Raw genomic sequence first — 71,376 nt, 5'->3', positions numbered from 1 at the left:
GCTAAGTCATGGTTCACATGGCATGCGAAGCTATAATGTTTAGCTCAAAATGTTTAACCACAGTGGCTTCTCATATTGTCTGGACAGGGTCATTGACTTATAAGTTTCCTTAACTTTATGGAGGGAGCAATCAAGTGTCTCCACCCCCACCCTCCCACACTCCACCCAACAGCATCTGAGGGACACATAGGATTTTTGGGTTTCTGGGCTCCAAGGTCAGAAACATGTCTCCAACCTTGGAGCCCAGAAATCATGCCCCACCCCTTTTGTAGGCAGCATGGCTCTAGCTACACATCCGCCCTCGGAAACAGAGCACAGAGATGAGAAAAGGGGGCATTCCCAGGGGAGAGGAGACTTGGGCTGCAGCCATACGACGTTTCCTATTACCATCCCAGCCTCCTATTCTTCCTGTCCTGAAGCCTCTGCTAGATGGGTGAAATTGCCTGTCTAGCAGAACTGTTGGAAAGTGGAAGCAAAGGTTGCTTCTGCGCTCCAGCTGACCTGCACTGACTACTCGGTAACCCCTGGGTTCGGAGGCTGCTGACTGTCTTCATAGGATTGTGCTCTAAGAGACATAATGTTGTGTCTCAGCTTGAGATAGAGCAGGAAGGAGGAACAGCTAAGCCTGGGAGCATTTGAGGAGTGGCTTTTCTTCAGCAACAGGCAGAAGCTGGCTGCAGGCAAATGCAGCTGACTGCAATCCCTAATCACCACCATCCCTATTTAAATCCAAAGTATCTGTCCAAAACTGGGTCAACCGTACTGTTAGAGCAGTACGACAATGGAACCAGTTACCTAAGGAGGTTGTGGGCTCTCCCACACTAGAGGCATTCAAGAGCAGTTGGACGACCATCTGTCAAGTATGATTTAGGGTGGATTCCTGCATTGAGCAGGGGGTTGGACTTGATGGCCTTACAGGCCCCTTCCAGCTCTACTATTCTATGATTCTATGAAATCAGAAAAGCATCAAGGCGTAATCAAAGTCCAGTCCAAGGTGAGGTTAGGTCCAGGCAAGGTTCAGGAGCTGGTAGGCAAGGAACAAGGGCAAAGGCAGGGAAGAACAACAATTGCTTCCAGCACTGCTCAGAGGTCCTTGCATGTCTTAAAAAGGGATGGTGGTGATTAGGTATTGCAGTCAGCTGCATTCACCTGCAGCCAGCTTCTGCCTGTTGCTGGAGAAAAGCCACTCCTCAAACGCTCCCAGGCTCAGCTGTTCCTCCTTCCCGCTCTATCTCAAGCTGAGGCACAACACATAAGCAGTTGTGTTTTGAAATGGCGCTTATAGTGGTTTTGTCTGTTTTTCTTCCCCCCAGGACTTCTGCGTGACCGTCTCATTTACCTTTTTCTGGTTAGTGGCATTTTCAGCCTGGGGCAAGGGCCTCTCAGATGTGAAAGGAGCTACACGTCCTTCCAGCCTCATTGCTGCCATGTCAGTGTGTCAACTCAAAACAGCGGTGTGCAATGCTGGGGCCACACCTTCTATGGGTCTGGCCAACGTCTCTGTGGTAAGAGCGGACTAGGATATAAGGTTGTGTAGTTTGGGGGAGGAAATGGTAGGGCTTCAGCTGCACTGGGCCGGATGTGTATAGCTCCATGTACTTTAATAGGGCTCAGTCAGTTGGACACCTGAGACCCATGCAAGCTTTTAAGCTCCACAGAGCTCTTCAGTGAGAAAAAGAATGTCTAAAGCAGCAGCAGTAGGCAACCTCTGTGGGCCCATAGGCACATGTGGAAATTTGAGAAACTGTCCTGGGCAACACCATAAAATGCTTGCCATGGGAGGTATAGCTAGTCACTGTGTAGCCCGGAGGCTATACCAGAAATGAAGATAGTAGCTGCTGGAGGCCCTCTCTTTGCTTTGACGTGATCTCAGATGTTGGTAAGAAAATGTGTTAATTAAAAAAAGAAGAAGTGGAAGCTGTAGGACACCTTAGTAGGCACCAGGAAAGGTGCCTGGGGCGCATTGGTGCTCACGAGCACCATGTTGCCTACCCCTGATACTGATGCTAAAGATAGTGAAACAAGCATTGTAGTCTTTCCAAATAGTGTCCACACTGTATGATTGCCAGAATAAGAGCTGCCAACAGTAGAGAACTACCTGAATGTTAACATTAAAACAAAAACAAAAGACAATGCATCCTTAGAGCAAGAACAAATCTTGCCCTTTGTCATCTGTTCAGCAATGAAAACTTTATACCCACTTGTACTGAGTAGAAAAGATCCGACTCTTTTTTTCATTTTCAATTTTTCTAGAGGATTGGTGACATTATCTATCATCACCATTGCACTTTCTTTCCTCTTGCAAGGAACTGAAGGTGGCTTACATGGTCGTCATGCTCTTCATTTATACTCACAGCACTCCTGTGTGGTAGGTTAGGCTAAGAGTCAGTGGCTGGCCCAAGTCACCCAGGCTAGTGCGGAAATAACAGGTTCTTCATCGTGGTCTCTATGCATCACACGCGGAGACTGCACCTGCGCGGAGACTGGAACCGGAACCTCTACTAGCTAGGCAAAACGTTTTAGGCGGGAACCCCTCCCCCACGCTACCGCGCATGTTCCCGGAGTTCTCGCCCTTGCCTCAGTTCTTCGTCGTCCGCCATTGTGCTCAGACTGAAGAAACCTATCTCTAGCGTTTCTCCCCTTTTTTCAAATATTCTTCTCAGATCTCTCTGTAGATAGTTCTTTCTTCTTCTCTCGCTCGAAGTTACTATTCCCCCTAAAAAAATATATATATATTAAAATATTAGTTGAGTTTTTACAATCTCCTCAAAGCAATCTCTGGGTCGTGGGCGCCTTCAGGCGCATGGCAGTAAAAGCGCTGTTTCGGAAGTGTGTGAACTGTGGGTCAAAGCTCCCACCAACGGACGGACATTCTTTGTGCGTTCTCTGCCTCGGTGAAGGACACAGGGTGGAGTCTCGCCACCATTGTATGGCCTTCACAAAGCAGACGAGAAAAAATCGTGCAGATAGACTAACTGAAGGTGGCTTACGTGGTCGTCATGCTCTTCATTTATACTTACAGCACTCCTGTGAGATAGGTTAGGCTAAGAGTCAGTGGCTGGCCCAAGTCACCCAGGCTAGTGAGGAAATAACAGGTTTCCTGACTCCCAGTCCGACACTCTAACCACTATATCGCACTGGCTCTCTATAATTTTTTGTTTTTTGTTTTTAAATATTTATAGTCTGCCCAAGGTGGCAAACAACCATCTAAATAGAAAATTAAATAATGTAAAGTTATATTTAAAGCTTTGCAATTCCAAAAAAATGGCTTCTGAAATTTAAAAAACACAGAAAAACAGTATATTTCAAAATAGATAGTACAAAGCAACTTCCAAAGCCATATTTATTTATTTATTTATTATTTATTTATTACATTTTTATACCGCCCAATAGCCGAAGCTCTCTGGGCGGTTCACAAAAATTAAAACCATAATATAACAACCAACAGGTTAAAAGCACAAATACAAAATACAGTATAAAAAGCACAACCAGGATAAAACCACGCAGCAAAATTAATATAAGATTAAAATACAGCGTTAGGACAGTAAAATTTAAATTAAAGTTAAAATTAAGTGTTAAAATACTGAGAGAATAAAAAGGTCTTCAGCTGGCGACGAAAAGAGTACAGTGTAGGCGCCAGGCGGACCTCTCTGGGGAGCTCATTCCACAGCCGGGGTGCCACAGCGGAGAAAGCCCTCCTCCTAGTAGCCACCTGCCTCACTTCCTTTGGCAGGGGCTCACGGAGAAGGGCCCCTGTAGATGATCTTAAGGTCCGGGCAGGTACATATGGGAGGAGACGTTCCTTCAAATAACCTGGCCCCAAACCGTTTATGGCTTTAAATGTCAATGCCAGCACTTTGAATCGGGCCTGGACCTGGACTGGCAGCCAATGAAGTTTTAAAAGGACTGGCAATAAAACAGCAGCATGTCTAGTAAAAACACATCATTTAAAAGCCACAGGTAGTTTTTCAAAAGGCTTTATGAATACCAAGACAGAAGGGCCATAGTATATCCCTTGGAAAGGGCTTCTGTGTATTAGGAGCTTATTGCTCTTGTTCCTAATTGCATTGCTCTGTTTTAAGTTCTGTGGGTTTAAGTCTCGACAGTCTTTGACTAAAAGACAGTATAGAAATAATTTTAGGGTGCATTTAGGGACAGAAAAAAGCTACGACTTCCAGCATGCCCCAGCTAGCAATGCTGGCTGGGGCATGCTGGGAGTTGTAGGACTTCCCCCACACACATCTAAACATGCATAGGATTGTGCCTTTAATAAATAATAAAAGGTGGGTCAATGCGCAGGTCTTCCAGTGTTGATTTCAAAGCACGGAAGGGCTTACATACTGCTTCACACAGGGTTGCAAGATTAAGCTGTACACAATGGATTCTAATACAGCTTTCCCCCAACCTGCTGCCCTCCAGATGTGTTAGACTGCAACTCACAGGATTCCCAGCTGGTACTGGGGTGTTGGGGAAGACTGCTCTAATATATGCAATGCTGCCTACTTCAGCAGCAGGAGAGCAGCAGCTGGAGAACAGACAAACAGTCAGGGCATTTAACTTAAGGCCACATTCATTTGTCATGGATTAATTGCTTTTAAATTAACTTTCAACCTTGATTCAGTTCTTGAGTTCACAAATATGGGTGACAATCCCCACTATGTAGAAATGTCCATTGAAAACTGGAATAATTTTGCCATTTTACCATTCTTATATTATAGTGAGGACTTGAACAAAAGGAGAGTGAAGGGCATTAAGGAGGAACGCGGCTGATCTTGTGTGAGCTTTTGAGTCTATACATACTCTGCTTGGACGTCTTGTACTTTACTAACTATGCACTTCTCTCTTCCTTTCACAGCTGTTTGGCTTTGTCAACTTTATACTGTGGGCTGGAAACTGCTGGTTTGTTTTTAAAGAGACCCCTTGGCATGCACAAGCCACCAACAAGGAAAGTTCTGCTGAACAAGGAGCTGTCGATAAGCAATAAGGAACCTTCCCCCTCACTCCTGAAGCCTCCTCTTCCCCCACCAAGAACAGACAGTGCCTCGTCTTGCCTACCTGCTCATCCCATTTCACAGCAGGGCAGGAAATGTGCCTTCTTTGCCATCTCTGCTGCCGTCCAGCAGTCATACTGGCTTCCCTTTGTGGCTGTTACAGGATGCCTTCCTCCAGCTGAAATCAGGGGTCCTTTTGTGGTCCTAGATACACAGACCATACATGGTGACAACAGAACTCTTCTTCATTTGGATTTTTCTTAAAAAGTATAAATGTATGTTATGGTACATTGTAACTTTGCTCACCAGTCCTACGGTGTGTGTGGCATTGTTTCTTCACAGCCTCTTTTGACCAGTTTACAAAGGAGAAAAACCAGGTAGAGTTGGATAAGGGCATAGAAAGAACTCAGACATTAGTGCCACAGAACTTGGAGCATCTAGGCGCCTTTGAGAGTAAGTACACTTTCTGCTCTGCCATGGAAATAAAAGCAGAAATACCAACTTTCCATCTGGCTTAGCAGCAAAATAAAGGAGAAAAATTAAGGGAATATTTTTACCTTTGATACATTGGAAGGAAGGAATGGATTGTGTTGCATAATGGAGTATGAATGTGCTGAACATCTCTCTCTCTCTCTTCTCCCTTTAAACTCAATTGGATTAAAGCTTAAGATGCTGTTTGCCAGCAGGTGGCTAGTTCATCTTTGCATGGCAAAGGTCTGGTGGTTCTTCTCTTTTATCTCTGGTTGTACAAAGATGTACACTGTGTCTATGCTGAGCCACAAGTACTGACTCCTGCCAGTGTGAGCTGTTTAGCAGCTGCTGGCCTCTGCATCCCTATACACATAGCGGATGCAAACCCTTCACTATGTCGAATAAAACTTCTATTGTTCCTCCACGACAGCTACATAGAAGTAGAGTTAGTGGAGTATTTTTGTCACTTCCTGGATGACAACCTTAGACATCTGTTTCAGTATCTTCCTGAGCATTTGTTTTACTTTTAAATACAGCACAACTAAGGGGCTTCCTTGGGTAATTTCACTCAGTTTCTAGGATAATTGATTCTAAAACTATGGCCTGAGAGACCATGGGAATTCATTTCCTGGTTGACAAACATGCAGAGCTAGGATGGAATTCTGTAAAATCTTTTGGTTGTTGCAAATCTTTGTGGCTGGTGGCCCTTGAATCCACTGGTAACAGAAGCTGCTGAGCCCTAAACTTTGGGAGGGGGGCACTGTTTGTCACCGAACTCACGCGTGCCACTATCATCTACCAACACCCCTTTTAACCCCATTGTGGCAATAACTAGTGGTAGAATGTTATAGAACATTTGATGGGGGCCTGAGACAATATGGGAATTTTAAGGAAGTTCCTAAGGATCCCTGGATGTCTTTCTGCCAGTTGATGGGACCACCAGAGCACAAGTTTAGGCGAGTGTCTTCTTTCTCTGCTTCTTCTTAATCATAGAGACAACTTGCTGTTGCATATATAGAGCACGTAATTCAGGAGCGGGGAGCTGTCTCACTGTCACTTTTTCTTCCTACTGATCATGCCATTGGCACCAGCAAAGGACTGGAATATGACTGTGAACCATTCTCGTTGCACATTTTCTGGATCCTATCGAGAAGAAGTTCCCCCAAATCCTTAAATCCCCGTGCTTCCGTATGTCTACTCTTGGAGGGAGAAAATAGCTTTTCAGGAGGTGGGGGTGCGAGTTCTTTCTCTGACGTATTAAACCTTTCACATCAGACCTCGTCTGGTCTTAGTCTTTCTCTTATTCCCTCCTTCTCTTCCTCCTTTCCATGCTGGTAGAGAGGAACTCTCTCTTACAGAAGGAGAAATGTAATGGTGCTTCATTCGGTGTGGGACCTCTGTCTTAAGCAGGCCCCCTTTGTACTTTTTGTAAACTTCCCTCTTCTTCCCTAGTTTTGATTACTGCTATTGCTTCTATATCACAGGCCAGCAGCCTTTACAGAGTCCTGTGACATCTCTGCAGTGATGCTACAAAGGCTGAAGCTTACAGCCATCTACGTGGGGCTGCAGAGCCCAGGTTTCCCGCAGCATAAGGGGTAGTATAAACAAAAAAGAAAGCTGCCTAGTCAGTAGGAAGGGTTTTCCTCAATTTTCCAGACTGTCTTTAAGAATGACAGCCTGTTTTTTAAAATTACCAGGAATTTTTAATTACCAATCTGTGTTTGTTTTTTTACTGCATAATTGTGGAAGCCGCTTTTCGCTTGATAGCGTGTTCCGTGGTTGTCCATTACAGGGAATCCTACAGTCTCTCTCTGAAGCAGTTGAGTACAGATATTATGGAAGCCTGAGAAAGTAGACCAACTCTCCATGTCTCTCCTAGTTGGATACACAAACCCTTCATCTGATACACATGCCCGATTCCTTCTTCTGCATGCTAACTTCTTATCCAAGATCCTCCGCTAGTAGAGATCAGTGTTACAGTTGAGCGCTACTACTTCGTCCCAGCTGAGGGTCTGACCGTTGTGCATAAAGCCATAGGCTGCTTCAATAGTGCTGCTTCAAACGGTGGAAGTGCCCTGTGCAAGTCGAAGCAGGAATAAATGGCCATAGCGCAGTCGTTACCCCGTTGGCAGGAATGGTTCCTGGAAAAGGAAATGGTAAGGGCATAGCATTGATCATGCTGCAGATTCCACAGGTTGCTTTCCACATGGCCCAAGTTCTTGTGAATTTGCTTGTCTCTGTATTTATTTGAAAAGAAGCGAAAGATAATATATATATATTGGCCTAGTAGCGTGACATTTGGCACTTCCCCTATGCGCAACAGCTGAACAGGCAGCAGCTGCTTTAGACTCTTGTGGGTTTTCTTCCTTTTTGGATATAGCCATTGCATTGAAACCACAGTCATCCTGTATGACTAACCTGCCGACTTCAAGCTGCGTATTAAGCATGACAGCACCCTCTTCTGCGACGGAGCCCCACAACACAGACTTCAAGCGGATGACTGGGGGCAAGCGGAGTTTCTGCTGGAAAGAGGGGGAAGGGGCCAACCCTGGCCTGTACTTGTTCTGCATTTTGTGGCCTATTGTTTTGTTTGTTTCCTTGTTTGGAATAGGGGTGAGAGGAGGGTCCAGGCCTGGCATCTTTACAAGCGTTCAATATGGGAAATTGTACGGTTAGTGATGTATAAAGAAAAAGTGCCCAGAAGCCTGTTACTGAATGCTCCTGGGTGTGGTCTGTCAGCTCCAGTCTACTTTCTCAGACATTTACTTTTCCAGTGGCAGTATGTTGTTAGTGTGCCTCTAATAAAGTGTCTTGAGAGTTTGCTCTGAGGGATTGCTGGCTCTGGGCAGGCTTTCTTTGTGCTTGCCCACTGTTTCCATTTCCACTTTGATCTCTCTCCAACCCAGTCCAGAAAATTCACTTACCTTGTCAAGGATTTTATTGCTATCCAAGCTATCCTCAACGCAGCATCAGCTGACGCAAACAGTGTTTTGGAGCCCTTTTTTCACTTTGTATCATCCACAGCTGGCATGGAATACGTTGCATTCACAAACATAATCACAAACATAATCACATATGTGTACTGAAGTTTGGCATCTTGATGAGGAATGATTTCTGACTTTTTAAGGCTGTGTACGAATTATAACTAGTTTTGCCAAATACTCAGTGTACGAATTATAACTAGTTTTGCCAAATATAACTAGTTTTGCCAAATACTCAGAAGTGATTTTGTAGACCTGCCATTGTCTATGATATACACATTCATAGAATCAGAATAGTAGAGTTGGAAGGAGCCTGTAAGGCCATCGAGTCCAACCCTCTGCTCAATGCAGGAATCCACCTTAATGTATCCCTGACAGATGGTTGTCCAACTGCCTCTTGAATGCCTCCAGTGTGGGAGAGCCCATGACCGCCCTAGGTAATTGGTTCCATTGTACTGCTCTAACAGTCAGGATTTTTTTCCTGATGTCCAGCCGGAATCTGACTTCCTGTAATATGAACCCATTATTCCATGTCCTGCACTCTGGGATGATCGAGAAGAGATCCTGGCCCTCCTCTGTGTGACAACCTTTCAAGTAGTTGAAGAATGCTATCATGTCTCCCCTCAGCCTTCTCTTCTCCGGGCTTAAGATGCCCAGTTCTTTCAGTCTCTCCTCATAGGGCTTTGTTTCTAGACCCCCTGATCATCCTCATCCCCCTCCTCTGAACCTCCTCCAGCTTGTCTACCTTCTTGAAGTATGGTGCCCAGAACTGGAAGCAGTACTCAAGATGAGGACTAACCAGTGCCGTATAGAGGGGAAGCAGCACCTACATTCACTGTGTTCAATCATGGTCTCTAGTCAAACTTGTTGAATAGTTTGGTATAGTACCTTGAGTTATAAAGTGAAAGGGCTGACAGGTGAGAAATGCCCAGATGTCTGACCCGTATTGCTGAAATAGATGTGTGTACATTGATGTGACTGGCTAGGATGCTTATTGAATAGTGCCCAAGGTAAGAAACATAGATGCAGAGACCAAGATCACCCAGTGAGCTTGATAGCTGAGTGTGGAATTTGAACCCAGGTCTTCATATTCTGCAATACACAAAAGAAAACCATACTGAATAAAAACCTAAAATACAAAAATAAATTCTGCTGATTTTATAGAAAAATAGACTTAAACCCAGTTTATTTGTGTGTGTGTCCCCACCATGTTGAATATAGGGAAGAAGAAAATAGGGATTTGGAGCTACTGGAGAATAATAAACATGCCCACAGAGGCAGGAAAGAAAGTTTGCATACTCCATAACGACTAGAAACTTGCTTTTTTAAAAATCTAAAATTTTCAGGGTCCTCAAGAATTTTACAGGTGCTCGTGTAGGTGCCAGTTTCTATCACATGTGGCATAAATAAGTGTCATGTAGAACTACTGTGCTTTCACTAAGTTCAGAACTGCCATAACCTACTGCTATCTCTTACAAGCTGCTATTTTTCAGAGAAATCTGGAAATTTTCCAGGCCCGGGCTAATTCTGTTTTGGTAATGCCAAGGACATCAGGGGGAATCAGCGTTGAATCATGAGGATGCAAAGGGTCTCCCTCACATACAAACGAGATGCATTCTGATCGCATTTGGTTAGTTCAACTCTGTTCCCATTTGGGAGGCAGGGCTGAGGTGTTGATCTTTTTGGTGATCAAGGGCTTGTCTATATGCCCTATATGTCCCATACTGGCTGCGCAGTGGTGCTGCATTGTTTACACGATGCAGCTGCCAACTTATTTATTTATTACATTTCTATACTGCCCAATAGCCGGAGCTCTCTGGGCGGTTCACAAAAATTAAAACCATTCAAAGTATAAAACAACAGTATAAAACCATAATATAAAATACAATATAAAAGCTCAACCAGATAAAAACAGCAGCAATGCAAAATTACAAATTTAAATGTTATTTAAAATTTATAGATTGTTAAAATGTTGGGAGAATAAAAAGGTCTTCACCTGGCGTCTAAAAGCATATAATGTAGGTGCCAAGCGAACCTCCTTAGGGGGTTGCAGCCACATCCGGGTTTTACCTTTGAAACGGCACTTTCTAGCTGTGTCCTTTAACCATAACTTTTCTGTTTCCTCCAATGCCACCATGTTTCTCACATCTGCCAGTGGTGGGTTCAGTTTTGGGGCATTCCTAGAGGTAGTTCCCAGTAACAGGGTAAACCCAGGAATGCAGGGCATTGGTCAGGGGCCGGGCTTGACAAACGGGATGGCCATTGGATAACCTTTGCTCCCTCCTGCCATCTAGATTTAGCATTCCCACCCTGCAACAGCAATGCTTCGGAGTTTTGGGAGGAAGCAGCTACAAAGTAAAGGTGTATAGACACCTCCCTGGTCACAATCCATGCAGTTGCAGCTAAGTTGGGCCTTAAGCCCAGGTTTCCCTGCTCAAATCCACACTTTAAATTTTAATAAACTACACTGCTTCAGAGCAGAACTGCTGTTTGAAAGAAGGGCACATAATTTGTACTGTACTCACAAAAGGCAATTGATAATTCACACAAATGGTCTAATCATTTTTAATTTAAGATCCGTATACAAGCATATAACTGTAACTGGATAAACCCTATCAAGTCAGTGAAAAAATCCAAATGTAAACAATCATTGCAGCAATAATTCACAAGACAAACAATACAAAATTCAGTCTTCAAAATCAGCTTGGTCCAATTAGAATTGCGCAATGTATTTCAACTCCTGTGTATATCAGCAGCTACTGCACAGCCTGTAGGACTTCATAATCTTCAGTGTATAGTCATGAAAGATCATTCATTTCTTTCTCCACTAAAGAAAATTTCGCTGCTCCCATGAGATTTTAGAAAACTGGAACCTTCAAGCTAAAGTATAAGAAGAGATCTGAATGAAATGGGAGAGCTTTTTGTTTATATTCAGAATTTTTCATTGATGTGAAAGGTTTATACTGTTTCAATTGTATGTTTGTATATGGACATTATATTAAGGAGTTGATTAAATTATGCATTATCACCAGATCAATCTTTTATCATTACAGTGCTGTATTGTGGTTGGGGGGACTATACATCTTTTGTAGGGCATTCACTTATAATTTGTCCCATCTTCATCCCAAGAATTATTGATAACTATTAACTTGGGAAGCAATATTGCTCATCTCAAGCATTTGTTATAAACAACACGACAGCTAGAGCTTTGGAGCATTTTTGTTTAGCATAAATCGGTGTAATAAATGAAAGAAAGAAATAGTATTTTAGACTGTAAAGAAGGTCTTAGTAACAGCATTCCTGGGACTACCTACCACACCCGGAAGCAAATAAAAAGAGCTACAGGTTTTTCAATGTGATCTCAAACATGTGATTCTATAAGGGGCATGATGATATTTAGAGGGATAATAATATCAGGCTTTGTTTATATAGCTGCCAGCATCCCTTCATGTAAGTGGATTTGGCCTTTGAAAGTATTATCCTTGCCTAAAAGGATGAAGATGTTGACATGTCCTTATTGCTCTGGAATATTTAGAGCACTATATCCCTTCATACTCTTTGCGAAGGACCAATGCATAAGGAAATCCCACCTATCTACAAAATACCCAATGCCTACATGGGGTAGTGCAGTGGTGGGGAACGTATAGCCCACAGTTGGACTGCAGCTCCCAGCAGCATAGCCAGTGTTGAGGGATGATGGGAGTTGAAGTCCAACAGCATTGGAAGGGTGGGCACGTTTCCCCACCTCTGGGTTAGTGGATATGCTAACTTCCCAAACTCTCTAGAACAGACTGGCCAGAAAGAGTGGCGGAAGGCATCCTGAGAAAAGATTCAGAAAACCCTAATCAAAATAGTATCCTTCCAAAATAGTATCCTTCTATACTTCCGGTGTATAATAAGGCATGAAACATCTGTTCAGAAGCATGAGAAGGGTGCTGCTGAATCAGACCCAGGCTCCGTTTAGTCCAGCATCTGACTTCCTACAGCTGTAGCCACATGCTTCTGGGGAACTCACCAGCAATGCAGTAGCTCTCTCTCCTGTTGTTTTCTAGCAACTGGCATTCAGAGGCATATCATCTCTGAACATGGCTGTTCCATCTAGCCATACTCTGTCAACCTTCCCCAACTTGTGGCCCTCCGGATGTGTTGGACTGCAATCATTGGGGAAGGCTGCTATATGCTAATAGAAAAGTCTTGTGTTGGATTGGTGATCTTCATGTTGCCAAAATGGCACTGTCCTCTTACACTAGGGAGGTATCTTCAAGCTTGGGGGAATCCAAAGGTTTGCAGAAGTGCAAAAAACATCTTTAAGACAAAAGTGTAAGGAAGGAAGGGAGACCCCAAACAGTCCATTGAGATCTGGGCATGCTCATTGTCGCAGAACACTGAGTACGTTGGTTGGGGTGGAACAAAAACACAGGATGGAGTATGCTGAAAATGGGCATGCCTGGCTGTAACATTTTGTTGCAGGCCATACCCATCAGGACTAATTGTTGCTGGCAGACATCTCCTTGGGTTTGTCTATTCTGTGTTCAAAGCCATCTACACCAGTAGCCATCACATCCTGGGATAGAAAATTCCATACATTAATTTTGCATTGTGTGAAAATGTATTTTGTTTTGTTTATCCTGAATCATTGGATGACCCTGAGTTCTAGTATGAGAGGAGGAGAAATGTTTCCCTACTACACTTTCTCCACTCCTTGAATAATTTTATAAACCTTTATTATAGCACTTACAGAACAATCCAAAGTGGATCCAGGGAGAACTAGAGTGGCCGATACATTCTGACATTTCTTCCAAGCCCTGCTGGATCGTGCTAGCCAGAGTAATAAGTGTGTGTGTGTGTGTGTGTGTGTGTGTGTGTAGGAGAGATCCAAAGCTGCTGGAATTTTATTTATTTTTAAAGGTGAACAATTATTGAATTCTCAGTCATACTGGACATTATTTTTATTCCTTTATTTATTAAACACTGTAGACATTGATGCCCTGCTCCACCTTGCCTGACCACGGGAAGGCCATTGCATCTGGGGAGGGGGAATGAGGTGTTCCTCAAGCCCCAGCATTGGTGGGGCTTTGTGATGACACACTGGCTAGAGGAGGGTCTTATGAGATATTAGCCTTTGGGGAGCCTCCTGCTGGCCTTTTTGCTGGGCAGAGAGGCTCCCAGAAGAGCGATTCCTTTTTGCTCCTGCTACCAGGGGGGTGGGCAGCGGAGCAGCTGGAGGACCATTTCTGCTATGTCTGGATCCCTACTCAATGGCTCCCTTAATTTGGCACTTACTGCTTGAGACATTAGGGTGTGCCTGGACACATCCGACACACCCCTTCCACACACCTGTGATCTATACATAGCAGATCCCCTGTTCTTCGCACATGTTCTTATGCTTATATCATTATGTTATTATGCTTATATCGTTCATGAATTTATCTCATTGCCTTTTAAAGCCACTGGGCATCATTGCATGTTTTGGCAGGAAATCCCGCCAAGGTACTACACATTGTGTGAAGAGAAATGCTTTCAGTTCAGTGTTCTAAATCTATTGACAATCAAGTTCGTCGGGCAACCATGAATGTCTATATGAATTGGAATTGCGGATTCCTGCCCGCTTCCTATACCCTGCATAATTTTATAAACCATTATTATATTCCTCCTTAGTGATTTTATTCTAAACTAAGAAACCCCAAATTATTTTGTCTTTATGAATTCACAGATTAAGGATCAGTGGAGTGAGTACATGTCAGGCTTCAGATGTAATTGCTTACTATGTAGATTTGTTTTAGGATTGGTTTTCAACACTTTGTTCTTTCCTGAAATGTGGTTGATAGCTGGAGTGTGTCCTAAGGCAGAGATGCAGAACCCCAGTCCTGTGGCCAAATCCAGCCCATCCAAGATCCAAATCCAGCTGTCCCAGGTGGCGATGCCCCTTTCCCCAGAAAAACCCCCTTTTCCAGCTCCATCCCATTTCCCCAAACCACTGGCCGTTTGGTCGTTTCCCATCTTTTGTGCATTTCCCCCTGTTCTAAAAGTCTGAAATGCCTCTCGTAAGGCTTAGTTACTGGCAATAAGAGCTTTATGCAAAAACATGCTATATTTGGTGTTTGGGTCTCATCCCTTTTGCCTGTAGCCCCTGAGAGCTTCTCTGAAATTGAATTCGGATGACAGGCCAAATTTCGTTCAACATTCCTGTGCTAAGGCAACTCCACTAACCCTCCCTGCTGTTTCAGAGGCTTAACTGCAGGTTCAGCACAAGTAAATCATGTTTACAGGTAAATTAAATGAGACATCTGTACTGAGCAGTGTCATTTTTTGAATTTTATTGAGTAACACTAAATACAGAACTATATATCCTTAATACGACAAGATGGTAAGGATCCAGAATAGCTTCTTGGGTAAATAGACCAACCCACCAAGGCATGTAACAAGAAAGCCTTTTGCATAGACCCTGTTCAAACTACACACTAAGCCATGGTGGTTCTGCGTTTCGAGCTGAACGTTATGGCTTAGCATGTCATGTGAAGCATGACTTAGCATGTCATGTGAACCATTCCCAATCTTGGTGGCTACATAACCATGGTTTAAACATGCTCACTAACCATTTGCTGCAAAAGGACTAGTGGCCTAACCATGGTTTAGTGTATCATCTGAACAGGCCCACAATGTAATTCCGGCATTTCACATCATTTTGAAAATGTTACATTATATCTTCAGAGCAGAAAATATCATAGGGGAGGTCCGTTTTTCTGTTGTTGTTTTTTAATGATAGTAATAATTTATTATTTAGCTCTCTGTTGACATGGGCACTGTAGGGGGTGCAGAAGAGTAGGTTTGTGAGAGGAAGGTTTCTCTGAGCAGAGGTAGAAACAAACCCTGTTATTAAACACCACCACAGGCTGCTACTGGGAATGACATCTTGAAGGAGAAATATTGCCGTTCGGAGACTTTAGCAACAGCTCTTACAAGGGAGAAAATATTCATTAGGAAAAGAGCAAAGTGATGGATGAATTCATTGTGCAGGCTGGACGGGAGGATGCTGGCTGGCACGCAAGATATTGATCTACACGTGGAGGAGGGAGGGGGTCTGTGGAGCGGCAGAAAAGCTTTCAGGGAGGCAGAGGGCTCCCTGGCTTGCAATTCTGCCGAAACCCGAGGGAACCTTCTGTCACTGTGGCAGAAGATCCAGACCAAGCTGAGCTGGCCCCATGTTCTCTGGAAGAGAAGAATGTTTGGGCTGTTTCTCTGCAGAGCTTTCTCCCGCAGCCCTTAGGGTGAGGAGGAACAGCGATTCCAGCTCTTGCAAGCCTTGCTTGGCAGACACTCAGGCCGCAACCCCTGTAATTGATGCTGAAGTATGCTCCGTATAAATGCATGAGACTGGCTTTGAAGGAAGTAAGTGCCTTGATCGGAGGTCATTAGTATTTCCCTAGCCACCCCACCCTCCACCTCCCAGCGACATAGTCTCCTCTCCTAATATGCTCTGCCTTGCCATGTGCAGTCTCTTTTACACTAGCATGAACTGTGTACCACCAGTGGCAGAAGAACTGGCATGGTGCTTATGCAGCATATGTGTGTGAGAGGGAAAAACATACATCACACACACAGCGTATGCTGTAGATAACTTTATTCTCCTGCCCTGAATGTGCACAGGATTACAGCACTGAAGACATTTGGGAGCAAGGGGAAATCAATCACTTTTTGGCCACCATCACCACCAACCCCTTAGCCAATGTTCCTTTCTTGCAGTGGAGGGACTATATGGAGCAGTGAAGACTATTAGTAGCACCATCACAGCAATCCTAATCAGGTCTCTGGTGCGGGCGAGCAGAGCTTTTAGCCTCCTGCTCCCTCAGCTCAGCCGGCACTGTTGCTTCTACGACCCTCCTGGTGGCTGAGAGTAGTGGTCTTGTTCTGGGTTGCTGGGAGGGGGTAGCAGCTTGGCCTCCCCCTCCCCTGCAATCCCATTGCTCTGTGTGTGTATACGCAGACACGCACATGGCTCCCAACGTGGCCCTTGGTGCTGAAAAGGCTGCCACCTCGCTCTAAATAGAAACTCCTTGCTCAGCAGCAGTCTACCTCTGACTACCAACATGCATACGAATGGCTGTTGCCTGCATACCGTACAGCAGTCTGCCACAACCTGGTGCCAGTGGAGGCTGGTGGCTCTAATATCAGTGGGGTGGTGCATCTGCTCCAGGTTCCAGTCAGAACTCTAAAGGAGCTATGCAGGGTGCTTGGATAGCTCCTTTAGAGTTCTGACTGGAACCCAGAACAACTTCACAACCCCAGGAGTTCTAACTGGAACCTGGAGCCACCAGCTGCTACTGCCTGGTGCCCTCCAGATGTGTTGGACTACAACTCCCAGAATTCCTGACCTTTTGCCATGTTGGCTGGGACTGATGGGAGTTGAAGTCCCAAACATCTGGAGGGCAGCAGAGTGGTCCTAGGGACGCATGGCTGGCCCTGTGGGAAACAAGGCTACATGGATCCTTCCTCAGTATGATCCATCAAGGTTCTTCTTCTTTCTTATGTATGTGTTTCTTGGGGTGGGGTGTGTAATACATGTTGTGTACGTATTTCTTGGGAGTTCAGCGCACACGCAGAAGAGATATTCACTGAAGACGTTTTCCTCCGGACGGAGCGGCAACCAGCGGCCGCGAGGAGGAAGAGAAGAGAGGCGGGATCGAACATGGCACTCTCGCGCCCATCTCTTCTCTCCCGCATGCGCAGAGCGAAGGCGCTCTCGGCTCCGAGAACTCCATTTCCCGTGGTGCACGAGGCACGGCGCGCCTGCGCAAGAGGCCGCCGCCAACGGGGAGGGCTGCGCGTTCCCGTGCGGTGATGGCGGTGCGTGGACGCGCGGCGGCGGTAGCGGCAGTAGCAATGGCTGCTGTGGATCGGCGGCTGCCGAGTCTCGATGACTTCGCGGGGCAGAGCTGGAGTGCCTGGGTGGAGAGGGCTGGGCCGCCCGCTGCCGAGACAGGTGAGCGCGCCTGCCCCGCTCGTTAACCCGGGGGCGGCCGGAGGCGGCGGGGGGAAGCAGGGGACACTCCGTCGCCGTTTCTGCTGCCGCCACCGCCGCCGCCGCGCTTCCTCCCTCTCCCCCTCCCTCACCCCTCCCGCCCCAAACAAAGGAGCCGCCGGGTCCTAGCGCCGCCGAGTCCCCTGCCTGACGGATTCTTCTTGCTGCTAAGGCAGGTTTCCCCGGGATCTCTCGAGTCCCCAGGTTGAATCCCCTCTTCCCAGCCTGATCTAAGCAGGATGCATCCTGTGATCCCCCTGAGCCCGGATCAGGCCATTTGCCCTCAGGGGATCCCACGCACATTCCACTTCCTATGCGATTCTCGCCCCTACTTTGATCCCTTTTCACGTGAGCATCGATTATTAAGCAAAATCCACGACATTCCCGTGATTTTTGATCTCTTATATCTTTGGGAACCCAACAATTATCTCAGAAACGTGCTATATAACTGCTGTGTTACTGCTGTTGTTATTTATTCTCACCAGGACTGCTACCGTCTGTTCCTTGACCTCATATGATCCATGTTGTCTGCCTCCATTTCACCTGAGTGTTCTCTCTCCTTTCTTTTCCCCATATGTTTACTTTTCCAATTTTCTCGAAATAATGCACACAGTAATCCTATGTTTTTTGTAATGCCGTTGTGACACTTGTAGATCGCAAGCTGCACTTGATCTTCTGTGATTCTCTGGACATCCTGAACCCCCTGGCCCCTCTTGAGATGACCCCTGGCCACTTTCCTTTTTTCTCCCCCAAATTCTTGCATTTGCCCTTTAAACTCTAGCCATCAGTATTTTCCCATTGGTCTTGATCTTTAAATGCCACCACAGTTTTTTCTCTCAACCAATTCCTTTAAAGTGCTTTCAGCAATCTGTGTTTGCTGTGCTCCCCCCACCTGTGCTATACCATTTCCTTTTCTTCAAGTTGTTCTATTCAGATCTTTCTTTAGGCCACTGAAATTGGTCCCTGCTCATCCATCTGCTTCGAATTCCTGCACCTTCTCTTCTTTCTTATATACTAAGCTCTTTTTGTACTGTTGATCTAGCCACTAAATTTCCCACCCACCTATGAGAATTGCCCATTTTCCCCTACAAAACAGCCTACATCCATCCTGATTTGGCATCTCTATGCTCCTTCCTCCCTGTTCTGTGTTGTCTCTTGCTCAGGTTGCTGTCCCTTACTAAGAGGTGTGTGTGTGTGTGTGTGTGTGTGTATATGTATATATATGATGAGCGTAGGTGGCAACATTGGCCCCTTGTGCTGATTGCCCTCGGAACCCCAGAAATCATTCAGGAGCACCTCCCTAGAATGTTTGACTTTCTCAAGTGCAGCCTGACAGCAGACTCCAGAAGGGGCGGTGAGACTCAACGGAGCTGTCCCTGGTGATGCTTTTTATATTGTTGAGCTCCTCCCTTCCCCCTCCATTATCTTCCCGTTGCACTTGATATAGTTAGTGCTTCATGTGTTTCCTGATCTACTTCCAGCTCCAGCAGAGTTTGCATAATGACTCCTGTGTTTTCAGGGATTTAGAAGTAGGTTGTAAATTTCTCTTTGCAAACAGTCTAAACGGGTCGTTTTATTTATTTGTTGCCTATAGATGTGAAATCCATAGCATTCCACAGATAGGGAAGGCGTGCTTCATTCCCATCTTTTACCCTCAGCCTGTCCCTGACAGGTTGCAGTCTGGGATTATGGTGTGTGTGTGTGTGTGTGTGTGTGTGTTTTATCCTGTTAGGTTTTTGAGAAATTAATAAATCTGTCAGTGCATTAAAAAAATTCAACTACTTTAGATTTCTGCCTTGTGTCTTGCCGCTGAAACAGTTGATGCATTGTAACAGGTACATCCTGCCTTTGTGAGGGCACCATGTGGTGTGAAATCTATTAGATGCAAGTCGAGTGTTGTGTCATGGTTAAAGCAGGGGAGTCAGGACTTTGGGGACCAGCTCTCTTACTTGCTCATGCTGTTAATTTTAGTCAAATCAGCAAAACAAAACAAAAAACACCTCCCCCCATGCTTTATTTCCTCCATTTGTAGCATTTGACCTGCATCATGAGGACCTAGTGGGCATTTCATGAATATCGGTGTGGTGCAAGGAGATGCCTAGGTGGGAGGAGTTAGCGGAAGATTAGCTCTGAACCCCATGTGTTTGATTTCTTGTATACATGTTGGGTTTAGTTAGAAGCCAAATTTTTCTAGGCCGTTGCTTACACACATGCAACACAATAAAGAAAGGGTCCTGCTGTAATGAAAAGCTTATAAACATTAACATGTTTCCAGGGCAAGCTCTTCTGGTTGAGATCATGGCGCCAGTGATAATTTGGCATAAACAAGTTTTTTTTGTGGCATGAGTTGAAATCTAGTGACTTCTGTTTAACTTGGAATTTAGGGGTTCCATTTTGAAGTCCATCTTTGGGCATGTATATTTGAAGCTTTGTGTTTACAACTAGCAGAGTGGAGATGCTCATGTAAAAGGTGTATAGAATAGAGGGAGAGCTGACTTTTCCCCCTGCTATGCAATTGTGCTTTCTTATGTATGCATATGTACCTGTGTGCTCACAGAATTCTGGTGGATTGTGGATATTTGAATGCTTCCCTTTGTAATGAAGAAGAGGCATTTTGAATTGGTTACTCTCAAGAGGAGTTGAGAGGGAGAGCCCCTTTTCTATCCTCTGGCCACATCTTTGTAATTTGCAAAGCGGTCTATGGATGGTGCTGTATGCCTGTCATTGTCTTCCAAACACCTCTTGATTGATACAGATTGGCAGAGCAATTCTGCTGAAGCAGCAGGCAGTGGAGTCTGAGATTCAGCAAGTCCACTACTGTGTATTTGCAGAAGCTCTGGAACATCTGCCATCTTAGCAGAGCCGATTCTTGGGGAGCCTCGTTCTCTTGGCGACTTTAAGAACTGCAGTTCTAGTGCTCTGGAAATTATTGCTGTTAATCTACCCCCTGCTCTTCTAGGAAGCTCCCCAGGTGACCTTGGGCAAGTCACACACTCAGCCTAACCCCTTTCACAAGGTTGTGATGAGGATAACCCCCACATACATGCCCTCCCAAGTGCATTTGGAAGAAGGGCAGGATGCAAATATAATCATGTTCATTGAGAGGTGTATGAGTTGTTGTGAGCCGCTCAGAGGGCCTCGGGTATTGGGCAGTATAGAAATGAAATTATTATTATTATTATTAATAATAATAATAATAATAATATTGCAGGGGGGATTCAAAGGAAAAATGACAACACCTGTCTTGATCCACAAATGTACTGGTTCTACAGTCCTGTCTGCTGTGGCATGCAGATGGATCTTTTCAGTACTGGCTCACAGTGGCCGCGGCATAGCACTGTGTGGTCAGTTTGGGGAAGATGTGATAAGTAAATGGGATAGAAGCTCCTTCTATTACTAAGCGCTTTTGAAGGACATTGTAAGTCTATTAAGGCTGCAGTCCTAGCCATGCTTACTCCCTAGTAAATCTCATTGTGCGCTCAGTGTGAAGTACTTCTAAGTAAGCATGCTTGGAATCCTGCTGTAAGGGAGGAAATGAATTCATCTTAATGTGTCTGAATGTCATGGGTTCTCATCGGCTTTGGTGGATGATGCATGTGCAGAGGATTATTAGTGTTGCTGATGGGAACAATTTTTTATCTACTAGGGCCTGAGCTGGAAGAAAACAGTAGGAATGGGAGCAAGAAGCTGGATGCAATGACTCTCATTAAAGAAGGTAAGAACAGACTGAGCCATCTGCTCTGACATGAGTTGTAGAGACCCTTGCTCTGAACTGACTGCTCTGTGTTTGTGAGTTGCCCTGCAGAAGGAGAGGCACAAAAGCAGCTGGGAGTATTCTGTCTGTCTGTCTGTCTGGAGTGGCAGGTCGTTGCATTCTCACACAGCAGGTGATCCTTAGCTGAGACCATACAGATTTCTCATTCCTGCCCCAAAGAACACAGCTGCTTCTCTTGCCACTGCAACAGTGAGATGTCCATAGTGATGGAGAGTGACAGTTGTAGTGCTGTTTGTTTCCTTATGATGGCCAGCCAACCTTTCTGCACCCTGTGGGATTGGTTGGGAAGGGTGGTGGCATTCTCTGCTGTGCTGCACAGTGCATAGTAGCCATGGCAGGAGTTGCCCGCTTTGCAGTTCCATTCTCCCATATCATTGAGGGTTCATGTTCTGTCCCTTGCGAAGGCGCTAAGAGCTGCGCAGACTATTCCTTACTAGGGCATGAGCCTTGCCCAAGTCTTGAGGTACAGTTGAAGAAGACTCCCATAGCACATGGGAAATTAGAACTAAAGAACTTGTATCTGCCTTGACACAGGAATGGGTTTGTGAGTCTTGAGTCCTGATGTGGTCCTCAGACCAGACACTTGCAGATTTAGCAAGGGATTTGGGGATAACCCAAATCCGTACAATTTGCATGAATGTGCTTTCTTTTCTTTGAAGACCTTCCTATTATGGTTCTGTTTCCATAATTTCTAATAACCAGAAGGTTCCAAACCAAAGGGCCGTAGCCCTCCCACTACGTCCTGCCTAAAGACCATCTGCCCATAGCTGCCATCTGGATCATCCACAGTGGGTCTCAAGTGGGAAACCAAAATCAATCTGAACCAGCCTTACACAACCATAGCACTAGATGACACGTGCAAATGAGTCAAGCTGCAGGGGAGGCCCCCCAAATGTCACATCTGTTCTGTACTAGAGGAATTCTTTCCTGACCTCCAATATCAGTCATACCCTGACCACCGGCAAAAACGTCTTCAGCAAGTCATCCCAGGGAAGTGTTATTGAGTTATTGCAACTGCAAGATTAAAGTGTGCTAGAATGCCTATGCCTCTACTTCAGCCTTCCCCCATCGGGTGCCCTCCAGGTGGGTTGGACTACAACTTGCATAATCCCCAGCAACTTTCCATGATGGGAGCTGTAGTCCAACACATCTGAAGGGCACTAGGTTGGGGAAGGTTGCTGTACTCACTCTCCCCACTCCAGTCTTTCTTGGTTAGGAAAATATCCCCAGATTCACCATCTGGCCATACGCAGTCGAGTGATCAGAAGGTCTCCCCTCACCCCTTGTGTGTGTGTTCTAAGGCAAGTCCCATTTTTGAGGAGGTGGGGAGAAGATGGGGTAGAGACCCAGACACAGATGGAAGTCCTGCTTGGGCTGGCAAGTATGAAGTGCTGACATCTGCACGGATATCAGGAATGGGAATCTCTTGTAGATTTCTGTATGGTGGCTGTTATTTTCCCCAAATCAAATCAGTCTCTCCATAGACTCTTCACATGGCCTCCTTGTGCTTCTCTAGCAGAGCCTCTGGAAATGTGAGGTGCTTCTGCTGTGTTTTCCTCCTGATGACTCCTAACCAGTCAGACCTCCAGACAGTCTGTAGTTAGTGGAGGCCTGTCCCTCCCTATTCCTTGGCAGCTCCCCTCTCCTCCCTGCCCTGCAGCCCTCGGTCTTTTCATTGCTTCCCAGTGTGTCTGTGTCTCTTTGTTTTCCTTTTCCGCCACCCCAGCTGTGCTAGGAGGTGGGGCCGCCCGCTGCCAAAGTTAGAGAGCTTAGGGCAGCATGCTACAGCCCCCACCTCCTGAGGAGAAGTGATTGTTCTGGGACCTTTTTTTTTTAAAAAAAAATGTGGGGGCTGGTCTCTGAACCCGTGATCTGAATGTGGGAGGCTTCACTGCCCAGTGGCTGTACTCTAAACTCAGCAGCCATTTGTGAAGAGGTGTCTTGACATTAGTAGCATGCGCATATATATGGTGGACCTCTTTGAGTGCTGAGCTCAGTGGCAGAGCACTGGACTGCCCTTCAAGTGGTCCCCCAAGGAAGTGTTTGGTTAGATGGACCAATCATCAGACTCGGCATAAGAAACACCTGATATCGTTACAAACGCACTATTGGCTACCACCGTCTCCTTGCTCTTGCATCCCTGCAAGGCAGGCAGCGTGGTAGTATTCCCAGTTTACCGTTGGAAAACTGAGTCTGAAAAGTGTGAGAACTGTTCTGTGCCACCAAATGACCATGGCAGAAGCACAAGACCTGCTCCTCCCATCCTCTGTGCTTTTAAGCTCTGCTGCCAGCCTAGGCTGTGCCTTTCATTTCAGCTTTGTCCAAATAAATGGGTTTTAAAAGAACAATAAGATTACACTGAAGTGTTTCTTAGCCTAAAGAACTGACACGGTTACGCAGGGCTCTTCCCAGGGCACGCTCTCATCATTCGCATCTCTTGTCCTTTCAGACATGTCTATCTTTGGTCACTGCCCAGCTCATGATGAGTTCTACCTGGTGGTGTGTAACCACTGTGGCCAAGTGGTCAAACCTCAAGCCTTTCAGAAGCACTGCGGTAAGCTAGGCAGCCAACTTGCCAATTGAATGTCTGTGGCCTCTCAGGGAGAGCTGTGAGAGCGGGCTGCTTGCTGCTGCCTCAGGCACCGACCCATCGGAGGTGCCTGTATGAAAGGCCCGTTTTGTGTGGCTTCCTCTTGAAAATCAGGGGGAAGGTGGCCTTCCCTCGAGTTGCTTCTCCAGCAGCGAATGAGGAAACTGCTGGGGAAGCAGCAGCCAGAGGAAGAAAAGGCAAACTCTGGCCCTGTCAGGCTCTCTTCCGATGTTACGTTTTGCTACTTGTGTTTTGGGAATGGAGGGAGGGAGGGAGGGAGGCAGGCAGCTAGGAAATGGCCAAGGCCTGTGTATCATCCGAGTGGCGAGACCCATGGACAGTGGTGTTGCACCTTTTACTAGGAGAGGGGCCATAATGTGGTGGTAAAGCACACACTGTGCATGAAGATCCCAAGATGAGGGGCTAGTTACAGCAGGGGTGGGGAAGTGTGTGGACTGCAGCTGCCATCAGCTCTAGCCAGCATAGCCCATCGTGAGGGATGCTGGGATTTGCAGTACAACAACATGTAGAGGGCCACACGTTTCCCCATCCCTGAATTAAAGGATGTCTGGTAGAAGAGCTGGCGAAAAATTGTATCCAATGTTCGTCTAATGTAAGTCACATTCATTTCAATGGGTCTGCTCTAAGGAGGGCTAACCTTGGATACAACCCAAAGACTTCTGCCTGAGAGCCATTGCCATTCGTGATCTAGATGGACCAGTGGTATGATCTAGATGCCCCTCCCTTTCCCCTCCACGTCCCCATTTTTCCATTTCAAAGACCACTGCTGCATTTGGCCATTTTCGAACTGCTACTCCTCCTGCATTCTCAAAATGCAGCTAAGGAAGCCTAATGGAGGAAACCACCTTCCGCAAGCACCTGTTGAATGATGTATCTGCATCCAACTTTCCCCTATGGCCGGATTCCCTTGGAGAATGTTGTCATTCCGCTGGGATTTTCCAAAGTCCGACCACCTGCCGGTGGCTGAGCAGAAGCCTGCGAGAGGAGTGGGGGGCTGCTTTTGCAAGTTGCCATTGGGCCTTTTGGCAAAGAGATGCAAGTGGGGTGGGGTGTGGCAGGCTGACCTAGTGGTTCAAGGGCATGGCCTGAAGGTGCAGCAGCCCTACTGAAGTGAAGCAGGTCTGAGGTTGGTCTGGATGGGAACCCAAGGTCCATTGCCTTTGATTCCATCATGGGAGAAAGATGGGAAATGAAGGCGCATTCTTTTCTGTTATTTATCTGCAAAGCTCCCTTTGGCCTTTATGAATCATGCTTTGAGGAACTGAATAGCTGCACCTGTACGCTGCTGGTGGTGATGGCAACTAAATGCAAACAGATTCCTGCTGGTCCTGCCAGCCCTGTATCTCTACCCTGGTGCCTGGTTATGAACAGGGGATGGCCTGTTTCAGTGGGGAAAAGGTAGCTGAGTGGGAGAGTGACTCCTCTGCCCATCTTCCAGTTCTGGCACAGCTATTTGGGACAGGTCTTGGAGGATGTGCTTTAGATGCCCCCAGCACAATCCGGTGTGGTGGAGCTGAAAGGGTTAGTTCAGAAATCTCTGGCTTGGTAAATCAGAAGAGCTTAACTGTGTGCCTGTGGAATTGGGGAGATCTAAGATCCATTCTGGATGCTGCCATTAACTTTGGCTAAATAGGTTCCAATGGAAAAGGAAGAACAGGGTGTTCTGTGCAGCCCAATCATAAGGCAGGATTCCTGGAACATTACACATGATAATGGGGCATCTCAGTCTAAATATGGGACTGTAAAACCCAGATTCTTCACTCGATTGAAATGCAGAAATTGGGTGCTTTTGCAGAAACTGTTTCAACATGACTGGTAGGAGGCTGTGTTCCAGAAGTGCAATTTAGATTCAGGGGAGGTGGGAGATGGGACAGGCTTGGCCAGAAAGTACATTAGAATTTCTTGTCACTGCCTGCAATATTTTTTATCCCTGAGTACTTTTTTCTTTATTTGGGTTTTTTTTTGGGGGGCGGAGGCAATATTTTGTCCCTGACTGATGAAGGAGGATTGGGATTCACAAACCATTTGTGGGCAGCAGCTGTGTAGATGCAGAATGGCAAGGACTGGTGATGGAATGGGAAATGGACCCACCCCCTGATTATTGGGTTGCTCTCAGTAATCTCTGCTGTTGTAGAGATTCCTGCATTGGCTAGCCAATTGGGAGCTTTTTGGTAAACAGGATCTTTCATTCCCACTTAGAGAGACGGCACGGTCCTCTCAGCAAACTCTATGGCCGGGTGCAGACGTCTTCAAACTTACAGAAGTGCCATGCAGCAGTCAATGGCCGTTCCCTTGCCAGCGGGGGCCATGGATCCACCAAGTCTTGGCGTGAGAAACCCCAGGGCTCCTTCAATCAAGCCCAGCACATGCCGGAGAGGACAGACAAGGTGCCGAAGGACAACCTGTGGTAAGCGGGCTTTGGGTTTGTTGCCCAGGGGGCTTTTGGGATACCTCAGCCACTCCTTGGACTGGAGAGAATCTCCCTCCACCAGTACTTGGGAAGCATCCCAGCTATATTCTGACTTGTTGGAGTGGAGGAAAGATTGGGAAACGCAACCCCTCTCAGGGCATGGAGGGGGGGAGGTTTGACCTGGTGAAATTCACTGTTTTCTGAGATAGCAGGGAATCTGCATGACGTTCTAGGGACTGCATACATTCCCCCCTTTTGTGCTCTGTATAGAAAGATAAGCACTCAATTTACTTCTAGATTGCTACAGAGCTAGCAATGGCTAGGGCATTGTTTTTAAGATGGTTTTATATTTAGTTATTTCATGGTGCTAATTGCCATGGATAGATCTTATTGTTATGAGGGGGTAGTTAAGTATGATTTTTAAAGCATTGGTTTTTGTCATATTATTTGATTTATTGATTTATTTTTAAAACGTGTATCCTGCTTTTCTTCCTTCAAGGCAGATTACAATTACCGTAGAAATCACAACAATGAATAGCAAGAAATTAGCCGTAACAATCCCCAAAAACTAGATAAGGAATACAATCTGATCCCATCTTGATATGATTTTTGATGGCTTCATGACCTCCTTCTGTTAGTCACTTTGGCCCTCCTGTGTTGTAGATAAAAGCAGGGGAAATATTAAATAAACATGCCAGTTTATGTAATGGTTCAGCTTAGGTTATGTTACTGCTACTATTTCTAGAGCCTCATGAGAGACAGATGGACATTTTCCGGGCTTCAGGCCCTCCCTGTTTTGGCTGCTAATGGGGCACACTTACTGGAGCTTTAGGGGAAGGTGTTCTGAAAGCACTTGAGAGGATCCTTTCTTCACCTCAGCATACTGCTGAGGACTGAAGCTGAGCTGGGAGCTTCCTGTGATTTAGCCTTGGGAGGACATGTGGATTATAGCTGTTAAGGCCTTCCTCTTTTTCCACATTCCTTGACCACATGGCCCCACTCCCTTTCCCCTGACCACCAGTTATGTTGCGGTTTATCAGTTTTTGTGTGGTTTCCCCCCATTCTAAAAACTTGAAATGCCTCATAGAATAGTAGAGTTGGAAGGGGCCTATAAGACCCTCTGCTCAATGCAGGAATCCACCTTAAAGCATCCCTGACAGACGTTGTCCAGCTGCCTCTTGAAGGCCTCCCTGGGTAATTGGTTCCATTGTCTTAGAGCTTTAAGCTAGAATATGCTGGCAATTTGGGCCACACCCCTTTTTCCTTCTGCCCCGCCCTCCGCTGGAATGGGGCCCCAGAGAACATCCCAGAAGTTGAATTTGGCCCTCGGGTGGAAAGAGGTTCCTCATACCTGTTATACTGCATATGGGCACTGTGCCTGATTTTCCTGTCTTTCTCTCTTCTTCTTATCCCTTCATGGTTCTTTCGTTTTGTGGTGGCCTTTGGGTGTACGTTTCACACATTTGGTGCACCGGCCCAACTCCTGTTATGGGTCTACAGATACTGTTCACAAAGCTGTCCGGGGTATGCCTCTGTTGGCACGCCAGCTGCCCTGTTGACAAAGGCCTCCAGGTGTCTTCCTCTAAGAGTCTGGATGAACTAAAACCCAGACGAGAGCGTAGCCTTGGTCAATTGAAGTGGGAGATCCTGAATTCTTTCCAGGTTTCTGACTTCATGGTTTTTCTATCCCCCAGCTTGTTTGTGCCTGTCGTGAACCTGGAGAAGATCTCCAGCCTTCCGAAGCCAGACGGAGATGGAATCAAAGCCCCGCCAAAGCCTTCCAACTCTGCCATCCCCCGACAGTCCTCTGCCAGCTCAAAAGAGGTCCTGGGCAAGCCTTCCTTAGTGGCATTGCCGAAAGAAGCCCTGACGTCGGCCAAGGCAGGGGGCAGCTCCGTCCTCCCTGCTGATGGCTTGAGCAGGAAGCTGGAGAATGCTTCTGCCTTGGGAGAGAAGGAGCCTGGTACCATGAAAGCTCTGAAAAAGATGCCACGTGAGTCCTGTCTTCCTTACTGTGTATCACCTTGTGTCTGGAGGCAGTGGAGCGGGTAGGCAGACCATTGATGGGGGTGCGGGGTGGCTCTTGCTTTATTCCAGCCTTCTCCAACCCGGTGCTCTCTAGATGTGTTGGACTGCAACTCCCATCATTCCCAGCTAAGATAGTCAAATGGCTGTCCTGCCTGAGAATGATGGGAGTTGCAGTCCCACATATCTGGAGGGCACTGGGTTGGAGAAGGCTGATTAATTCCATTTCATAATGGTGCCTTCTCAGCTTTTGGTTTCATAAGGAAGAAACCTGATTTGATCATATTTCTGCACGCAGCATTGTTTCATTTCCCAGATTCTGGCAAAGTGGAGTGTCAGTGGTAATACTGCCCAGGCACACCACTCTCTCCAAAATATGGGTTGTTCCAAGCTTCAGCTGGGTGATAGTTACCCAGGCAGCGATCCACCCCTATCTGAGGCACCAGGGCAAACATTTTCGTGTAGCTTTGGGGGCCATGGATTCCAAAGTGCATCAGACTCTGTGTCCTTGGGCATATTCCCAGTGGACTGTTTTGGTGGTTTTCCAGGTGGGCTAAGGCAAAATTGGGTGGAAGCCCTGGGCTACTCTAAACTTCCTTGGCAGTGTACAGTGGGGAGAGGGTTGGGGGAAACCCGAGCTGCCAGCTTAGTAGTCTCTTTCCAGGTGTGTTTTCTGCTTTCTTACTGGCATCCTTTATAAAGGGGAAGCAGCCACATATCTCAGCCAGTTAGGAATCAAGGGGCGGTGTGTTCCCAGCCAATTAGGAATCCACTCCATGTGATTGGGCATCTATCTGGTTTGACCACTGGCTGCTAGATGATGATGATGATTTACATTTCTATACTGTCCCATAGCCGAAGCGCTCTCGGTGTTTTACAAAAGATTAAAACATTAAACATTAAAAATTGATTTACAAAATTTAAAACCATAAAAACAGACAACATACAAAGATAATATCTATTTAAAAACAACTTTGAGCTTTCAGATGGATGAAGGGGAAGGGAATACTGTATGTGTGTCCACAGTTATGTGCACTGGACCAAGAGATGATGTGATACTGTATGAGAATCATCCTTGGCATGAGCCACTGAGCCACAAGAGGACGTGGATTCAAGGGGGCCGTGGAAGCAGTATGCTTCTTCAGGCGCACTTTAGCTAGGACGGCAAGCAAGATTTTTCTGACACCTCCTTTTCCCTTTACTCTTACTGGCATCCTTTATAAAGGGGAAGCCTAATGTATTTGTCTTCTCAGCACAGTAAATGCTACTCTGGTCACTGTTCCAGGCCAGAATGAGAAGGCTACCAGACAAATCTATGTTGTGGTCCCTAAAGGCGTGGCTCTATGTATGTAGGCTGCCCAGTAATATACAGCAAAATGTCTCAAGAAAAGAAATGTTGTTATACAAAATTATTTGCTTAGATCATTTCTGTAAGTCTATTTGACACGTTTCTGCTATGTTGACAGCAAGAGCGGGAGTTCCTTGAAATGGAGGCTTTTTCAGAGGGGGTTGCCTGAAAGGACCAAAGGGGAACCGAGGCACCGGGTGGGAAGCTTCGCATGTGGTCGGACAGCAGGAGGCATGGGGGCATGTGCCTGTTGGAAATTCAGTTTTTCCTTCTGCATCTCCTTATGTGTTTGTCTTCACAGGGAAAGAATGTGACTTAAACAGGCAATGTGGGGTGGTGAACCCTGAAACCAAGAAGGTTTGCACTCGGTTACTGACCTGCAAGGTACGGCGCTGCGTATGAGGCTGCTGCCTGAAAGAAGGGCCAGGGGAAATGAGGGACAGGAGGAGGAGGAGGTGGTGATATGGCCAGGAGACCTTGGCCACTTCTGCTTTTGCGGCTCTGGCGTCGTCGTTTCCATTCCTTTTTCACTGCCTTGGCCTCCAACAGTAGCCTGGCATGCGGAAATTTAGCAGCCCCACTTCCCCCCTCCCCAGTTACCTCTGTGCTAGGAAATGCATCGCCCGCTCAGGAGTGGAGTGAGGCTCCACCCATGTGCATGTCTTTAGTGTTCCCTTCACTGTCAAATACACCTTGCTGGAACATGCATGGTTCTCAAGTGCATGGCAGGCATTTCTGCAGAGCTGTGGAACTTCGCTTTAATTCTGGGTTGACGAGGTTAATCTACACCAGCCTTCATCAACTTGGTACCTTCCAGATGTTTTGGATTCTAGATGTTGCTTCCAGATGTTGGACTCCATCAGGCCAAGCTAGCATGACCAATGGATAGCAGGAGTTGTCGTCCAAAAGTGTGTGGAGGGGGGCACCAGCTCCTGTTGTCCTTTTCTATTGGCTGGCTGGGGCTGATGGGATTTGGGGGTCCAAAACACATGATAGACAGCTGGTTGTGGAAGGCTGGTCTACAGGCTTTATTCAAGCTCCTGAGCTCCCGTCAGCCATTGTTTTTAGGACAGTAAGGATGACAGGGAACAAGTCTCAGGTGAAAGAATCCTCCTCTATCTGCATCCAGATTAGTGTGTACTGCAATATGGCTTTGTGCCATTGTGCTATAGAATCATAAGAGTTGGAAGGGGCTTTGGAGGCCATCTAGTCCAGTCCTCTGCTCGATGCAGGAAACCAGAGCTACAGCATCCTCAACAGATGGCTGCTCTCTGCTCGAAGACATCCAGTACAGGAGAGCCTTCGCAGGCAATTGGTTCCATTGTTGAAGCACTTTCACTGTTAAGGGGTTTTCTCCTAATGTTCAAACCTAATCTGCCCTCCTGCGACAAGCCCATTAGATCTAATGTTGCCCTCTAGGGTAGCAGAAGACATGTCTTTGTTCTTTTTTAAACTTCGTATTATTGCTCATAAACATTGGTATGTGTGCCTGCCTGCCTGCCTGCTTGCTCAGTCGTGTGTCAGGTTGCTGTATTAAAGGCATAAGAGCAGCGCCAGTTTTTTTAAAAAAGAGAGAGAGAGAGAGAGAGAGAGAGGGAAAAGTGGCAGCCCTACCTAGAGGATGTTGCATGGCCTCCATGGTAACATTCAGGGGGGAATTTTTTTTTATGATAAGTCTGCAACGATAAGTTGCAGAACTTTTTTTAACGATAAGTTCTGCAAGCAGGCATAGGCTGGAACACCTTTCCTGTTGAAAGCCTTCCAGGTGTATTGGACTACAGCTCCCATCATTCCCAGCCAGCCTGTCCAGCATGCTTTGCCATTTTTACCAACAAGTGTATGGGTTCTGCTCACCTCTGAGCCTGTGGTTTGCAAGACGCTCCCGACATTTCGCACAGTAGGAAAGAGGCGAACGGAATGAGGAAACAGCCCCTTGCGTTTCCCGGTGCATCCAAAGGATGCTGCCCTGCACTGGAACTGGGGAGTCTGGGTTTCTTCTTGTTGTCGTGTCGTGGCTTGTTTCATGATGATGGCAGGTTAATATTGCTTACAGAATTATCTACATGTGATCAGTTCAGTCAGTTGGCAAGGGTGATCCGCCCCTTCCTGGGCAGCCTGCTGGGTAGGAAAAGGAGAGGGAGAGAGAAGAGGGACTGGCAGAGTAAAAAGGAGGTGGCAGGAAAGGGGTGGCCTTGCCCACTTTTGGGTCTGGCCTTGCCCACCACTGGTTTTGGCACTGCTCACCACCGGCATGCAGCCTCCGACAGATTACCCGTGAGGAAATATGGCCTTCAACTGCTCTAGGGTGTAATCCACTAGGGAGTTCTTCTGTGCGAGGTCATTTATTTCCGTGCAGCTTGTGGAGGAGATCTTCCCTTAGGTGATTGTGCCTGTAATCTTTTTTTCTGAAAGGGGACCAAGCATCAATTGCAGGTGGATAATAAGGAGAAGCTTCAAGCTCACCTGTTCTAGGGTGGCTTTAAGGTTTCATATTAAGGCAGTTTTGTGTTTAGGTAGCCAAGAACACGCAAGTGAAGATAGGGAACGGGGCACTTCTGTTCCAATGTTCAGGATACTTGCTTTAGACCAGGATCACCCAGTCCTTTTGGCCCCACATCTGGGGTCCTTTGGACACCAATTTCGCCATTTCCCCGCCAAGCATAAAAAGCACAGCTCAGTTCTATGCATGTCTACTCTGAGGTCTAAAGTTTAGACAGAGGGAATTAATGGGAGATGGAAAAGGTATTGATAGTTCAAGAGAGAGGCCACACCAGAGATTACAAGTCAAATCCAAGCATCAAAAGTCTCAATCAGTACAACAGAGTATAGGCAAGCCAAACACAGTGCATGAATGGATCCTCCTGACACCACTTTGGATAATTTCACCATGTACTTTGACTGCAGCCACTGCAAGAAAAGCATCCATTTTATTTGAAATAACATTTCTCAGTCTTTTAACAATAAGTCAGTTTTATTCCAGGTACACCTGTTTTTAAAATCCTTCCTAATAATGGTGCAAACAGTTATTTTCTGCCTGTCTGTCCACCTGACACTTGTTTGACAACCAGCCATGATTTATTAAAACGTTCACTAATTGAAAATGTTGCAGCCCTCTAACAGGACTGAATCACTGTAGTTTTCATGTGGAGAATTCCTTATTTGAAAGCCCCCACCATGTGAAAATCACATCCCCTGACGGAGCTTGTCTTCTCATAAAGCAGGCTTGAGAGTGAACTTCCTCTCTGAGGTGGTAGGTTTTATCACACTCTTGGCATGTATACATGAGCAGGTCTTGCAGAATCCTGTGCAGGGCAGTGGATTTGTTACATCTAATCCATCTCTCTTACCTGTGCCATAGATCCATTCTGTACATCAGCGTCGCGAGGTGCAGGGGCGTGCAAAGGACTTCGACGTCTTAGTGGCTGAGCTGAAGGCCAACGCCAGGAAAGGGGAGTCCCCCAAAGATAAGAGCCCTGTGAGGAAGGAAGCAGCCGCCGAACGACTCTCACAGGACTCCTCTTCATTGTCACAGACATCCCTGGTCCTGCCCAGTGCTTCTCCTTGCCGTATAAAGCAACCCTACTCCCACTGTGCACTTTCCAGGTAAAGTGAGGGGAGGAATTAAAGCTGCCTGGGAGGAAGTGGAGCATGTGCCTCTTGAATTAAAGCTGCCTGGGAGGAAGTGGAGTATGTGCCTCTTGAATTAAAGCTGCCTGTGCGTTTCCTTGCTCAACCACTAATGTGAATAAGACCTCGAAGGAGGGTGATGCTTCTTTGGTGTTTTTTCAGGAGTGGGCTTTGTCCACAGATACTTCGTATTTGTGGATAAGGGGATGGGCAGATATTTGGGCCTCTGACTCCCATCAGCTCTAGACAGCATAATCAATGGTGTGCCATGATTGGAGTTTTAGGCCAAAGCATTTGGAGGACCACAAATTGTCCACCCCTGGGATGAGTGTGTGTATATATGCACACGTGTGTGTTTTTTTATACAGATATGAAATGACCTAGTAGCAGAGCCAATAATATCTCTACCACAGGTTGAAGAAACACTATCCTTGCAGCACCCAACCCCATTGTCCTCCTCTTTTGCTTTTAGGTCTCGGGTTTCCTCAGAGAGTGACCCCGATGACCTACCTACCACCTCTAGCGAAGCCGACCACCGGTTCTACTCTTTCCCTGCACCCAAGAGCACCAGTCGGGTTTCGAGCGAGGAGAGTGAGGACGAGGCAGCGGAGGAGTCCCGCAAGCTAGACTGCCATTACGCAACACGGTCGCCACGCCCCCAGGCGGTAAGCGCCAGACTGGCATCCCTGCTGCTCCAAAAAGCCCTTCCCTAGTTGTGTTGGACTACAGGCCCCATCCTCCCCAAACATGATGGCTACTGGAGTGCAGCGAGTTGGAGAGGGGTGAGGGCTGCTCTAGAAACTTGGCCCTTCGTGTCCTTGAGGTGAGATCTGTGCCCCGATCATTGCAAGAGGAGCACCGTGGGGCAGTGGAATGTAGACCCCTGAACATAGGAGGCTGCCTTATATTGTCAGATCATTGGTGTATTTAGCCCAGGGTTGTCTACTCTGCTAGCAACTCTTCGAGGGCCCAGAAGAGGCCTTGAGATTCCTTTAACTAGGTATACTGGAGATGGGACCTGTAACATTATGCATGCAAAAGATATGCTCTATTACTGACCTGTGGGTAGGATCCACACTAACTGGAAACCAATAGGACAAGTGCAACTAGCTTAGCCTGGTTTCAGCCCTATGTGTATTTTGATAACTTTCTGCACTCGGTTGTTCAGGAGTTGGGGAGTTGAAGTGGGTAGAATGAACAACTTCCTTGGTGTTAGCAGCTTCTCACCTGAAGCCTGTGTAAGACTGCAGGGCCTGCTTTTTGCATGATGTTGTGTTACTAATGCTTTCGCTCTCCTTTCTCCCCCCACCTCCCTGGGCAACAGTTCTGCACTTTCGGAAGCCGGTTGGTGAGCCCAGGGTGCTACGTGTTCAGCCGACGGCTGGATCGCTTCTGCTCTGCACTCAGTTCCATGCTGGAGAGGCATCTCAGCTCACACATGTGGAAGTAAGTCCTCCAAGGGGAATGCAGATCAAATTCTGTGATAAATTGGTGTGTGTGTGTGTGAATGCCCTTGCACACTGTTGCATTCCTGCTTGTGCATATGCACTGGAAGATGCGTAGGAAGACATCATTCCCAGATCACAAAATGATGTCTGATGTGCATGTTGACACAGATTATGATTTAGCAGCCCCTGGTCCCACTCTGTGCTACCGCTCATGTTTGTCCAGTGGGGAGGAAATGAACTGTGCACACATTGACCCTGTTCAGACGACACGCTAAGTCATGGTGGTTAAGCATTTTGAGCTAAACTTTATGGCTTAGCATGTTGTGTGAAGCGTTCCTAACCACTGTGGCTACATAACCGTGGTTTAAATACACTGGCCCTGTTCAGAAGACACCTTGAACCATGGCTTTAACCATGGTGGTTAAGCCAGAAAGCCGGGCTGTGTTTAGAAGACATCTTAAACCATGGCTTTAGCCACGGTGACTAAGGCAAAAAGCCTTATTCACCGTGGTTAAAGCTGTGGTTTAAGGTGTCTTCTGAATGGGGCCAATCACTAACCATTTGCTGCAAGAGGGTGAGCATGTTGTCTGAACAGGCCCAATGTATTACCCATTGGTTTCTACCGAGAGGTAATTGCTGCTTTCTATTGGGGCTGCAGAAGAATAATTTTAGGTTTTTAAAAGGGGCTTATTAAGGTTTGGAAACGTTCCCTGAAAACAAATGGCTACAGCTTTGTGCTTGTTCACTGCCCCTTTCAGCTGCATCAGTGCAATTTTCTTCATGCTCACAATATAACCAGGGATCAGGCCAGTGTGGTGATCACAACAGCTAGAGCCAGTTCAGAGAGGAGAGCTGCTGTCCCATTGCAAATGCTTTTTGCTCCAGTTTGCAGCCCCTGTACTCCAAATTACCAAATGGGGACCCGCGAGAAATCCATTGCAAATCAGCAGATTTTTATTGTTGTTGCTAGCAAATTCTGCAGGCAATGGTGGCAGGAGGGCGGCCTGTGGGGGGAGACGGGACAAAAATGGTCCGGAGAACTGCCAAATTTGCCCATCTCTGTTCTAAGCAGTGACAGGAGAACAGAGAGGGTGGGGAGCCAACCAATAATCTTATTTCGAAATAGATGGCAACTATCTTGGGGAAAATACCACAAAGATCCAATGCGTGCCCAACGTCTGGGAGAAAACAGTGACAATGAAACAGGCCAGATCAAAGGAAAATAAAACCACCAGCAGCACATAATAAAATGAAAGTTGCAGTGATAAAGCAGTGCAAAGACCTAAAAACACTAAGAAACAGTTCCTAAAATGCCTGTAAAAATAGAAAGGTCTTCACCTGGTGCCAAGAAACCATCTCTTTCATAGAAGTGGTATCCGGAGAACATATCTGGATGTTTGGCACTCATTGACCCTGTTCAGACAATATGCTAAGCCATGGTTAGGCCGCTAATCCTTTTGCAGCAAATGGTTAGTGAGCATGTTTAAATCATGGCTGTGTTAGGAATGGTGAGAGTAAGGTGAGAGTGGGTGGTGGGTGGGCTGTAGAGAGAAGTCTAGAATGGCCCCAACAGCCAGATCTCATGCATGCTTACTCAGACGTAAGTATGCATAAGATCAGATCCACTGACTTCACTGGGACTTGCACCAAAGTAAGCATGCCTTGGATTTTCAGCTGAAATCAATGTTTGAAAGACTTGTACAAATGTTGGCTTATATGTACCTGTACGCTTAGCATTTGCTAAGTGCTTGGATAAAAGGAGCAGGCCATGCAGGTTCTGCTCCCCTGGCAGAACCCCTCTTAGTCTTTCCATTGCCCTGTTCGTCCCTGCTGTGTCGTTGGGGCTTTTAGCCTCACTTTCTCCAGCAGGTGGTGCTGGACTCCAGGGTTTGAGGGTGCCTCCTTCAGGGACAAGGAAACGCATCCGAACAAAGGGAAGACAAGCACCCAGAGGCTGACTTAGAGAAGGAGGTGGCTGGACAGATGGCGGGGTGTGTGTGTGAGGGCTATTTCCAGACCCGTGTGCTTGTAAAGGTATTTGGCATCTGACAGCAGACTAGGGCAAAGAGGGTGGCTTTGGATCTAAAAAGGATGGCGAGAGAGGGCAAGGCAAGATCCACTTCTTAACTCTTTCTTCCCCCTTTATTGGCCCAACCAGAAGGATCCCTCCAGCTGCCGATCACCAGGTTCTCTCCACGCCACCCCCTGTGCTTCTGGGCTTCTCCAGCACTTCCCAGAATTGCAACTCCTCCCTGGTTTGCAGCCTCCCCCACAGCCTCCCAGGCAGGGCCTCCGTGTCTTGTGCGGCATCAGCGACGGCAGCCTCCCGGGACAACCGCGGTCACCACAGTCTGAACTATGCGGTGGGTTCTCCCCACGCGGCGGCCGCCTGCAGCCAGTCCGACTGCCTAGGTGGGAGCCAGTCCATCACCTCCCCGCTCCCAGCCAACACCCCGTCGCCATCGTTCAGCAGGTTGCCTTTGACCAAGGCCAGCAAGTCCTCCAAAGCCAAGGAGATGGCTGGCAACCTGGAACCAGAGGCCTTAGCCCGTAAGCGCAAGCCGCCTCCCAGCGCCCCTGCCAGCCCGCCGTATAAACAGACGTGCTTCCTGGATCTCGGCAAGAGCAAAGCAGCCGCGTGCCAGGTCTCCCACCCCTCCGCCAAGGCCAAGCCATCTGTGATCTCTTCCTCTGCGCTTTCCCTGAACGGAAGCGTCTCCGCGGGTGCCAGAATCAAGCGGGTCGGCCACCTGGACTGCAGGGCTCCCAGCCATGTCCCAGTCAAAGCTTCACAGCTGGAGAACCGGGGCTCCTCGCTGAATGGGCCAAAGGCGCTGCAGGCCAACTGCATCTCCGATGAGGAGGCCAAGAGGCGCAAGAATACTGCCACCTACTGTAGGCCGGTGAAGGCCAAGCACTCCCCCGCTCCCTTGCCTTCCTCTTCCTCGTCTGATTTAGGTGGCTCTGTCAGAAGGAAGAAGCCAGTGGTCTCCTTGGGCTTTGAGGAGAAGCAGAACACAATGAAGGTAAGCTGTTGTCTTGGTTAACCCTTTTCTCCCACCTCCAAAGGACTTGTGTCGGCTGCTCCTTCCCCCTCGCCAGCCTTGGGCCATAAAGTCCGCTTCCTAGTGTTGACTTTCCCAGGCCAGGCTGCTTCTGAACCGTGATCTTCTGTAGTGTATCACATACTGCCTCCCATATCTAATAAATTAAAAGTTAAGATTTACATCACCACACCTGCATCCCATCTCACCACTGCCGTGTAGCCTGTACGAAGGGTTTCAGACGGGGTTCAAGCAACATTTAAGATACTCTTGGTCATCGGTGTTGAACTGCGGTGTTTTGCTACACATGCTCGCTTTTGTAGCACGTTTGCAAAGTAAAGCAACAAAAAAGGAGAATGCCATGGAAATCCTCCTTAACACTCGCTAATTTCTAAAGCTGCTTACTTTTTATTAGGTTGATAAGCTTTATTCAGTGGAGTAGTCTATTAATCTTGAACTGATTAATTTGGGCGGCCAGTTTTCATCGGTGGGTCAAACAGCTAAGGAGATGTGTGTGCGGATGTTTGAGGCTACTTTAATTCTGGTGTGGTGTGAAAAACAGAATTTTAAGGACGGGCTTTCCTAACAATATGTTTGGGTTTTGTTTTATTACATTATAAGGTATATACTATAGTTCTATACCGCTCAGTAGCAAACCTCTCTGAGCAGTTATCTCATGCAGCCATCAATTTTATCTATTTTGGCAACATTGTTCAATTCCAATACATTCCAATCAATGAAAAGTCAAATAATCCATTATATAGATCATTTCTATTGGACAGCTCTGCTTGTATCAAAGCTGAAGGAGTGGGGCTACTGGCATCCTGTGTAAAAAAATTAAATTAAAATGGCAGGGTAAGTGGGTTGGTGCTTTTATTGAATTCACTAATATTTAAAATGCTAAAGCAGTTTTTAATTGACGCAGAACAATTTTCCATTCCTGCATGTTTTGGGGGGGGGGCGTGGGAGAGAAACCATATGTAAGCTCATGTTTCCACCTTTCTTTTTCTACTTCTTCAGTCTTAAAGATCAATGAGCCCGTGCTAAGGATCCCATTCTTTTTCTTGGTAGAGGTTGTGTGCCTGTAAGAGCTGCATAACAGGCATAAATTCACAAGCAGATTTTTCCTGGCCTGAAGGAGCAGTCATAGGAAAATAGCTTCACCTGCTGAATATCTTCCATAAAGCAGCTGCTAGACACAGATCCTCAGCAGGAGAAAGATAGCAATCTTAGCTAAAGGTTCTTTTATGGCAAAGGAACAGAAATATTTAAGCAGTAGCTATGTTAATTATATTGAGGACAGTCAGGTTTTGCTCAGAGGGACCAGTTTGTGCAAATTGCCATAAATAAAACTTACAGGAGGGGATTGCATGATGCATGCTAGAAACAAACTCAAGAATTATTATAGACCATATTTCTGTCCCCAGTACCTGTCAAGTCTCATGTAGAGGAGAAGGCAAGGCAAAACTTGACTCATCAGCAAAGCTTAGGTAAAGTGTTGATTTGAATGAGATTTGATAGTATTAATAACCAAGTGGGACTGTTATCAGGGTAAATTTAAGATGATGCTTCCCTGTTCACTCTGCATGCAGCCATGAAAGAGCGAGAATGGAAACAGTAATGTGTGATGTTTATTTAAAATATTTCTATGTCGCCTAGCAATAAAAAAAAACCCCATACAATAAGGTTTTGTGTGAACACTGTGTGTTGTAAGGTTGCTCTGTGTGTTGTGTGGCATTTGTGTCAAATGTAAAATGTTCATCAACACTGCAGTGAAAAATGTTCAAACTGCATTGCGATGTGAAAGAGACCGTTGTGTTTCCTTGATAACAACAGTGAATCTGGCTGCAAACCATTGCTGTCGTTGAACTCAAACTTGGTTATACTCGTTATATTTTTGAGAAGTGATGAAATAATCCATTTTTAAAAAGGTCCTATAATGATGCCTTGGGAAGCTCACAAGCAGAGCATGATCAAGGTAGCTATCCCTTGGTTGATGTTGTTATTTTGTCCCCAGTATCCAGTAACCAGTGAGGGATCATGACTGTGGATGTGGGTGTTCCACTGAGCTGTCATAACTGAGAGCTCTTGATAGATCCTTGTGAATTTGTCAGATTTATCTGGAAAGGCAATGAAACCTTACCTTACTGCCAGCAGCTCCCTTCCCCCTGACTTTCTGCCCTCTGGCTTTTCTGGTCAAATCAGACACTACTCACTTGTTTGTTTGCTCTTTTCTGCAACCCAGAGAGCTATGAACTTACTTTTAAGGAAATTAAGCTGGGAATCCAAGGTGGCGGAATTCAAGCAGGCACCATTACAGAGGCTTTTGGACTGGGTGGGAGCGATATATCCTGCTTGGTTCTCCCAAACGTAACAAAAAGTAGTTACCGCTTCTAGAATGATGTTACAGAAGACCAAACAGAAAGTGGGCGGCAGGAGGTGGAACCTGGTGGCAATGATCTCCGAGATTAATCTTTGCTGCGTTGGACATACACTTCTGATCTGGGAAAATGTGAAGGGTCTGTAAGATCCAAATCATTCGAATCATAGAATCATAGAATAGCAGAGTTGGAAGGGGCCTACAAGGCCATCGAGTCCAACGCCCTGCTCAATGCAGGAATCCCCCCTAAAGCATCCCCGACAGATGGTTGTCCAGCTGCCTCTTGAAGGCCTCACTGGAAGGGACCTAGGAGGTTATGTGTTTCAGTTTCCTGCTCAGTGTAGGATTTGCAATGCAACAACAGCATCACTGACAGATTACCACCCAACTGCTGCTTAAATATTTCCAGCAGTAGAGGCTGGTGGCTCCGATGTTGGTGGGGCGGTGGATCAGCTCCGCTTTCACTTAAACTCTAAAGGAGCTATCCAAGGTCCATCTTTAATTCATCTGACCCTGGAGACTTGAACTCATTTAAAAGATCTAGGTGTTTCGTAATATTCTCCTTACCTGCAAATTTGTCATATAATTTGCTCTACATTTCCCAAGTCAAACAGTTCCCCTTGTGGGAGAAGGCTGAGGCAAAATAAATTCAGTAGTTCCTCTTTCTACTCATTACTTGTGAACACTTCACCATCTTCCCCAAGAAGCAGAGCAACCCCTTTCTTGTTTTTCTTCTTGCTCTGGACATAGCCCATTATGTTGCTTTTAGCATCCCTTGTAATCCTAAACTCATTCTGGGCCTTAGCCTCCCTAACACCATCTTTACAGCCTTGAGCTACATTCTTGTATTCCTTCTGAGTTATATGTCCCTCCTTCAATGTCCTATACATGTCATTTTTTAAAATCTCAGCTCATCAGAGCACTCCCTGCGTAGCCACAGTGGCTTCTTTAATGTCTTCAATTTTTCCATCTCATTGGAGTAGTTAGCAATTGTGCCTCTGATTTTTCCGTTTTCAGACTCTACTATCCCTCTTGAACTCTTTTCTCCTTCAGAATTTCTTGCTATGGGATCCTACCCAACTTTTTTTCAGATTACTTTGAAATTGTTTCCTGAAGATTCATGTCCCTTTCACCTCATCAACCAGCCTTCCCTGTTGGTCAGCATTAAGTCCATGGTAGCAAATCCCCTTGTTCTTTCCTCCACCTTCTAAGAGACGAAGTTGTCAGCAAGGCATTCATTTATTGGACGTTCCATTCCTAGCACAATTAGACTTCCCACATGTCAACATAGTTGAAATCACCCACTGTTACTTGCCTCTGTGAAAGTATTATCGTCTGCTGCAGTAAACTTCCATCTATATCTCTAGTTTGCTGGGTGGTTTGTAGCACCATGCCACAAAATCACTTTTATTTCTCTCTCCTATCCTTACCAAGATGCTTTCAACAGGGCTTCCACTCTCAGATTCATCCATTTCCTCGCTGGAATGTATGTTCCCTACATATCATGCTTCTCCCCCTCCCTTTTGAGCAAGGTATATCTTTCAATTGGTGTATTCTAATTTTGAATCTCATTCCATTGAGTGTGATGATAGCTATGAGATTGTGCTTACCTTTCCAAATTAGGGTTTAAGGTTCCTCCCGCTTTGTTTTCCATACTCCATATGTCAATATATGGAGTATATTGAGTTACGGGTATTGCATCTTCGTGGTTTTCTGCTGTATTTACTTGAGCAATATCAGGTACCACATCCACTGTCCTGCTTCCTCCTTTTCACATGTATACTTGCCCCTAATACGTGTTTCGGTACTTAGCTCTGAGCTTTTGTCTTCCTCTGACCTCACATGCCTGCCTGCCAGCAGTGCTTTCTCTTTCTTCTCGGTCTATCTCTGGTTTCTGAAAATACCCAAATGGAACCAAGCATTTCTGGGAAGGCACTGAAGAGCGGTTCCTATGCAGGAGCAGTGGTGCACGGAGATGTGGGTGGACCAGTGGAGCTGTGCAAGGATGGCTGGTGGTGTTAATTGCATGGGAGAAATAGTAAACCATGCTAGGTCGGAGGGCCTGAGAGGAGAGGTCAGTGGGCTGGATCCAGCCCAGGGACCATCAGTTCCCCACCCCTGATTTGCATCCAAAGACAGTGTATGCTGTGATATCCAGATCTCAACTTTTCTCACTCTTATTGCCGTCTGATTTATTTACTTTGATATATTTGGGCTTTTTTTTTAAAAAAAAAGAAACATTATTTGCAAATATAAAACTTAAATATTAACATAATACAGAAACCATACATGCAAGGAATAGTAAATTACATATGCTTTTTTTAAAGAAGAAAATGCTACACAGTCCAACACTATCTTTGATATATTTGTAAACTGCCTTTCTGTCACTTATATTCAAAGTGGCTATCATCACAAGTCTTAAGAAGAGGGAACTGGTCTCTGTGCCTTTAAATAATCAAGGCTATGTAGAAACAGCCACTTTGTGCCAGTATGAAAAGGAAATTTTAGAGTATATCTTGACTACTCTGGAGTGGTCTTCCATTCCAGACTAGCTTGGATCAGCTCCTAGTATTTGTCTGTGACAGTATGAGCCACATCTACGAGAGATAATAATAACAGCTGTCATGATCAGTGAGCACATGATAAAAGAGAGGTCACTCCTGATGTTGTTGGAGGCAGGGTTTCCACCACTGATCCATGTTATGGGTGTGTAACCAAATCGAAGGAGGTGCTGTGTTCAGGGTTTATTATCTCAGGATGGCAAGTCCTTTCAAAGCAATTGTTACAGAGCTCCTTGCAGACTTTGTAATTAGAATTGCAAACACCAGAATTTCTTGGATCCTTACCATCCAATTTGGTGTCCCTCTCCTGGTTGAGCAACAATTAGTCAAGAAGGATCTGTTGGTGCTACCAACGTGTTTCAGGTTTCCAATGTTCCTTCAGACGCATGGGGAGATGCCACATCGAAGTTGTTCATATATGCCCCTCTGGTAAATTATGAAGGGACTCTCTTTGGGGGTCACTTACAGATCACTATGTACCTCTAAAGCAGGTTGGGCAACTTGTGGCCCTGGGGACGGTTTGGCCTACAACTCCCATCAGCCATAGCCAACGGTGAAAGATGATGGGAGTTGTGGCCCTCGAGATGTTTTGGACTACAAGTTGTCCAACCCCACTCAAAAGAACAGCAACTGGGGGCTATGCACTGTTTATCATGGGACGGCCTCATCTGTTCACTTTGTGCGAGGAGTGTGCGAGGGTGTATAACTTTCACGTATTCTTATTAGAACCTTCATATATCTAACTTGCACTTGCAAATCATTGTTTACCTGGTACTATGCAATCTTAAACCAAGTCCATCTCAGATTAATAAGCGGTTGCCATGTAAAATCCTTATTAAGTAACAAACACGGCTGTGTGTTCTTTTGTCGTTTCAGATAAGTGGTGATTGCAGCATTGGCTGTAATAGACACACCTTTTTCTGTGAATGGTGCTGCATAAACTGCCATCTTCTCATTGACACCCTGTTCTTTCTTTTCTTTTACAGTCAAAAGCGCATTAATGGCAAGTGCCTGCGTTCTGCAGAAGGAGCCGACGGTCTGAGGACTCTGCCCCTGGGCCCGATTCGAAGCCTCTTTGCTTTTTATAACTTTATAGTATTTTTTTAAAGAAAAAAAATCCTCTAAAATACCTCAAGACTCCTTGTGTTCTTTTTCTGCTTAAATTGTTTTTAAAAGCAGGGTGAGCAGGAGAAAGAGAAACTGGCAACAAGGAACACAGATATAAATGCAACCAATTCCCAGTAGGTGAATTTGGTTGCCGATGGAAGAGCCAGAAGCAGTAGCCCTGTAATGAAAGTGGGGTGATATTGTTTTAAAAGATTTGGTGGGCAGGTTAAAAAAAGTGTGTGTGTGCGTGTGCATGCATGGGTGTGTTCCAGGGATGGGGAAGAGGGGAGTCCAACACCGAAAGGCTTTGTGAGCTGATGCCAACACTTTTGCATCTCTCGGATTGGGAATGTTAGTGGGGATTAACAGATTTGCAAATAATTACTGTGTGGTGGTTTCCCACTTTACTGCTCCACACAGATATGCTGTTTTCCCTGTGCTACCCCATCATCAGTATTGCTCTGCACATGGGCCCTTCTTTTCTTTTGACCGTTAGCCTGTAAGTGCTGCTCGCTCTTAAGGCTGGAAGAGAGAAAAGCAGGCTCTTTAGTGCAGCTGTACGTGACACGTAGAGCAGACATGGGGAACCTCCACACCATGCACTTAATCCGATCCACAAGGCTCTTATAAGGCGCATTGGAGGTGAATCTGAATATATGGTTAGTGTGCGTGAATGAACAGTGTGGATGGTAAGTGTGTTAAAGAGTGGCCCCTGGGAGGTTTCCAAAGTGACAATCCGGCCATCTGGTCAAAAAACAGTTCCCGACCCCTGGGTTAGGAGAACCATCCCAGTGCTGTGCTTTGCTAATCAGGTGAGAAAGCATGATACAGTTCTCACCAAGTTGCAGGGCAATATAGATGATTAGTTTTCCAAGCAGCTACATATACACCCTGGTAAGTTACTGTCTGTATTCTCCCCATAGCATGGGGTGAGTTCAAGGTGCTTCCAGCTAAATCCCGCCAAGAAATATGCCTTGGTTTACAGCCTCCATTAAATGCCAAACTGCCCCCCTCTAATATGTTCATTTTGGTGCATGACGTAGGCCTCTTAGACTGTCCCTGCTCTGTATTTAAAGCTTATGCATACATCAAACTTTGTATTCTTAACTCCGGAACAAGATTTGTTCAAATTCCAAAATACGTATGGGGGATTGTCACTTGTGAATGGCATGTGATTAAATTGCTAACCTTCCTGATGTAAACACAGAAATGGCAACTGGCAAAAAATCGGGCTTGCGTGTCCATATTTATTTTGAGCGGAAATATAGACACATCTGCTATTCACAACTGAGGCTACTGTCTGGTACAAGTTGTAGGGTAGTTAAAGATGTGACTTGGCTCTTCAAGTGTTCCCATTTGAAAGGCATAGAAAGCAGCATTGGTGTATGGCTTCACAGGTCAGGCTAGATGGGGGTGGCTGCTTAAAATGCAGTGACATGCAGAGACTGCTTCCGGTGGCAAATTCAGCCCAAGGCCACACCTGCCCATATGATCTTAGCCATTTTCACCAAAGCAGCATGATTAATATAAAAATCCGGTTGAAGCTCTGTGGCGGGAAATGCCGAAACTGCGCAGGAAGCCATTGTGTTAGATTAGCACTTGCGAGGAGCTTCCCTTCGGTTGCATTTCAAGCGGCTGGAAACGCGGTTGTTTTGCACGTGTGAACTGGGAAATTAACTTGACTAAATCAAGAACCATGTTCTCAATCCGCGAGTACTTGGATGTAAATCCCAGTCCCAATCTGAAAAGGGATTTACACACGCACAAAGTGGAGGGGACACCCCCTTTCCTCCCCAATTAGAACCAGCACTTACATCGCTAACGTGAGATGAGAAATGTCGGCGTTCAAGTCTGTCGGACCGCGTTCCTAGAGGTATGACTGGTTGTGTTTATTCGTGTGTGTGTGTGTGTGTGTGTGTGTGTGTGTGTGTATGTATAGAGAGAGAGAGGGGGGGCACTCTGCACATGGTCAAATGCACTCGTTTCTCGGCCATTTCCCCACACTGTGCTGTCCAATGAAGCCAACGGAAATATGGCGGTAGGGACCGGTTTCGCCGGCTGGCGCCCAGGCGGAAAGGAACTAAACGGGCGCCGCGTCCACAGCAATCTTCTCCCCGCCCTGGCCTCGTGCCCACCCAGAAGTCCGCCGTGTCCCGCCCTTTGGCCCTGGCTCCGCCCCCTGCCCGACAGGTGTGGGTATTGCTGCTGGCTGCGAGCCACTCCCAGCCCTTTCCCTTCCTACAATAACAGCTCGAGGTGGCAGCGGCGGCGGCGAGTACAATGTCGGAGGCCCCCGCGAGTGCCGGGCGCCGCGCGCTGCTCTGGCTACGGCGCGGCTGGGGCGTCCTGGCGCACCTGGCGGCCGTGGGCCTGACGGGTTTCCTGCTGCTGCTCTCCAGGCCTGGCACGAGTGAGTGACACACGTTCCCCCCTCCCCTCTCCTCTCGTCTCGTCTCCAAGGGAAACCCGCGGGGGCGGGGGGGGAGGAGAGGTGGTGCCCAAGGAGGGCCCCGCAGGACTCCTCCCCTTGGCCGGCGGGCTGCTTTGAGGGCGGAGGGGCGGCCGCTGCTCAGGGCCGCGCTTTTAACTTATGTCAGCTGCTCGGCTGCGCAAGGGTAACCTTTTGTTGTGCATATTAATGGTGCTTGAACAGCCGCCACCAATCACCCCCTTCTGTAGTTCTTCAACAATAGCCATAATTTTAAGTAAAAGAGGTCTCTTCTTATTACATGGGGAAGGGGGAGCATTCCAGCCTAATAAAATGGCTGAGTGGCACAGGAGACCTGACTATCCCTGAGCAACTACTGTATTTATATGTAGCCTGGGGAGTTTACAGGACTTTCATGGTAGCTAACAATTGCATTAAAGTAGACAATAAGCAGTTATACAACTGGCAGTAGTTGACATAAAATTAGTGAAACAAACCAGAAGCCAGTAAGGACAAGACGATAAAACAGGGGGAGCAAATTAGAGTGTAAACTAGAGAGCTCTAGGAATGGATGGGGAAACTTAAAAAAAGAAGAAAAAAAGAAAGAATATGAGACTGTCCAGGAACCTGATAAAGGACAAAGCTTGTGAACATCTTCCTGCTTCAATGCAAAAGCAAATGTTGTCGCTTGGTGGTGTGCAAGAGGGAGAGAGCGGGAGGCTTCTGTTTGAGCCCTTCTGCTGGCTCATGGTTCACTCCTCATCTCTGGGCTCCATTTCAGTTTTTAATTCGTCTATTTTCTTCCTTTACACTTTGACGAAGAGAGGTGGGAATGAATGACATGGAGGGTGCAAATGGATGGAAAGAAGAGAGAGAGTGAGAGAGATCATTCTATACAGCAGTGGAAATAAAATACACTCCAGCTGCTTCCCCTTTCACTCTGTACTTGGATTTTAAGGAAGCTGCACTTTTTAAAAACAAAGTTAATGTAATATATAGAATCCTGACTTTTATGTACACTGTAAGTAAACAATGATGCGAGAAACAGAAATAAGTTATTCTTGCAAATGTACAGGACAGAGATGATGTACACCTGGATGACTGTATTCAGTTATATAGATACAGGCAGTATTGCTTCTCTGTTTGTTTATTTATTTATTACATTTATATACCGCCCCATAGCCGAAGCTCCCTGGGCAGTTTACAAAAGTTAAAAACAGTAAACATTAAAAATATACAAAATTTAAAAGCATCAAAGACATAAAAACAACAGTATAAAAATATAAAAGGTACTGTTACATTTCAGCACTCTTTCTAGTTGTAAGTATGGCACATTTCTCAAGTGCACTTATTAAGTGTTAAGGAGCCCTCAATCACCTTGTTCTCTCAGTTAGGGAACCCAAATAGTGTTAAAAGAATGGATTTTCCCTGATATTCAAATCTGCTTATGAGTGGTAAAAATTCAAATCCTTGGAAGAACTAGAGATCAATAGTTAATGCTATAATTAATAGTGTACAAGTGATATGACATGGTGGCCAAATGGTGTTACAGGACAACTGTTCTCAAATGATTGACTGTATATCTTGTCTGGAAGCTACCTCACAGTAATCTAGTTAAACACCTTTAATTGTGAAGGATCCTTCCTCAACCTTTCGAATGATAGCTTCTTCCTTCTAGTCCTAAACTAAGCAGGGTCATTATTGCTTTATTGAAGATCATATGCTTGTGCATTTGTGTCATTTCATTGCAGTAGTATAAACCAGTAGATCATGTATTTTGAAAGTTAAAGTTGTTCAGTGATATCTTTCAGTGTGATATAGGCAGCCTCCTTTCCTTTCCACTATGTTGTCTACAGCTGATGCCTGAATAGGGCATCTATGATTGGCAGAAGTACCAAAAAAAAAAAAAAAAAAAAAACCCTTTAGGAAGAAAATCTTCAGCTCCGTCCCCAAATAGCCCATTGAGGACTGACTGAGCATGTTCAGTGGCCATGGGATGCTGCCTTCTGGAGTGGGGTGGGGGTGGGGGATGGAATAAGATTGCCTGGAATCTTGAACAGAATCATCACACGCTGCAATGTTTTGTTGTATGTCCCGCTTGCCTTCTGGGATGCACATTCCATTGGTAGAACGTTCTGCCTAGGACTTGTGCCTCATCATCACCCTGCACAAATTGGAAGTGTATCCTCTGTGGCTGTTTAAAGCAGGAGGGAAGGCAGTAGGGGTGGGCAAACTGCCTTTCAGAAAAGCTTGTTCACCACTATTGACTTCCATGGATGAATGCCTGATATGGCTGCCCAGAATGGCCCAAGCTAATAAAAACATCATCTGTCTCATTAGTAATGAGAGTAAGAGCTTTCCTACATGAGGCATTTATTGTGTGCTCATCTTTCCCTATTCATGGTTGTTTGCAGTTTTTTTTTTAGCCCTCCAGTTTCACATCTGTTTTTAAACAGCATTTTCAGAGAGTTTTTTTTTAGAGTAGGGGAAATGCAGTATTATTTGTGAAAGCGAAAGAAAACTCTTCTACTTGTGTAATTGCTCTATTCTGCTATACCATAGTGCCACCTAGAGGTTATACAGCAAAAGAGCAGGAAAGGAAAAGCTCTTTGTGTAGTGCTCGGATCTCAATTCTGTGACATAAACCGAAAGTAAATTCAGCAGATTAACAACCTTGTGTAGAAAACCTCTAAGATACAGGGTGCTTCCAGACACAGGGGTCCTAGCTTTAACAGTTGGAAGATATTGTGCTGCTTTTCCATCTTTTCTTCCTTAATGAATTTCCACAGTAAGAAAAAAAGACAGATGAAGGGGTGGGAAAGCATGGGAGGGTTCTGAGTGGAAGATGACATCATCTGCCTGTGTTCCTCCCTGCCTCTAAAATTCTGTAAATGAGACAATAAAAGCTTCATCTGGAAGCACCCATGTTTTTGCTTCCTATGATTCAGCCTTTTATAAGTCTTGCAGGAGTGAGCAAATGATTTGGACAACACTTTGCTGAGTGATATGCAGGGCTGGCCCTATCATTAGGCAGAGTGAGGCGGCTACCTCAGACAGTAGATGCTGTGTGTGTCACACGGCTGAACCTGCATCCCTAAGCTAGCCTGTTGTACTTGGGTGTGGTAAAGGATGCTCTTCTCGTTGGTGTTGAAGTAAGATTCAGCTGCCAGTCCCGTCGGTGTCTGTACATCTTAAATGGAAGGTGCCATTTTGTCCTTTGCCTCAGGCAGCAAAATATCTTGAGTTGGCCCTGTTGCCATACTTTGAAACAGACCGGAGAAAAAGGTGACTGTCCGTTAGCAAACTGCTCATGCAATATTTGGCTTTAAGCTTTTATTGTTCTGTGTGAAGAATCAAGCGCCATGTGTTCTAGGAAATGGATTTAGGGTGCTCTATGTATGTTTAGACAGAAATAAGCCCTACATTTCCTAGCATTCCCCAGCCAGCATGTTCTCTGACAAGCCAGTCTTATTCTTGGATTTTGTTTGCAGACTTGAGTATTAGGATCTATACATGAAATGCTGGCGACATCTGAAATATAGGTGCTAAGAAGTAGAGAGCTAGGTGCAAAATCTCCTGTAATTTTCCAAGCCCATAATAATGTGGTTGAAAATTCTAACAGCGAGGAATTGAGCCTCTGGAAATGCAACCCAGGTATGACAGACTCTGCTGCCTTAAAGAAAGCATGATGTTAGCTCTTATACATCTATATAAATAAAAATGAAAAAGACCGTTCGTTACTGTCGTTATATCTCTGAAAGTTCTTCACTGATTGCTTTGAAATTTTGACACAATGTTGCATTCGAATACGTGAGCGTTGTTATATAACTATGTTCTATATGGGGTCAAAGGTTTGTCTTAAAATTGAAGAAATAGGCCTCCTCAAAACCAGTCCTGCTGATCATTGTGACATCACCAACCAGTAGGCCAATCCGCTGCCTCTGCCTCCTCTCCTATTTGCATATTCTCTTGCGATTGGCTGAGTGAATATAGATGTCACACCTGTGACAGTTACACGTTCAGAAGAAAGGTAACTGCCATGAGTTTCCAGTAACCTCCTCACCGTAAAAACATGCTTTTATATCTCCGAAAGTTCTTCACCGATTGCTTTGAAATTTTGACACAGCGTTGCGTTCGAATACGCGAGTGTTGTTATGTAACTATGTTCTCTATGGGGTCAAAGGTTTGTCTTAAAATCGAAGAAATAGGCCTCCTCAAAACCAGTCCTGCTGATCATTGTGACATCACCAACCAGTAGGCCAATCCACTGCCTCTGCCTCCTCTCCTATTTGCATGTTCTCTCCTATTTGCTCTTATAGGTCATTGTGACATCGCCAACCAGTAGACCAATCCACTGCCTCTGCCTTCTCTCCTATTTGCATGTTCTCTCCTATTTGCTCTTATAAGTCATTGTGATATCACCAGCCAGTAGGCCAATCCACTGCCTCTGCCTCCTCTCCTATTTGCATATTCTCTCACAATTGGCTGAGTGAATATAGATGTCACACCTGTGACAGTTACACGTTCTGAAGAAAGGTAACTGCCAGGAGTTTCCACTAACCTCCTCACCGTAAAAACATCCTTTTTTAAAAACCAAACAATCTGCTTTACTTCATCCAAATAATGCCTCACAGAAGATCACACTTAGGTTGCCGTACTCGCAGAGCGGAAGCACTGCGACGAGAAATTGCAAATCAGACTGAGGAAGAACGGGCATCAGCAAACGAGAAAAAAAGAAAAAGAATGCCTCAAATACGTGCCAAGGAACCAGCCAAGCAACGTTCAGCCAGACTTGAGGATGCACGGTTGCGAGCACAGCAATCGCATTCTACAGCTTCAGATCTGCTTTGTTCTCAACAGAATGAACGTGACAGGCTGAGAGTGGCTGAAAGACGTCAACGAGAAACAGCACATCAGCGTCAAACACGACTCCGTGGTAAACAATCACACGATTACAATCGCCTTGCATTCCGGTACAACCCAGCTGATGATTATAGTTTGAGGTGGCATGTTCTCATCGGCACTATGACTGAAGTGTGTCCTTATTGCAAGGCTCTTAAATTTAATGGAGAAACAAAAGGAATGTGTTGCGCTGCTGGAAAAATTAAACTGCCTCAACTTGGAGAACCACCAGAGCCATTACAAACTTTGCTTGCCGGATATACCGCAGAATCAAAGCATTTCCTATCTAACATCAGGAAATACAACTCATGCTTCCAAATGACATCGTTCGGCGCAGAAATCATCACAGCTCCATTTATGCCAACTTTCAAAGTCAAAGGACAAATTTATCATAAAGCCGGCTCCTTCCTTCCGTTTTAAGATAGTCAACATAAATTCCTACAAATGTATTTCATTGTTGATGGCAATGATGAATTGAATGCACGCTGCGGAATTTATACCAGCATAAAAAGGTCCATCGTTTCAAAACTGCAACAGCTACTTCACGAAAAAAACAATTTAGTACATTTGTTCAAAACAGCAATTGACATGATGCCATCTGATACACACAAGATTGTTATTCATGCTGACAAAACGCCTGCTGGAGAACATGTGCGAAGATTCAATGCTCCAACTATAGACGAAGTGGCAATTGTTATAGTCAGAGATCAATCTTGACAAGACCTTTCAAAGGTGAAGATGTCCTCATTCCTCGCATTCCTATGATTCCAACAGATATGCCATTTCAATTTAAGAGATTGCAATTCCCAATTCGATTGGCGTTTGCAACCACCATCAACAAAGCTCAGGGCCAATCTTTAGAATTGTGCGGTTTAGATCTAGACACAGATTGCTTCTCACATGGACAATTATATGTTACGTGTTCTAGAGTCGGAAAACCAGACAATCTCTATATCTACACAGACAATGGAACAACTAAAAATATTGTATATCCACAAGCTTTGTGAAATTAAACATATTAGAAACATCCGCTTTGTCTTTTTTTCTTTTCAATTTAACCAGACTGAGCCACAGCAACGCGTGGCAGGGTACAGCTAGTATTTAAATAAATAAGAGAAATGTTTGTGGAAAGACTCTTGTAAATGTGAGAATAAGACTTTGCTAAAAGGATCATAAAAAGTAGAGACAGTCTAGGTGTGGGTTCTACTTCTAGGGAGATGGGAACGCTTCCTAAGGCCTCGTAGAATCTCTCATACATGATGCTTAACGTGGCCTAGCATCATTTCTGCCCTTGCCAAAATATGAAAAACTCTGCAGTTGGAACAAATTAGTAACACAAATTAGATAACATATATCTAGTATTATATAGAGCATTTGGAGAAGGGCATTTCCACAGAAAGTAGGCTGTTTGAGAATCGCACTTAAAACACAGCATTTTTCCTTTTACCCTGAATTGGAAAGCATTCACGCAGAATCCCTCATGTGCACGGTATTCCCATTGTCTGCTGTGGAAGTCATGGGCCTCTTTCCCATTCCCTAGCTGGTGATCGTAACGTTCTCCTTACTCTCATAAGACTGTCTCTAACTACAGCCACAGTTTTGTCATAGATCAGGCTTCCTTTGTTATGGTCTGTTGCCATTAAATTGGTTATTGAAGCCATGTTTTATTTTTAGTTTGCTTAGCCAAAGCTGACTGGTGTTCTGTTTTCGCTCTTCCTTCCAGGTTTATTTTCCTGGCACCCTGTGTTCATGTCAATAGCAGTAAGTTATTTTCTGTTTATTCAATATATCCAGGAATGTTGTCTGTTGTACTACTTTGCTTTCAGAGAGTGTAACATAAACACTAGGGGTATGTACAGACATTCACATCTTAGAGAAGTAGAAATGCTTTTGTCTTCCTTTTGCAGCCGGCAGCAGAACACCCTCCCCCCCACCTTACAGTGCTCCTGTCATGGTCAAACCTGTGTTTTGAAGTGCCTCAGGAGATACCTACTAAAACCCAAAACATTCTCCAGGAGCACAGTCAGCATTACAAAATAGCTGTGTTTTCATTGTGCCAACATTCCAAGCACTTGCGGGAACACTTGTGACATGACTCACAATCACCGACCCACTGCCTCCACACACCCAGAACTTTAAAACTTGTTTTGTTCTATAAAGGGTGAATGCTGTGTCTCTTTGTTTACTGAAAATAAAGCTTTGCAGTATTTTTCTACCTGCTATTTCAAGATCCATCTTTTAAAATACATTAGGTTTTAAATGTATATAATAATGTATTATTGAACATATTAAATAATCTAAAGTGTATTTTATAAATTACATTTTATTACACACACACGCGCGCACACACACTTCTAATCTATGTTCTTTGATTAGCACTAGAATGCACATCTTTAGGAATTCCCTTCCCACAACCAAAGAACTAAATAAGTGTTGAAGCTTCTCTGCCGATCCCTTTGTATTACCTTTGTATAGTGGTGACATCTTGGATGTTTCCGGACTGAGGGCTCCTAATGCTACCAAACAAAAGGCATTGTACAGCTGTTCTGTATTTCCTCCCTTAGGATGCAATCCTATCTGGATGCCTGTTAGCCTCCAAACCCAGAGGCTGATGGGCATTCTATGCAGAGTGTTAGGAACATGGAGGAGATCTTCATCTGTATGTTGCTCCTGCTCTGCATTTTTGCTAGACTGGCATTTTTGGCCCATCTAGCTACAGGGGCGGTGGCGGGAAGGAGGCTGGTGAGGGCTGAGGATAACTGGGAATAACCCATATCCCCGCCTCCCCAGTCCCCACCCTTCCCACAGAACCTCCCCCCTTCCCTTCTGTCTGTGGTTACGGGTGCAGTTCTCCACACCAGCTGGAAGGGGAAGGGGGCAAGGAGCTTGGATTCCTGGGTCTGAGCTCAAAGCACTATCTCTGACCTTGGATCCAGGAATCTGAACTATCCTAGCCGCCCCCCCCCCCATGCTTTCTTGGGGCCATAGGATTGCTCTCCCCATGGATTTTCTGTAGTAAGAGATAAAAAAACAGCAAGTGGAACACACAGAAGGATTGCAAATGGAAGGCAACAATGTCTGGACCCCTATAAAATTTATTTATTTATTTATTTATTATACCACTCCCCATCCAAAAATTTCAGAGTGGTGAACAAGAAATGAAATAAAAAGAAAAGAAAAGAATAAAAAGAGAATAAAAATGCTGTGCCTTGACGGTGCTGGGTTGCTGATGCTTCTTCCCAAATCCTGCACTTTTGCAGGGTGGTGGTGGCTGATCCCCACGCTGAAGCCAGCACGGGGGCGTTCCGGCAGTCACTCAGCTTGCCAGCCCACCCCCTGGTCTCTGCGTGGGCAGACGGTGACCAGTCGGGCGCCTTCCTCCTGGAATGCCTTTGCATCAAGGATGGAATGAGATAAGATGGCAGAAGGGCCATGTTCATCTCGCTCCATTCTGAAAAGTCGGGCTAAGTCCCTGACTTTTAAAATGCAGAGCTTCTCTGGAAAGCCCCACTGGGCTTTGAGGTGGCTGCTGCATCGCATAATTGACGCAGCGCCACCGCAGAGCCACCTCGGGGCTTCCAGAACGTAGAGACAGTGCCTGGATCTTGAGCAAAGAAAAACCCTCCCATTCCCCTGAAAAAGTGATTATCTATTCATAGCTTGTGGTTGCCCCTGTTACTTTGCTAGCGTATAGGCTCTGTTCTTTTAATATGAAACTCTGTAAAATTAAATGATTATTTCTGTATTTAGATTTTATTTCTTACCGGCTGCCTTGGGGGAGGGTTCTTCTTTTAGAATTGAAAGGTGAGGTGGGATAAAAAATAGTTTTATAAATAAATGAACCCTAGACTGGAGCAAGACTTGACACTAGTATACTGTGCACATGTGCAATAAATAACCTCTCTTTTTTGTTGCAAAATGGCACCTCCTAGCTTGGCCCTTTTAGTTTTGGGTCAGCAGATGTGCTGTGCCTGTAGATTCAAAGACGCCTATTGTTGCCACAATGGAAAGGAAGTGTTCTCCTATTATCAAAGCTGCCCTGTGGATGTTCTGCTCTTGGCCAGGAACCAATAATGTTTAGATGCCAAATGGGAGTGGGGTCCACTCAAGGCTTGCTCTGATGGGAGGAAGGTTCAGAGGTTACCAAAGAATCTTGGGAAGGCAGCTCTTTAAAGGAACCAGGGCTGGATAAGGGCAGGTCCGTATGATTTCTGCCTGCACTCCTCCTTGTGCCCTTTAGGACTAAATTAGAAGGTCAGGAAAAGAGTGGAGGGGACAAACGCAGGTGTTTGTTTTCCCCCAGGGATGCTTATCTCTTATATTTTTTATTCAAATGTATATGCCGTTTTCCACAGAGGTGTCAAAATGGTGAACATAAAATACAATGGCATCAAAACAAGAATAAATGTAACAATGAAAACAACACAATACAAATGAATCATCAACACAACCGCCCACTCTACTGTGTGCTACCAACCATAGCTGTCTGGGTCACACTTCCAGGAGAGCCTGTGTGAAGAGATGAGTTTTAAGAAGACATAGCATCAGAGCTGGGGGTGGGGGCTGTTTAGTGTCAATTGGTAAAGTGTTCCAGAGGGTGGGGGCTGTAACACTAAATGTTCTGCTGCAAGTGTGCCTGCAAGTGCTGCCTCTGAGGATTGGAGCCCTCGGGCAAAGACATGAAGGGTAAGGGGAGCCTGTAAGGAACCTGGTCCCAAGTTGTTTTCAGGTTTATATGTTAACAACAACACCTTAAACTTGGCCCGGTAGCTTATTGGCAGCCAGTGCAGTTCTTCTAGCAAAGGTGTAACTTGTGGGAAAGAGGCCCCAGTGAGCTGCCGAGCTGCTGCATTCTGCATCAGCTGCAGCTTCCGGACCAAGCCCAAGGGCAGCCCCAGACAGAACGCATGGCAGTAATCCAACTTTGAGTTTGCCATTGCCTATACTCATCTTCTCAAGAGAAGCCACCTGTGCAGGCTGTACCTCTACTGATGTTCGTCCATTTATCATGCAGATAAGCATCAGTGGAAGCTCACCATGACTGTAGAGGCAGGGGTAGGAACTGTCTGCCCCCCCCCCTTGAGTGTTGTTGGACTGCAACTCCCACCAGCCCTAGGCAGCATAGCCAATGATGAGGGATTAAGGGAGATGTAGTCCAATGACATCTAGAGGGCCACACGTTCTCCATCTCTGCTGCAGACAATGCTGTTCAGATGTGGTGGTTTGCGTGCCTCAGTCCCGCAAATATGCAGTGTGCTAACATACCTTTACAGCTTTCTTGAACTTTTATAAAGTTGCATTTCCTAGTGTTTCTTGAAGATAGGTGTGACAGTTAATATGAATTAAAACTAGATTTAAGTATTGTCATAAATGTAGTTTTCAGTTGACCCTTCATTTGGCTATGCTCTACTTATTGAAGGAGGGATGACTTAGGCAACTGGAGGCCACTTTGCACGTAGTAAAGGATGGGTCCCTGCATTTCCTTGGTAGATGGATCATATGTTGATTTTTAAGGTTTGAATGGCATTCACACTTCTTTAAAAATGCAGTGAACCTGTGTGTAGAAGACTTGGTGTATCACAGAAAAATATTATTAACATGTGAAGTATCAGTAGTATAGTCAGCAGTAGTGTAGGCCAAAATTTTCTGTTTGGGATTGGCAACCATTGCCAGCGTCAGGCTTTGGGGGCCCTTGGGAAGATGCCTTTAGTGGGCCCATCTCATTACCACCACTGCCAATTTGCTTGCTTTCTCCCTTTAGGCCCAAGGTGCATAACCATCCAGTGGAGAAGGCCAATGGAGTATGATGCACCATGCCCTCATTCTTCTTACTACAGGCAGCAGCTGCAAGGAGTATCAGGGCCAGGAAGCTTCAAGGTCAACAGTGCCCCCCCACAAGGGCGTGGGTCTCAGTAGTTGCCCAATGATGCCAGCCCTGTGCAACTTTTCTTAGTTTTCCATAAACAACCTCCAGTCTGACCAACTCTTGGGACCAGTTTATGTACTCAATGGAATCATGGTAACTTTTCCCCCTGGGCTATGTCACTTCAGGCTGCAAATGTGCAGTTGTATGTTTGAATGCTGGTCCAAAACAACCTCTCCACAACAAACCTCTTCTTGCATGTAGAACAACATGTGAAGAAGTCTAGGTGGAACTCATCTCCCTGACACACTAGTTATATAAACATGCAGGAAGTTTACTAGATATCAGTGCATTGCTGCTGTGTGACAGCTGCCCTGAAGAACCATCGGGAATGAAAGCTGCAGGGTGTAAAAATCGCCTGTCTAAAGTGGTACATTTCAGCAACGTCTTTAACACTTGGTTTGGCTATGCATAAAAACTGGTCCCAAGTCATTGGCTTTGCTTGTTGTTTAGGGTAGGATGTGAGATGATGGGGCAGTCAAGCTCAACAGAGATGTCATAATGCTAATGGGTTCCTGTGTTCTCAGTTCTGCCTCTGCCTGATGGAAGGCATCCTGATCTTCTCACCCGAGGGCTCCCTCTTCTGCTCCTGCTCCCACAAAGTGAAAGTGCGATTGCGCTGGACTGCACAGACGCTGGCGCTTGTGGCTGCAACCCTGGGTTTGGCCTTCATTGTCTCCAGCAAGAACCGGAGTGAGCTTCCACATTTCACCTCCTGGCACAGTGTTCTGGGTCTCCTGACACTTTTGGCAACTTGTGGGCAGGTCTTGTGCGGACTTTGCCTGCGCTTTCCACAGCTGCTGAGGATTTCGTCTGTGTCTCGGCTCCGACTGTACCACACTGCGTATGGACTGATTGTTTACCTGTTAGCCACCTTCACTGTGGTACTGGGAATTTATTCTGACTGGTTTCAGGCCCAGATTAAAGGGGTGGTTTGGTATTTCTGCCTGGGTTTGCCCTTCTGTCCAGCCTTAGCTATTGTGAACCAGATTACTAGAACTCGTTTGCCGAAGAAGAGACAACACGTTTGAACTTTGGTCCCATTGGGATCCTCAGGAATCAACATTTCATCTTTGTTGTTTGTTCTCTTTATCCCCCCCTTTTTTGGGGGGGTCTTTATTACAATCAAGTGTGAACTCCTGTGCACTCTGCTTCTTTTGTTCTTTAGCTCTGTGTTGTGTGTGATTTGGCAAAATGGTCTCTCTCCTTGTACTCCAACATTCTGAAAATATGCAGATTGTGTTTTCCAGCTCACTGAACAGGTAAACACAGATGTTTAGCTGGTCCTCATGATTGGATCTGCAGTGCTTTCCTGAAGCAGAAAAGAGGATCACCAATTTGCTGTCTTTAATAGAAGCAAAGAGGTGCTGGCGTTTAGAGCAATGTTTATGGCATTCCGAAATCGTAAATGTCCTTCAGTAGTTAGACCTGCACCCATCCACAAGCTAGAAACTTCATTGGGTCCACTCACTTGGCTTCTATGGCTCTGGCACTGCTTCTTCCTCACCTGCCCAGCTCCTGTACTCTTCCCCTGTTGCTTCACTCCCCATCAGGTCCTACTCCCCTTCTTCATCACTGCTTCCCCCATCTCTGCCTGGATCCACCATCTTGGCATTTTAACTCATCTCCAGACTGCGACATTGGGTGACTGCTTATGAATCACCAAACAAAAGGAAATTTGTTGCCCCCCAAAAAGAGGGTGCTAATTTGCATAAAATGTGCATATGCTAATATATATGTATAGATGCAAATTTAGAAATAATTATGATTTAAATAGAAATCCAGTATATCTCACAAGCATGAGGAAGACTAAGCAGGTGTCCAGTGTACCTGCTCAGTCTGTTGTTCAGGGGCAGTTTTAAGGCCCAGCTCTTCCCTCTGATGCTTCTTTGTCTTTATACCAGACTTGGACTGGGTGAGGGCAGGTCCAAATCAGAGGATTGTCCTCTGGCAGACCTTCAAAATAGAGGACTATCCTCTGTAAAAGAGGACACATGGCCACTTTCCACTTGTTATGAAGTGCAGCCTGATCCAAGCAGAGTACCTATGCTCCTACCATCTAGCTTCAGGTCTTTGTATGGTGGGTAATAAATTCTCCTGTGTGTGCGTGAGCAGGAACCCTAAAGAAAGGTGGATCCCTATTTGGCCACTTGTACACATGTAGGGTCTGTTCCACTGTGGTCCTGCATCTTTTCTCTCCCCTGCCCCCACCACATGCCTGTACACCATTCTGCAGGAGACTAGCAAGGACATTAGAGATTATTTGAATACTGAAATGCTCAAGATCATTCAGAATCAACGGTGGAAATTCTTACCCAAAACTATTCTGAATGTGCAGAACATTTTTCTACCCTACTGAATAATGGCATCTGCTACCTCCCTCACATATTTAGTATCAAGAAGCAGGATGGGCAGGCTGCATAGATTCCTGGAAGAGCGCATGTTTTGTGTGCAGGAGCTCCTTAGCATTTTATGGGCAAAGGGAAAAAATTCTCATGTAGAAAAAACAAAGCAAAACGCTTACCTTTAATGAGAGGCCAAGCTCTCTTCATCTGGCCTACGTTTTAATGGTGAGGCAAAGGAGAAAATTCTGTGGTGGGGTGATGTGAAAAATACCCATTTGGGGTGTGTGTGCAAAGGAGTCAAATGTTTTTTCTGTGCACAGTGGAGAAATTCCTTGTCTCTTTCAGAGCTGTCTCTGGCTTCTCCACGCCCACTGAAATTTTGACACGTTGCTTCAACTTCCCAGCTGCCAAACAATATAATCTATGAAATTCAAGCAAAACAATTCCAAATGAAAAATAATTATGAAAGAGAAATCTCAAAGAATAAAATTGTAATTTGGAATGAGTTTGGATCCTTTTTAATATGTGTAATAGGACTCTTGTATATATATTTTCCAGATTAAATTATGATTTGGGGTTAGGATCATGTCAATTAAGTAGCTAATCTTCCTTTAGCCAGGAAGAAATCCTTAGTAAGGTGGTCTGAGACATGCCAAGCATTTCCAGCTGAGAAATAGGCAATTTGCATGAGGCAAGCTGGGTAGAAACTTGAGTAAAATTCAAAATCATATACATCCTACAGCTCCCATATTGCCGTATTACATGACCAATACCTTGCACAATAAAGACACATGCCTCTCACTTATTGAATAGGATCCAAATGTCTTTCCTTAAAGTTGTTGCACATCTGTTGCAGGGATAGCCAATTTTTTCAGCACTGAAATAGCAATGATTTGTGACTGGAGAAATCAGATTGTTTTTCCAGATAATGTATCCTTTGCTGTATAGAATACCATTGTGTGGTATGGGTATCTACTGGGTGGTGCTTATAACATTACTAGGTATATGAACAGGATTCAGATTAAACTGAGATGAATTGAGTCCCTTTGACAGTTTCTGGTGCTTCCTTAGGCGAAATGATACACACTCTAAAGTGACCAGAACAGAAGCTGGAGCCTACACAAGATCTTATTAGCAATTTGGTTTGGGGGAAATTGTGTGTCTCCAAAAATCGTGTCTTCTGCTTTCATTTCTCAAAATGCTGATGGGAGGGAGGAATGAATGAATGATGACAGACAGACTTACTGAGAGTTTGGTTCACCTAATCTTAAGGCACATTTTTCCAGGGGCTTTCCAAACACTGTACTTTGAGAGAGGATAAGGGAGGGTCCGTGAGATGGACATTTTTCCAACACTACCAAGCTTCACTATGTGAAAAGCTTTAGAATAGTTTCCAGTCACAGCTCCCTTACCCCTGCACTTATCCTTCTGAAAATTGTCAGGGTTTCTTGCCATTTTCATATAAATAGCACCCCAAAAACCATCCGGTTCATGGAAAGCAAAGTGAATCATTCACTTCCCTCCAAATTTGAGGACTCCCCTTTCACATAAACTGCTACACAAAGCCTAAAATAATGGCATTTTTCTTACTTAGGGCCACCTTAATGCTGTCTGTCATTTTCAGGAGAACTTTCCACAAGGAACATTAGGGGATAAGGATGTCCTCTTTGGGATATCCTCAAAATGTCAAGGCTGATCTTGCGCAAAAGCTCTTGTGTCTGTTCATATGAAATTTAGCAGCTTCAATCCCATCAAAAAGGGAAACTATCCCTGCAAATTTCATCCAATTCTGCCAAGCAATAAAAAGCTTATCAACAGTTTTCTTTAAAAAAAAACCATAAAGGCATGTAGCAGAAAAACCACTCTGTCTACTTTCCTGAAATTTGGCAGGTATAATCCGCTCCGAAGGGGATATTATGCATGCACATTTCATAAACTTTTGAAAAACAGAAAAAAAGCTAGAGCCATTTTTTTTTTAAAAAATCCCATGATAGGCTATAAGAGCTACAAAGCCTTGGACTACTGAGTTTCAAGTTGGGTTCAGTACCAGGGTTGGCGTGGATAGAGTCTAAATCAGTCAGAGCAGGATTGGGCTATTTTCCAAAGCACCAAAATGGGGTCTGAGTCAAATCTTGTGGTCAGTGCATATCTCTATTAGTGATGAGCGTAAGGCTTCCTTCACTGTTCTGAACCAGAGCAAATTTCTGATAAGCAGCGGCATCAGGCCAGTAGGGTCCTGAAAATGGAAAAAGGAGAAGGCCATCTGGTTACGATGTTTGAAGAGAGGGCTAAAAGCTAATTCACATTCCATTAGAAACAGTCACCACATTGGGTGAGGATTACAGGTGAACTAGAGCAGAACAAGTGAACTTTCCGTGTACTCAACCCCCAGGAAGCATCTGATCATGCAGTGTAGGGTGCTGATACCAGGTATCTTATTTCTCACACCAAGGGCTCTTTTCCTTGCTCTCTGGTTTGCACCAGTCTACAACTTCTGATGCATCTCTTTGCTGTTCCCTGCTTTCCACATTCTTGGAGAAAGAATGTTCTACCATTTGCTCATCTCTGCATTCTTGGCCTGTCATTGTGATGCTTTTGTGTTTGATTTTGAGAAAACAGCTCTGAAACAGATGAGTTGGCCACAGAATTCTCAAGTCTTAACAATGGAAGCCTACTCAGTACCAGGTCTGCTGCCCCATGTGTGTTCTTGTTGAGCATGCAGATGGTGTGTGGGTGTGCGCGCATGTACTTGTTCAAGTTTAATGAAGAGGATTTATGTTGGCACAGATACCTCTGTAGAAAGGCTTGCACTGTGAAGTTCACTATTCTAGAGGGAAGAATTTGAAAGAATGAGTTTCATATGAAGATACAAAGAGTGCAGTATGATGCAGCAGTGGGGTGTGGGGGTAATGAAGATTCCTCCTCTGTGGAGAGGAAATCCTTTCCAGCTCCTGGTAGAGAACTGAGAAAGAAAGGGGTGGTGGTGGTGAAAATAGCAAAGGGTCCAGGTGGGGTGCATGAGAGAGATGTTTGCTTAACAAACCAGAGAGAGGGAGAAAGCAGCTCTATGAAACTAATTTTCTGGATACCAGTAGCTGTGTGCCTGAGACACAAAGCTCATTAATAAGGAATAAACTAGAGGCTGGAAAGTAAGACCCCCTAAGGCCTCTTCAGGCATTTGTTGTGTAAAAGAGCAACCTGAGTACAAGGGGCTGCAAGGCTGTGTTTTTAGCCCCCACTCTGAATTACTTCTACCACTGGGAGTTTTTTCTAGCAGGGGAGGCTACCTGTGCAAAGTCTCTGATTTAGAAATCTGAATTGTGCAGGGATGGATAGAAAATGCTGCCAATTGCAGAAATTCACCCTGAACACATGAGCAATGCCTGAATAGGGCTCAAAAACATTTAGGATAAACATTGGGAATTACAATGGCCCCGTTCAGACAACACGCTAAACCATGCTGCTTAAGCACAAAATGGTTAATGGAATGCATTCCTTTAACCATTTTGTGCTTAAGCAGCATGGTTTAGTGTTGTTTGAACGGGGCCTATGAGTTTGAAATTAAGCAATTATGTGTTTTGTTAAGATTAGGTGGAGTGATTAAAACATTTCTGTCTGAAATGATGAAATATCCTCATCCCAAGAAGTTGAGTTGATAATAATGGTTATTTCCCTGAGATGCTTGAGAAGCAAACGTGATAAGGTCTTTACACTGGGGTGAAGATGTGCCACTTCAATAAATGAAGGAATGTCAACAGAACCCCATATCACTGGCTATTTCTATGGTCAAGTCAAGGTACAGGGTGGTCAGAAAAACTGTTCACAGTGACATAATGCAGTACTGGGTAACTATCACATGCATATCATATCCATTGCAATTAACCAGCTCCTGAATTACATGTAGATGCTCCGGAGATAATTAGCAGAAGGACCCAAAATATTCAGCGGTGTTACCTACAACAAGAACAAAATGGCACCCCTCTTAACTGAACTGGAGTGGAGGCTCCAAACTCAGTGCTTGTGAAAGCACCTTGGATAGCTCCTTGGGAGTGCTGACTGGTTCTGACTGAAACCCAGAGCGGATTCACTGCCCCACTAACATTGGAGCCACCAGCCTCCACTGGTGAGCTGAATGTGCTGGTGGGGATGTACATAAGCTAAATTACACTTTTCTTTTCTAGTGTATCAAGACTCACATTTAGAAACTTTGCTAGTGAAAATTGATTGCCCATGAAATCTTACGAAACTGACAGTTATGCTGAAACAGCTCTAGGAAAAGCAGCATCTACCCCTCACAAATCACTGGGGGCTTCCTGTGTCAAATAGATCTGCTTAGAGACAAGGCATCGCAGATTGTGTTATTGCTACCTCATTAACATTGTTATTCCAACAATGCAAGTCTGACTCTGTGGCTCTGCAGCATGATGTGTTGTGTTCCCCAACTGCCACAAGGGCTGGCGGCATCTTCTGGACTTGTGGGTGACCCTGAATGTATTCGTCACTTTAACACCCAGATACCTGGGATTCGAAGAACTACCCAGTGCGCATTGATTATATTCATTAAAAGAAATCCACAAGGGGGAGCTACTTGCAAAGGCTTCCTATAGGCAGAAGAAATTAAAAAAAAATCCCAGTTAGAATAGTTCACAGCATGGAATTCTGTTTGTATTATATTCTAGTGCAATTGCTGAGACACATTGTTTTATAAAGCATTCTCCAGACCTGAATATTCATATAGATTAGATGTGCATGTGAAGCAGCTGCAATACCAGGACGAGAGAGAATTTACTTGTCCAATTTACAGTTTCTTTACATGTTGCATTGAAGTAGCTTTGGTTACATTTTGCTGCTGCCAGTGCAAAATAACCTTCATGTGTTTTCTCTTCATTTGTACTGCAAGTAAATATTCTATTTTTGTTGATTCGGCAATGAGCTTGTCCCAGCAGTAATCAGGAAACACTTAAGGTCACTACTTTGGAATTGAAGCAATATGAGATACCCATTAGAACACTCTGCAAATACAGTGGCATAAAAATTAAAATAAATAATTTTATACCTGAAGAGAACAACACTATTTGAATAAAGTAAAGGTTTTCCTCCTGATAAGTTTACAGAGATTCATTAAATAGTATTCAATCCCATGGTTAGATTTTATCATGGCATATGATGGAGCAATCTTGGAGATACAAGTGACCAAACCCCACTCAGACAGCCCAGCTAAATCAACAGCATGGAAATATCTCATGTTCCATGGACTTGCATGCAGACTGGTTGCAATTTTTAAATGGTCAAACCAGTGAGAGTCAGTGTGGTGTAGTGGCTAGAGTGTTGGACTGAGACTCAAGAAATATGGATTCTAGTTTGCCCTCAGCCATGTAAGCTCATTGGGTGACTTTGGGTAAGTCACACAGCCCTACCTCACAGGGTTGTTATTGTGAAGATAAAATGGAGAGGAGGAGGATTATGTACGCCGCCTTGGGTTCTTTGAAGGAAAAAAGGTGAGATATAAATATTATAAAGAAGAAAGAGAAGAAGAAGAAACCTACAAATAATTTATTTTTGTACATCAAGTAAAACTCCTGTCTTTCATGCTACCTTTTGTTTTTGCAACCCCCTCCGCTACAGGCTCAGTTAACAGACATGTGTACTGCAATGTTCTGTTGCAGGGCCCTGTTTGTAGAATATAATATTTATTCTGGAAATTTTTTAGTTCCAGTGGATCATGTTTGTAAACTCTAAATTTCTAATCTGTTTTTTTTTAATTAGGCCCATTGCTTTATCTTAGATAATAAATGTTTAGCATAAAGTTTACCCAGAATGCTAATGAAATGAATAGAATTAGAAAGTGAATTCCAACCAACAATATTATATTTATATTCCACTAGGAGGATACAGCTAATAAAATAAATAAAATAAAGCAGTTTAGCCATCTCAGAAATCTAATCAGCATAAGTTGTTCTTGATGGACCTTGCTAGGTATTCCATCCTTGTCCAGAGCTTTAATAGCAGCTAACTGCCCAACTAGTTTCTCAGCATCAGAGTGAGTTATAGGTAGCCAAAGATCATGATGTGAGGTCAGAACTGATGTCCCAATGCCTGCTGCATAGCTTTGTTAAAAGTGCTAAAATGACCAGTTCAGTTATAATATTTACCTTTTGTACTCCTGTTTCTTTTTTTGTGTCCGAATAGTAGTTGTGATTTTTGCTTCTTTTAAGTCCTAGCTTTCTGCTACCTCTAGAATAGACTGAAGAGGATATCCTAACATGTGAAATCATCCTAAGCAAGAAGGGTAGCTTGACCTATTTCGAAATGGTAATACAGATATCCTTTGGTGATTTAACTGACTTCTCACAAACCCTCCTGTGGATATTAAGGAAGGTCAAAAAAGCACATTGTCTGAGGGGCAAAGTACCTCTAGCCATGACTATCCAGCCAGAGCAGCATGCAGATATACAGTGTTCCTAACAACTTGTCTTAAGGTGCAATCTTATGTATGTTTAGACAGGGAAAAAATCCTAAAGGCCCCAGCAATGCTGGCAATGTAGGACTCCCCCCTCCCCATCTGAACATGCAAAGGATTGCTCCCTTAGGGTGCATCCATGTGAAACTTTTATGGTACAATAGCCTTGTCTCATTCGTGAAAGCTTATTGGGGGTCCAGACATCATTGGCTTCCACTTGTACTTCACTATTTTCTCACTGTCTCCCATCTTTTTTCTTAATGCAGATAATCTGCTAAGGAGAAAAGGACATAATAGCTTCACAATGCCTTTTGCTAGTGCAAAGAGCCCTCTGTCTGAAAACACTCTTAGAACCAAACTTTTTTAGAGTCCCTTTAGCTTCATCACAGTGATTAATTGTCCCACCATGTTTCTGAATGCTCTGTTTTCTTAATTTCAGCCATGCTGCCTAATATTGTAGAGGAATGAATGAAGAAGTTATTTGATCCTTCTCCAATATTGATATTTTCTTGTGTTGGAGAGTTGTTCTTGACTGGTTATGTTTCAATTAGTAGCTAGCCTTACTCTAAATATGCTTGGGTGAACTAATAAGAGCTGCGCTGGATCAGACTAAAGATCTAGTTAACTAGCTAGGTGTCTATGGAAAGACCACAGCCAGAACCTGAGTGCAGTAGCACCCTCCGGCTTGTGTTCCCCAGCAACTAGTATTCAGAGGCGCACTGCTTTTGATATTGGAGGAAATATGTAGCCATCATGGCAATTCGTCATTGATAGCTTTACCCTTCGTGAATTCATCTAATCCCCAGATTCTAGTATTATGAGAGAGGGAGAAAAACGTCTCTCCATCTACTTTCTCCACACGACATATAATTTATACACTTCTGTCATTCTACCCTGACTTGCTTTTTTCTAAGCTAAAAAGCCCCAATTGTTGCAACTTGAGAGCCAGTGTGGTGTAGTGGCTAAGGTGTTGGACTGGGAGTCAGGAGATCTGGGTTCTAGTCCCCACTCAGCCATGGAAACCCACTGGGTGACTTTGGGCCAGTCACAGACTCTCAGCCCAACCCCACCTCACAGGGCTGTTGTTGTGAGGAGAAAATCGTGAGGAGGAGGATTATGTACACTGCCTTGGGTTCCTTGGAGGAAAAAAGGTGGGATATAAATGTAATAAATACATAAACCTTTTCCTGACCATGTGCCCTTCAGATATTTTGGACTTCAGCTCCCATTATCTCCAGCCAGCATGGCCAATGGTAAGGAAAGCTGGAAGTTGTAATCCAAAACATCTGTAGGACAGAGGTTAGGGAAGGCTGGATTAGAAGATGGTGGTTATCCAATAAATGTAAAGAGAAATGGTCTGTATTCTCAAATTTCGATTCTGGGGCTGTCATCATTTTAGGCTCAAATTCTATATCAAGGAATAAGCTCCATTGAAATCAATGGGACCTGCTTCAGAGCAGACATGTATAGGATTGTGCCATCAGGCTATTCGAAGAGTAACATAGAGAGGAACATAGGAAGCTGCCTTATACTGAGCCAGACCCTTGGGCCATCCAGCCCAGTATTATCAACACTGCCTGGCAGCGGCTCTCCAGAGTTTCAGGAAGGATTCTTTTCTAGCTCTACCTGGAGATATTGGGGGTTGGACTGGGGACCTTCTGCATGCAAAACATGCCCTTTGCCACTGAGCTATGACTCCTTCTCATAGGCACAGATCTTGTTGGCAGCCAAACAGGCTCTGATTTGTATCATCACTCTCAGATTAATTCAGCAATACCTTAGGGTGAAGAGACCAATTTATGTCTGGTGAAATACTATTACCCGTTTCCAGCATTAACTTTTTATACGTGCACAGTAAACTGATCTAAGAACCAATGGGGGAATCTGTTTCTGAGCAAGCACAATCTGCTCTCTGGTTAAACTTGAAAAATTCTCTGGGAGAGCCAAATCATTAAATAAATTCCATCATCATATGCCTGTTAAAGCAATATGTGTGTATTGGAAGGACAGAAAATCCAAAAACTAAGACCTTAGCAAGGGGGAAACCCCTATATAAATTTCAGGAATAGATAATGCCTCATTTTATCACAAAATCCAGTTAACATCAGAGTCAAGCCCACTCTTGCAAAATAAAAAATAGGTCATCATATCAACAATGTGCCACTTTTAGTAGTCCACCAGGATCTACAAAGTTATTACCAATCAAAAATTTAAAAAAAGAAGATAATTTAACAGATTCCCCCCCACCCCCTTTTCTTAGTGGCTTAAAAGGTTGGCAGAGGATGGTTATAGGAACCGTTCTCTGCCCCTCAAATGTGATTTAAGAGCATACTTTCTCTTTTTTGGCTTTGTTTGTTGTTGTTTTAAAAGACAGGTTGTAAGAACCTTTGGTTTTATACATGGAGGCTGTCTAAATCCCCAGAAAGCCCCAGCGTGGGTGCACAGTGCTGCTGCGCTGATTATACGATGCAGCAGCCCCCAGGCAGCCTCCTCGAGGCTTTCCAGCTAAGCTGCAGAGAAAAAAAAATTGGAGACTTACCCTGACTTTTTTCTCTGGAGTGACCCAAGTATGGCACATCTACCCTTGCTCTGGAGTTGCAGCAGAGGTGTGGCCAGGAAGATGGTGACCCCTGATTTGTCACCTTCTGCCTGGGCAGAGGGCTGGCCCATTAAGCCTAATGGCTGCTAGAAAGCCCGCGCTGTCTCCCCAGTCTGTATTACTCGCCGCCACCATGCACAAGCGATACTATGGGGTTCGGTGGTGGAGCAGTGCCAACTTGGCACTGTGAAAACAGCCCCATGGTTTTGAAAATGATCAACAACTATTAAGTGGATATTGTACTTGGTACATTTACAGTGCAATTTAGGATGGCCACATATGAATTGCCAAAAAATCATCAAAAAAAGAGGCCACCAATTTGCATAAAATGTGCACATACTAAATTTATAGGAATAGATGCAAATTTAGAAATAATAACTGTAATTTAACTAGAGATACATCTCACTATAGTGTGCATAGTGTGGAAGTCTATGATGACCCGCGTGCTTTGCTCAGTCTGTTCTCCAGGTGCTGTTGTTGACGGACAGCTTCAAGGCTCAGATGGTCCTTTGACTTTAAACCAGATCTGGACTAGACAGACCTTCAAGTAGAGGAGAGTCCTCTGACAGCTGTTCAAATAGAGGACCCTACAATGGGCTGCTATTTCCCCTCTGCCAGTATCCATGGAATCAGACAGCCTTGCAGCTGCCTCACAGTAGCGTGATGTCAGATGGGAATTCAACTGAGCTGGCTGACAAGTTACCCTGGATGGAGGCAGTGACAGATGGCCAGACAATGGTGCTCAGCAGGGCCTTTCCCATAAGTGACTGGTGCTTGCCCATTAGCTTCTTTTCAGCCATTTAGCTTTGAATTAAAACCCGTGATGCTTGGGAGGCCTCTGTGTTTTTGATCTTTTACTCCCTCTTGTATGGGCTGGCTGTCTTTCATCAGCCCCGTAGACTCTTGAGTGGTGCTTGAAGGCATTTACTGTATCATTGGGAAGTTCTAAATCACTTTCATCCCTGCATAGAAAGGCAGCAGCGGGGGGTGGGGGGGGTGGGGGTGGGCGGGGCTGCGAGAGCTTGCTATATGCATTGCATTGTTCTTCCACATGGAGTTCTGGCCATTTCCGTGCTGGAGACTGTGTTGGACCCCTTTGCTCTCTACCCTAATGAGATAATTCCTGCCCAAGGTCACCTTATTGTCTCTTGTTTTATAGAGTTCAGAGAGGAGACCTTTCTTGATGCTCTCTCTCAGCCTTTTGGCTCTTGTGGCTTTGAAACAGTAGCTCTCATGCAGAAAGGCAGTCAATAGGCCTAGGGAATGCATTGGTTCAAGGCCCAGCTCTGCCGAGAATTTCGTAGGCCATGGGCAAATCATTGTTAAGTGGGAATAACAGTGGCACAACAGTGATTGTAATGGAAAACGTAGGCAAGTACAGCATATATTTCAAATGGTAAACACTTTGGGTAAAGAAAGTATCCAGGCCTTGTTCAAAAGTCTAATCTCACTTGAGATGTACGCATCTTATGAATAAGCCAGTTATTGGTTTTGAATGTTAGTGTCACAAGGATTGTGGTGCACTCTGCTCTCTAGCCCCCCTCCCTCTGCCCCGTCCAGCATACTGCAAACACTGCCAAACCAAGAGTCTGGTCCAGATGCAAAAAGGGCCAGGGCTCCTGCAGCTTTAACTGTTGTGATGAAGAGGGATTTCAGCAGGTGCTGCATGCATACAAACGACACCTGCTGAAATCCCCTTTTCTGTACAACTGTTAAAGACACAGGAGCCCTGTCCTCCTTTCCATATGGTCACCATAACGGGCTGTGAGCTGGCTGTCATCAACCTGTTGCTGGCCAGGCACAAGCCAAAGGTCTCACTGTGGCATCTTCCAATCCATTTCCATTAAACTCAATTCCTTGGGAAGATGATGTGTTTGTAGATTCCCTCTGTAGTCAGAGGGTAGTATCCAGGGTTAATCCTAGTGACTAACTTAAGTTCCATTCATTTCAGTGGGCCTACTCTAAGTAGGACTAACATTGGATACTACCCAGAGAACGGGGGTTTGCCATTATTTCATCTTGAGAGGCTTCACCTGAGCATTTTCACTGGGAAGGAACGTGATGAAAACTCTAAGAAGGTCCATTTACCATCTAAAGCTCTTGCTTCCCCACCCCCTTCCCAAATCTGCATCCCCGTGTGTTTTATTTTGCAGAAGTACATCTCTCTTTTGGCTGACAAACCACTTGTGACTTTCTTGCTCAATATTTTTGCCAGCTAACCACCTCTGAGAAACTGTTGCTGTGGGTGGGATTTTGGAGCACCAGTGCCACCCAGAGGAAAGTCAGGGTATCTTACCTTGAAGTACTACTAAAAGCCAGTTTATTTCTGTGGATTGTCTGAATGTATGTATGCTACCATGCATGCATTTATTTATTTTGCCTCTATGGTCTCTTGTAGAAATGCCCCCAGGCACACACATTTTTTGTCTATCTGAAGGGAGTTTCCTTATAATAGTGCTTCCAAGCCACCATGTTTTCTGCAGATTCTCTCAGAATTAAATGTTATGCTTCCACTGGCTGACAGCATCTGTTTCATCTCTACAATCTGCAGTGAACATCTGAAATGCAAGAGACAATGAAGATGTTAAGCAGCCCTGCAAAATCATAGCCTACCTCTGACATCTGGAAAATGTTGCACATTTTGTTGTGGGAGCAAGGACCAGTTGCTGAGAGGCACTCATGCAGGCTGAGCACCTAGCGGGGGCAGGGAATGGGTAAAGAGAGATTTTAGTCAGTCCCATTTCCTAGGAAAGGAGAGGGTTGGCCCAGTGAAAGTGATTAAGTGGCCACAGTGGGGATTCCAAACTGAAGACATCTGCATCTCCAGGGTATTCCTTTTCCTTACATAACTGGCTTTGTTTAAAGCTATGCCAGCTGTTGTGCCTCTTCTAAACACCATTGGTGATATTTTTCCCTAGTGG

The 71,376-nt window shown here is 45.1% G+C and overlaps 3 protein-coding genes across 3 annotated transcripts in view; all 3 read left to right on the top strand.

The window, feature by feature from the left end:
• Window positions 1-5,592, top strand: part of SYPL2 (synaptophysin like 2) — a 17,396-nt gene extending 11,804 nt beyond the window's left edge. Inside the window, exons 5-6 of the mRNA XM_063140667.1 lie at window positions 1,314-1,505; window positions 4,856-5,592. Coding sequence (XP_062996737.1) covers window positions 1,314-1,505; window positions 4,856-4,984 — 321 coding nt within the window. The 3' untranslated portion in view covers window positions 4,985-5,592. The remainder of the gene's footprint in view (window positions 1-1,313; window positions 1,506-4,855) is intronic.
• An 11,689-nt stretch (window positions 5,593-17,281) lies between these two features.
• ATXN7L2 (ataxin 7 like 2) lies at window positions 17,282-43,821 on the top strand. Its single transcript, XM_063140619.1, has 11 exons — window positions 17,282-17,423; window positions 21,109-21,177; window positions 23,687-23,791; window positions 26,048-26,255; window positions 27,953-28,251; window positions 29,933-30,015; window positions 32,990-33,234; window positions 33,731-33,923; window positions 34,583-34,704; window positions 36,865-37,732; window positions 43,678-43,821. Exons 1-11 carry the CDS (start codon window positions 17,282-17,284, stop codon window positions 43,690-43,692), a joined length of 2,349 nt encoding a protein of 782 aa, XP_062996689.1. The 3' UTR covers window positions 43,693-43,821.
• Window positions 43,822-46,126: 2,305 nt separating this feature from the next.
• On the top strand, window positions 46,127-58,170 carry LOC134408417 (probable transmembrane reductase CYB561D1). The gene is made up of 3 exons (XM_063140679.1): window positions 46,127-46,208; window positions 52,852-52,889; window positions 57,579-58,170. The coding sequence occupies exons 2-3, from the start codon at window positions 52,878-52,880 to the stop codon at window positions 58,080-58,082; spliced, it is 516 nt and encodes a 171-aa protein (XP_062996749.1). The 5' UTR covers window positions 46,127-46,208; window positions 52,852-52,877; the 3' UTR covers window positions 58,083-58,170.
• The last annotated feature ends 13,206 nt before the right edge of the window (window positions 58,171-71,376 follow it).

This window comes from Elgaria multicarinata, chromosome 1 (genome assembly GCF_023053635.1).
Source record: "Elgaria multicarinata webbii isolate HBS135686 ecotype San Diego chromosome 1, rElgMul1.1.pri, whole genome shotgun sequence".
Taxonomy (NCBI): domain Eukaryota; kingdom Metazoa; phylum Chordata; class Lepidosauria; order Squamata; family Anguidae; genus Elgaria; species Elgaria multicarinata.
This window is presented reverse-complemented; position numbering and strand designations above follow the sequence as displayed.

Coding starts and splice junctions, on each gene's coding strand:
- ATXN7L2 (XM_063140619.1), top strand. CDS start 17,282: ATGGCGGTGCGTGGACGCGCGGCGGCGGTAGCGGCAGTAGCAATGGCT. Junction 26,256..27,952: donor GTGCCGAAGGACAACCTGTG/GTAAGCGGGCTT, acceptor TCTATCCCCCAG/CTTGTTTGTGCCTGTCGTGA. Junction 30,016..32,989: donor CTCGGTTACTGACCTGCAAG/GTACGGCGCTGC, acceptor CCTGTGCCATAG/ATCCATTCTGTACATCAGCG.